This window comes from Salvelinus namaycush, chromosome 36 (genome assembly GCF_016432855.1).
Source record: "Salvelinus namaycush isolate Seneca chromosome 36, SaNama_1.0, whole genome shotgun sequence".
Lineage (NCBI taxonomy): Eukaryota > Metazoa > Chordata > Actinopteri > Salmoniformes > Salmonidae > Salvelinus > Salvelinus namaycush.
Window position 1 is genome coordinate 4,526,084 of NC_052342.1, and position 60,948 is coordinate 4,587,031.

The 60,948-nt window shown below is 43.6% G+C and overlaps 1 protein-coding gene across 1 annotated transcript; it reads left to right on the forward strand.

The window, feature by feature from the left end:
* The first annotated feature begins 25,826 nt into the window (after positions 1-25,826).
* Positions 25,827-60,739, forward strand: LOC120030586 (uncharacterized protein KIAA0232-like). The gene is made up of 8 exons (XM_038976008.1): positions 25,827-25,925; positions 34,497-35,052; positions 48,011-48,151; positions 55,494-55,563; positions 55,661-55,742; positions 55,896-59,277; positions 59,390-59,498; positions 59,989-60,739. Exons 2-8 carry the CDS (start codon positions 34,834-34,836, stop codon positions 60,003-60,005), a joined length of 4,020 nt encoding a protein of 1,339 aa, XP_038831936.1. The 5' UTR covers positions 25,827-25,925; positions 34,497-34,833; the 3' UTR covers positions 60,006-60,739.
* Positions 60,740-60,948: the final 209 nt, after the last annotated feature.

Genomic DNA, 60,948 nt, shown 5'->3' on the forward strand with positions numbered 1-60,948 from the left:
AGGAGCAACAATGGCTCCGTCATGAAGTAGTAGGCCACACAAGCTCACAGAACAGGACCGCCAAGTGCTGAAACACGTAACGCGAAACAATCGTCTGTCCTCGGTTGCAACACTCACTACCGAGTTCCAAACAGTCTAAGCAACGTCAGCACAATAACTGTTTGTCGGGAGCTTCATGAAATGGGTTTCCATGACTGAGCAGCCGAACACAAGCCTAAGATCACCATGTGCAATGCCAAATATCGGCTGGAGTGGTGTAAAACTTGCAGCCATTGGAGCAGTGGAAAATAGTTCTCTGGAGTGATAAATCATGCTTCACCATCTGGCAGCCCGACGGACGGATCTGAGTTTGGCGAATGCCAGGAGAACGCTTCATGCCACAATGCATAGCGCCAACTGTAAAGTTTGGTGGAGGAGGAATAATGGTCTGGGGCGATTTTTCATTGTTTGAGCTCGGCCCCATTCTAGACGATTCTGTGCTTCCAACTTTGTGGCAACAGTTTGGCGAAATCCCTTTCCTCTTTCAGCATGACAATGCTCCCATGCACAAAGTGAGGTCTATACAGAAATAGTTTGTCGAGATCGGTGTGGAAGAACTTGACTGGCCTTTACAGAGCCCTGACGTCAATCCCATCGAACACCTTTGGGATGAATTGGATCGCCGACTGTGAGCCTGGCCTAATCGCCCAACATCGGTGCCTAACCTCACTAATGCTCTTTGGGCTGAATAGAAGTAAGTCCCTTGAGCAATGTTCCAACATCTAGTGGAATGCCTTCCCAGATGAGTGAAGGCTGTTATAGCAGCAAAGGGGGACCAACTCCATATTAATGTCCATGATTTTAGAATGAGATGTTCGACAAGCAGGTGTCCACATAAACTCTGCAAAAAAAGAAATGTCCTCTCACTGTCAACTGCGTTTATTTTCAGCAAACTTAACATGTGTAAATATTTGCATGAACATAACAAGATTCAACAAGTGAGACATAAACTGAACAAGTTCTACAAACATGTGACTAACAGAAATGGAATAATGTGTCCCAGAACAAAGGTGGGGTCAAAATCAAAAGTAACAATCAGTATCTGGTGTGGCCACCAGCTGCATTAAGTATTGCAGTGCATCTCCTCCACATGGACTGCACCAGATGTGCCAGTTCTTGCTGTGAGATGTTACCCCACTCTTCCACCAAGGCACCTGCAGGTTCCCAGACATTTCTGGGGGGAATGGCCATAGCTCTCACCCTCCGATCCAACGGGTCCCAGACGTGCTCAATGGGATTGAGATCCGGGCTCTTCGCTGGCCATGGTAGAACACTGACATTCCTGTCTTGCAGGAAATCACGCACAGAACGAGCAGTATGGCTGGTGGCATTGTCATGCTGGAGGGTCATGTCAGGATGAGCCTGCAGGAAGGGTACCACATGAGGGAGGAGGATGTCTTCCCTGTAACGCACAGCATTGAGATTGCTTGCAATGACAACAAGCTCAGTCCGATGATGCTGTGACACACCGCCCCAGACCATGACGGACCCTTCACCTCCAAATCGATCCCGCTCCAGAGTACAGGCCTCGGTGTAACGCTCATTCCTTCGATGATAAATGCGAATCCGACCATCACCCCTGGTGAGACTAAACCGCGACTCGTCAGTGAAGAGCACTTTTTGCCAGTCCTGTCTGGTCCAGCGACGGTGGGTTTGTGCCCATAGGCAACGTTGTTTCCGGTGATGTCTGGTGAGGACCTGCCTTACAACAGGCCTACAAGCCCTCAGTCCAGCCTCTCTCAGCCTATTGCGGACAGTCTGAGCACTGATGGAGGGATTGTGCGTTCCTGGTGTAACTCGGGCAGTTGTTGTTGCCATCCTGTACCTGTCCCGCAGGTGTGATGTTCGGCTGTACCGATCCTGTGCAGGTGTTGTTGCACGTGGTCTGCCACTGCGAGAACGATCAGCTGTCCATCCTGTCTCCCTGTAGCGCTGTCTTAGGCGTCTCACAGTACGGACATTGCAATTTATTGCCCTGGCCACGAGCATGTTTACATTGTGTAGGTCAAAGTCCTCATGCCTCCTTGCAGCATGCCTCAGGCACATTCACGCAGATGAGCAGGGACCCTGGGCACCTTTATTTAGGTGTTTTTCAGAGTCAGTAGAAATGCCTCTTTAGTGTCCTAAGTTTTCATAACTGTCACCTTAATTGCCTACCGTCTGTAAGCTGTTAGTGTCTGAACGACCGTTCCACAGGTGCATGTTCATTAATTGTTTATGGTTAATTGAACAAGCATGGGAAACATTGTGTCAACCCTTCCCAATGAAGATCTGTGAAGTTATTTGGAATTTTACTAAATATCTTTGAAAGATAGGGTCCTGAAAAATGGACGGCTCTTTTTTTTGCTGAGTGTACTTTTGGTCATGTTGTGTATCTGTAGTGGAGTTGTAGTAGTATTACAGTAGCAGTAGTAGTAGATTTTTACTGCACTCAGAACCATGCTTTGATTTTTGTTTCATGATAATTGGACAAAAAAGCTGCAGTACCCTGTAAATATCTGTACTGCAATGTGGATTTGATTGAATTGAGTCTTCTTACTGGAGTGGAATGTATGGCAGTGGTGTGGTGCCTATTGCCTGTTACAGTGTCTGTAGCCCTCTCCCACTTCACTTCAGACTACATGACTTGTAACAGGCAATAGCCACCACACTCCTGCCATACATTCCATTACATACTGTCTCACACTGTCCTCTATTGAGCGTCACTGACTGTCTCGGATTAGCCTTTGAAGCAAGATATCAGCTATATTCTGTGTTAGGACTGATAGTGGCAGACCAATGTTCTTATCGATAATGGCTGATGGCTGTTCTGAAAGTAAACACACACGCGCGCGCGCACACACACACACACACACACACACACACACACACACACACACACACACACACACACACACACACACACACATCTCTGGTCAGATAACAACAGAGGAAAACAAACAAAAGAGAAGCCCTTTCATTCATCCCAGCCTTCCAGCTGCTCACCATTATCTATCTTGAACTTTGACCTACACAATGTAAACATGCTCGTCAACAACACTGGTTTGCATGCGTGAGGTGTGGTGACACAAAGAGGATCGAAACATTCGGTGTCTTTCTGAACCAGACAGCACAGTTCAACACCAACAGAGCCTATAGGTCGCTTTCGGACTGACTAGGGGTGTGCACTTTGTCAACCAATTAATCAATCTATCACTTTGATCTTCTAGCAGAGAGAAAACAACAAAGTAGTTGTCACACAGACCAGAAGGGTAGCTATTTTTACTGTTCGTGCATTCATTCCTGTGACTTGTTGACGACAGTCTGTCTGGTGATACAGTGAAGGGACTGTGAGCAGAGTGATGTAATCCAACTCACTTCCTTGATCTTACTGTTCTGTGATGCGACGTAATCAACAGTGCCACTGTCTGCAGCCGCATCAAGAGAAACAACACGTGACAGAACAGAACGGCTTTGGCCTCCTTTATCACACTAGCCAGTCCTCAAAAGGCCATTTACGGCCAGACTACATCTACATGTCCAAGATAACACAACCGTCATGACATCATTAATACATCTGGGTTCTATTTTTTTTATAAAGTGTGAGGTGTAACCTAGATGCGAAAAGCCCTCCATTCCAAACCAAGGAATTATCATAATCATTAGGGCATGTAAAATACTTTTAGCGTGTGGCGGCGAACAGCTTGTCGAAACAGTCTTGCTTCATAAGGACGTCGATAGTTGATGGCTGTGACAGGCCAAAGAGGTTGTATATAATGACTGAGTAAGAGGTCCAGTTATTTGGGACATGGCTGCGGTATGCTAGAGTCTCAGGGGTGAGGGGTGCAGGTTCACACAGCTATCCGAGGACATGACCGTCTTTCCATCAGATTGGCCATCCTCGAAAGGACATACATGTTGTGCAAATGCATATCATTTGTGCTTAGTTTAGGTTGAAACGTAGGTTAAGGGTTAGCGTCAGGGTTAGGATGTTTGAAATCGCATGTGTTTAGAAAGTGCCACATTGCCGCAGGCAAGGGAGATAACAGTGCTGTGTGAAGAGGAGAGGCTATACCATGAACAATCGGCTGAAACATTAGAATGTGTGAGTAGCATTGATTGTCTACCTGTTCTAGTAATTACAGCTAGTAATGTCAACCTTGTGCTCTCGAAGTCATATGAATGAATCAAAACACTTGGCACTCAAGTGTAGCTAATGGCCCGAGGTGCTGTCGTTGACTCAACGCACCTGATGACCTCAGTCATCATCATGCAGAAAGACCTCAATGGCTATACGTTTTGGGTAGCCTTCCACAAGCTTCCCACAATAAGATGGGTGAATTTTGGCCCATTCCTCCTGACAGAGCTGGTGTAACTGAGTCAGGTTTGTAGGCCGCCTTGCTCACATACGCTTTTTCAGTTCTGCCCACACATTTTCTATAGGATTGAGGTCAGGGCTTTGTGATGGCCACTCCAATACCTTGACTTTGTTGTCCTTAAGCCATTTTGCCACAACTTTGGAAGAATACTTGGGGTCATTGTTCATTTGGAAGACCCATTTGCAACCAAGCTTTAACTTCCTGACTGATGTCTTGAGATGTTGCTTCAATATATCCACATAATTTCCCTTCCTCCCGATGCCATCTATTTTGTGAAGTGCACCAGTCCCTCCTGCAGCAAAGCACCCACACAACATGATGCTTACACCCCCGTGCTTCATGGTTGGGATGGTGTTCTTCGGCTTGCAAGCCTCTCCCTTCTTCCTCCAAACTTAATGATAGTCGTTAAGGCCAAACAGTTCTATTTTTGTTTCATCAGACCAGAGGACATTTCTCCAAAAAATACCATCTTTGTCCCCATGTGCAGTTGCAAACCGTAGTCTGGCTTTTTTTTATGGAGGTTTTGGAGCAGTGGCTTCTTCCTTGCTGAGCGGCCTTTCCTTGCTGAGCGGCCTATGTCGATACAGGACTCGTTTTACTGTGGATATAGATACTTTTGTACGGTTTCCTCCAGCATCTTCACAAGGTCCTTTGCTGTTGTTCTGGGATTGATTTGCACTTTTCGCACCAAAGTACGTTCATCTCTAGGTGTCAGAACGCGTCTCCATCCTGAGCGTTATGACGGCTGCGTGGTACCATGGTGTTTATACTTGCGTACTATTGTTTGTAAAGATGAACGTGGTACCTTCAGGCGTTTGGAAATTGCTCCCAAGGATGAACTAGACTTGTGGAGGTCTACAATTTTTTTCCTGAGGTCTTGGCTGATTTCTTTTGATTTTCCCATGATGTCAAGCAAAGAGACACTGAGTTTGAAGGTAGGCCTTGAAATACATCCACAGGTACAACTCCAATTGACTCCAATTATGTCAATTAGCCTATCAGAAGCTTCTAAAGCCATGACATCATTTTCTGGATTTTCCAAGCTGTTTAAAGGCACAGTCAATTTAGTGTATGTAAACTTCTGACCCACTGGAATTGTGATACAGTGAATAATAAGTTAAATAATCTGTCTGTAAACAATTGTTGGAAAAATTACTTGTGTCATGCACAAAGAAGATGTCCCAACCGACTTGCCAAAACTATAGTTTGTTTACAAGAAATGTGTGGAATGGATGAAAAACGAGTTTTAATGACTCCAACCTAAGTGTTTGTAAACTTCCGACTTCAACTGTATGATAGCAAAAATTTTAAACTACAGGAAATTAGATTTAAAACTGCTAAATGTTATTTTAGCCTCATAGTAAAATGTGAACAAAAGCACAAGATGAGCTATAAAACAGCAAAAATAATTCCCTGCCCAGGGCAAAAAGTGTAGAATTGCTTGAATTTTGCGTCAGAATTGTCACACCCTTTGTTGGTTAGGTCGGGGTGTGACTAGGGTGGGTCATCTAGGTGATTTATATTTCTATGTTGGCCTGGTATGGTTCCCAAACAGAGGCAGCTGTTTGTCGTTGTCTCTGATTGGGGATCATATTTAGGTAGCCATTTCCGCTTTGTGTTTTGTGGGATCTTGTTTATGTTTAGTTGCCTGTTCACACTGAATTGTCGTCACGGTTCGTTTATTTTTTATTTGTTTTTTGTATTTACTTAAGTTTCACTTTCATTAAAATATGTGGAACTGAACATACGCTGCGCCTTGGTCTGACCTTCATTATTACGAACGACGTGACAGAATATCTCATCAACAACGGACCAAGCAGCGTGCCCGGGATGTAATGGTAACCTGGTCTTTGGAGGAGATTAGGGAGAGAACATCCTGGACTTGGGACGACATAATGGCAGGAGAGAAGAGCCTGCCATGGAAGCAGGCGGAAGCAGCGAAGGAGGGACAGCGAAGAAGTCGGGGAGGAAGGCCACAGAAACCCCAATAAAAAAAAAATTGGGGGGCACATGGAGCAGTCGGCGGAGCCGAGGAGTGAACCAGAGACTGTCAGTGAGTTGAGGGAGAATGTGGAGGAGAGAGAAATGAGAGAGTTATTGAATTGGTGGAGGATGCATGACATTTGCCCTAAGGAGCGTGTTATCGATGTAAAGCCACCTGAGTCAGCTCTCCGTACTCCGTACCCGGCTATACGCACCAGGTCTCCAGTTCGCCTTCCCAGCCCAGTACGTCCTGTGCCAACTCCCCGTACTCGTCCTGAGAAGGGTATTAAAGTTCCGGTACAATTGATGCCGGCTATACGCACCAGGTCTCCAGTGCGCCTTCACAGCCCAGTACGTCCTGTGCCAACTCCCCGTACTGACCATGTGAAGAGTGTCATCGTTCTGGTACAATGTGTGCCGGTTCTACGCACCGTGTCTCCAGTGCGCCTCCACAGCCCGGAACGTCCTGTTCCTGCTCCTCGCACTCTCCCTCAAGTGTGCCTTCCCAGTCAGGTACGTCCTGTACCTGCTCCTCGCACTCGCCCTGAGGTGAGTGTCACCAGCCCGGTGCCACCTGTACCGGTCCCACGCATCAGGCCTCCAATCAATCAAGTTTATTTTATATAGCCCTTCGTACATCAGCTAATATCTCGAAGTGCTGTACAGAAACCCAGCCTAAAACCCCAAACAGCAAGCAATGCAGGTGTAGAAGCACGGTGGCTAGGAAAAACTCCCTAGAAAGGCCAAAACCTAGGAAGAAACCTAGAGAGGAACCAGGCTATGAGGGGTGGCCAGTCCTCTTCTGGCTGTGCCGGGTGGAGATTATAACAGAACATGGCCAAGATGTTCAAAATGTTCATAAATGACAAGCATGGTCAAATAATAATCAGGAATAAATGTCAGTTGGCTTTTCATAGCCGATCATTAAGAGTTGAAAACAGCAGGTTTGGGACAGGTAGGGGTTCCATAACTGCAGGCAGAACAGTTGAAACTGGGACAGCAGCAAGGCCAGGTGGACTGGGGACAGCAAGGAGTCATCATGCCCAGTAGTCCTGACGTATGGTCCTAGGGCTCAGGTCCTCCAAGAGAGAGAAAGAAAGAGAGAAGGAGAGAATTAGAGAGAGCATACTTAAATTCCCACAGGACACTGGATAAGACAGGAGAAGTACTCCAGATATAACCAACTGGCCCTAGCCCCCCGACACAAACTACTGCAGCATAAATACTGGAGGCTGAGATAGGAGGGGTCAGGAGACACTGTGGCCCTATCCGATGATACCCCCGGACAGGGCCAAACAGGAAGGATATAACCCCACCCACTTTGCCAAAGCACAGCCCCCGCACCACTAGAGGGATATCTTCAGCCACCAACTTACAATCCTGAGACAAGGCCGAGTATAGCCCACAAAGATCTCCACCACAGCACAAACCAAGGGGGGGGCGCCAACCCAGACAGGAAGATCACGTCAGTAACTCAACCCACTCAAGTGACGCACCCCTCCTAGGGACGGCATGAAAGAGCACCAGTAAGCCAGTGACTCAGCCCCTGTAATAGGGTTAGAGGTAGAGAATCCCAGTGGAGGGGAACCGGCCAGGCAGAGACAGCAAGGGCGGTTCGTTGCTCCAGAGCCTTTCCGTTCACCTTCACACTCCTGGGCCAGACTACACTCAATCATATGACCTACTGAAGAGATAAGTCTTCAGTAAAGACTTAAAGGTTGAGACCGAGTCTGCGTCTCTCACATGGGTAGTGCGCCTCCACAGTCCAGTACGTCCTGTGCCTCCTCCCCGCACTCGCCCTGAGGTGCGTGTAACCAGCCCGGTGCCACCTGTACCGGCCCCACGCATCAGGCCTCCAGAGCGCCTCCACAGTCCAGAGCTTCCGGCGACAGTTCCCAGTCCAGAGCTTCTGGCGACAGTTCCGAGTCCAGAGCTTCCGGCGACAGTTCCCAGTCCAGAGCTTCCGGCGACAGTTCCCAGTTCAGAGCTTCCGGCGACGTTTCACAGTCCTGAGCTTCCGGCGACGTTTCACAGTCCGGAACCTCCAACAACGGTCCACTGTCCGGAACCTCCTGAGACGGTCCGCGGTCCGGAACCTCCTGAGATGGTCCGCGGTCTGGAACCTCCTGAGACGGTCCGCTGTCCGGAACCACCAGCGACGGTCCGCGGTCTGGAGCCTCTAGCGACGGTCCGCGGTCCAGAGCTTCCTGCGACGGTCGGCGGTCCAGAGCTTCCTGCGATGATCCGCGGACCGGAGTCTCCGGCGACGTTCCACGGTCCGGAGTCCCTGGCGACAATCCACGGTCCGGAGTCCCCGGCCACGACCCACGGTCCGGTGCCTCCGGCGACGACCCACGGCCCTAGTCCGGCCCTGTATCAAAGGGGTCAGAAGAAATACAACTACTCTAGCCAGGGGCTTGGGACAGTTGTGAATGCATACACTAATGGGTGCATGCATGGAGATATCAAGCGAATGTATTTGAATTGGGCCTGGTGAACTGCATTGTACTGAAACAGAGTTTGCACTTAACTGATTTGCACTCATCAGGAGTCCACTGGATTTACAAATGCAGTGCAGTTGTAACAACTGTTACATTTCATGTTGTATAATTACACATCTGAATAATTCCATGCCTGATATTTCTGTACATTCCTTTAGTTGTTATCAGTGCCCTTTTTAATGCTGCACACTTCCTTCTCCTCCTGTATTCCCCTTCATAAACATCCCCTGCCCCTCTTACCTCTTTCCTGTCTACTGTATGTGGAAGAGGGATGTTACTGTAAAATTGTCCCATGAAAATCATAATCATTCCTATGTGTAAAATCACAGATATTTAGTTTATATGGTCACTTAGTACATTATGTCAGAATGGTCTCCCACTAATATATTGTGATATTTATGCATTTCAGTCATTCATGCAGTGGTGGAGAAAGTACCCAATTGTCATACTTGAGTAACAGTAAAGATACCTCAATAGAAAATGACTCAAGTAAAAGTGAAAGTCACCCAGTAAAATACTACTTGAGAAAAAGTCTAAAACGATTTGGTTTTAAATATACTGAAGTATCAAAAGTAAATGTAATAGGTCAAATATACTCAAAAGTAAAACTATAAATAATGTCAAATTCCTTATATTAGGCAAACCAGACGGCACCGTTTTATTTGTTCTTTTTTTCATTTACGGATAGCCATGGGCACACTCCAACACTCAGACATCATTTATAAACATAGCATGTGTGTTTAAAGAATCCGCCAGATCCGAGGCAGTCAGGATGACCAGGGATAAGTGTGTGAATTGGACCATTTCCCTGTCCTGCTAAACATACAAAATGTAACGAGTACTTTTAAGTGTCAGGGAAAATGTAGGGAGTAAAAAGTAAATGATTTTCTTTAGGAATGCAGTGAAGTTAAAGTAGTCAATGTAACGGATGTGAAATGGCTAGCTAGTTAGCGGGTACGCGCTAGTAGCGTTTCAATCAGTTACGTCACTTGCTCTGAAACCTAGAAGTAGTGTTGCCCCTTGCTCTGCAAGGGCCGCGGCTTTTGTGGAGCGATGGGTAACGACGCTTCGTGGGTGTCAGTTGTTGATGTGTGCAGAGGGTCCCTGGTTCGCGCCCGAGGTCGGGGCGAGGGGACGTACTAAAGTTATACTGTTACATCAAGATACCCCAAAACACTACTTAAGTAGTACTTTAAAGAATTTTTTACTTAAGTACTTTACACCACTGCATTTATGAACTTTTTATCGGTGGATTTTTTAATACTGTACATGCTAGCTAGCTAGTTACTGTACATGTCGTCATTGGGCTAGCATTGTTATTCATGTCCCCTTTTGTTGTTAATTTGTACTTTACAGACGGGTTGGTGTATAAGGGCAGCGCAACATTGAATTCATGGATGTTGTTCATTTCTTTATCAGGAAATAAAACATCATTAGAGCAACCTCGATCCTCTGGTCATCTGTTCGCCAATCAAAACACAACACAGAGGCAATCTACATCGGTCACACACTTGTAGTAAATCATTGGGTTCTCTACCCTCCTGTGTATTTGAGAGTGTGTTATGTATCCTTTCAAATCAAATCAAATTGTATTTGTCACATGTGTGTAACGGTCGTCTTGTGGTGAATGAGCGGACCAAGGCGCAGCGGGTGATGAATACATAATGATTTATTTAAAGAGACGAACACTGACACGAAATACACTTGATAATTTACAAAATAACAAACAAACGACGTAGACCGACCTGAACATGAGAACTACATATAACGAAGAACGCACGAACAGGAACAGACTACATACATGAACGAAAACGAAACAGTCCCGTGTGGTGCGACATACACAGACACAGGAACAATCACCCACAAACAAACAGTGAAAACAACCTACCTTAATATGGTTCTCAATCAGAGGAAACGTCAAACACCTGCCTCTAATTGAGAACCATATCAGGCCACACATTTAACCCAACATAGAAACACATAACATAGAATGCCCACCCCAACTCACGCCCTGACCAACTAAACACATACAAAAACAAGAGAAAACAGGTCAGGAACGTGACAATGTGCCAAATACAACAGGTGTAGACCTTACCGTGAAATGCTAAACCAACAATACAGTTAAGAAAATATTGACTAAATAAACAAAAATAATAACAAGTAACAATAAAATAACAACAACAAGGCTATATACAGGAGGTACCGGTACAGAGTCAATGTGTGGGGGTACAGGTTAGTCGAGGTAATTGAAGTAATATGTACAGTACATGTAGGTAGGGGTAAAGTGACTATGCATAGATAATAAACAGCGAGTAGCAGTAGCGTAAAAAAAAGGGGGGGGGGGGGTTTCATTGCAAATAGTCTGTGTAGCCATTTGATTAGTTGTTCAGCAGTCTTATGGCTTGGGGGTAGAAGCTCTTAAGAATCCTGTTGGACCTAGGCTTGGCACTCCGGTACCGCTTTCCATGTGGTAGCAGAGAGAACAGTCCATGACTAGGGTGGCAATTTTTATGGCCTTCCTCTGACACCGCCTGGTATAGAGGTCCAAGATGTCAGGAAGCTTGGCCCCAGTGATGTATTGGGCCGTACCGCACTAACCTCTGTAGCGCTGTGAGGTTGGAGGCCAAGCAGTTGCCATACCAGGCGGTGATGCAACCAGTCAGGATGCTCTCTGGTGCAGCTGTATAATTTTTTGAGGATTTGAGGACCCATGCCAAATATTTTCAGTCTCCTGAGGGGGAATAGGCATTGTTGTGTCCTCTTTACGAGTGTCTTGGTGTGTTTGGACCAAGATAGTTTGTTGGTGAAGTGGACACCAAGAAACTTGACGCTCTCAACCTGCTCCACTACAGCCCCGTCGATGAGAACGGGGGCGTGCATGGCCCTCCTTTTCCTGTAGTTCACGATCGTCTCCTTTGTCCTGATCACGTTGAGGGAGACGTTGTCAGGTTGTTGTCTCATCATTGTCAGGGATCAGGACTACCACCTTTGTGTCGTCAGAAAACTTAATGGTATCGTCAAGTAATTGAAAATACCTCAGCAAGATGTAACTTGCATACATTTTTTTTTTACAGCAGGTAAAATACATGCAATTACTACATTCAAAACAATCTTTTCTGTGTTTGCATTTTTCATAATGCCCTGAGGTCAAGTTTTAAAATACAGGCTGCGTGCCAGGTAAGTGATGTGTTACGCAAGTCCATGTGCAACAATAACATATGAAGTGTATAGGACTAGTTATATACATCACTGGTTAGGCTATATCAGTGTTACACTACATGGTATGTGGACACCTACTCAAACATCTTATTACAAAATCATGGACATTAATATGGAGTTGGTCCCCCCTTTGCTGCTATTACAGCCTCCACTTTTGGGAAGGCTTTCCACTAGATGTTGGAACATTGCTGCAGGGACTTGCTTCTATTCAGCCTCAAGAGCATTAGTGAGGTCGGGCAATGATGTTGGGCGATTAGGCCTGGTTCGCAGTCGAAGTTCCAATTCATCCCAAAGGTGTTTGATGGGGTTGAGGTCAGGGCTCTCTACAGGCCAGTCAAGTTCTTCCACACCGATCTCGACAAACCATTGCTGTATGGACCTCGCTTTGCGCAAGGGGGCATTGTTATGCTAAATCAGGAAAGAGCCTTCCCCAAACTGTTGCCATAAAGTTGGAAGCACAGAATCATCAAGAATGTCATTGTATGCTATAGAGTTAAGATTTCCCTTTACTGGAACTAAGGAGCCTAGCCCGAACCATGAAAACCAGCCCCAGACCATTATTCCTCCTCCACCAAACTTTACAGATGGCAATATGGATTTGGGCAGGTACCGTTCTCCTAGCATCCGCCAAACTCAGATTCTTCCGTCGGACTGCCAGATGGTGAAGCGTGATTCATCACTCCAGAGAACATGTTTCCACTGCTCCACAGTCCAAAAAGCGGAGAGCTTTACACCACTCCAGCCGACACTTCGCATTGCACATGGTGATCTTAGGCTTGTGTGCTGCTGCTCGGCCATGGACACCCATTTCATGAAGCTCCCGACGAACAGTTCTTGTGCTGACATTGCTTCCAGGGGCAGTTTGAAACTCGGTCGTGAGTGTTGCAACCGAGGACAGATAATTTTTTTACATTATGCGCTTCAGCACTCAGCAGTCCCGTTCTGTGAGCTTGAGTGGTCTACCACTTTTTGGCTGAGCAGTTGTTGCTCCTACACGTATTCACTTCACAATAACATCACTTACAGTTGGCCGTGGCAGCTCTAGCAGGGCAGAAATTTGACGAGATGACTTGTTGAAAAGGTGACATCCTATGATGGTGCCACGTTGAAAGTCACTGAGCTCTTCAGTACAGGCCATTCTACTGTCAATGTTTGTCTATGGAGATTGCATGGCTGTGTGCTCGATTTTATACACCTGTCAGCATCAAATTCACTAATTTGAAGGGGTGTCCACATACTTTTGTAGTATATGTTGAAATGTTCTGGTTTGAACAAAATCATGCCATTGGGCGAGGTACTAAATAGGGAGTTATCACAAAATCTAACTCTACTCTTACATAATAGTTAATTACATAATAATGCCTACATGGAATTATATTGATTCTTAATAAAGGCTGGGGGGCTAAAAGAGAGACAGGGAGAAAAGAGACAATACAACAGAAAGGTAAAGCATACAGGGAATGCAAAATGAAAGAGAGAAATGTCAACATGTTAACAGCAAAAGATGACAGAGAGCAAGGGACAGGGAGGGATAAGTAATGCAGGAGGTGAAAATGGTCACACACAGAGACAGAGAAACACACACACACACACGCACATGCACGCACACGCACACGCACGCACGCACGCACACACACTGGTAAACAAACAGAACCACTTCACCCACAGCAGTCAGGACAGCAGCACAACATATGGATGTGTTGGGAGGCGGGATCTTTTCTCCAGAGACCCTTCAAGGGGACACTGGAATTGGTCGACTGTAGACATCATGACGAGAAGCTCGGGTCTCCCATTGGTCATTTAAGAGCGGCAGTCATTTTGAGTACTGTGGTAGAATTAGTGTCACTTAAGTGTGTCACACAAACAAGTGCATGGATACAAGCTACCTGCAGCTTGCCTGCCGGTGCCAACTCTTACTGTGAGTAGGCTAAGACATATTATGTCATATATAAACACAGCTATGGTGACATCATGGCAATGATGGCTCTTTATTGAGGGTGACACATTTGATTAATGGCCTTGACAGAACATTCATTAAAATCCCCTACATAATAAAGTGAGTGTTGTAGAAATCAGAGTCATTGCCACAGACATTACAAGACATTAGGAACAATACCATGACTGTTCAGAGTGCGGTAATAAATCAAATCACATTTTATTTGTCACATACACATGGTTAGCAGATGTTAATGCGAGTGTAGCTGTAACGGCAGCCTTCCTCCTCTTCGTCTGATCGGACCAAGACACAGCGTAGTTTGTGCTCAACATGATTTAATAAAGACGAATAACGTGAACACTTACAAAATACAAAAATAACAAACGTGGCAAACCGAAACAGTCCTCTCTGGTGAAACGAACACAAAGACAGGAAACAACCACCCACAATCCCCAACACAAAACAAGCCACCTAAATATGATTCCCAATCAGAGACAAAACAAAAAAAACCTGCCTCTGATTGAGAACCATATTAGGCCAAACATAGAAACAGACAAACTAGACACACAACATAGAATGCCCACCCAGCTCACGTCCTGACCAACACTAAAACAAGTAAAACACACAAGAACTATGGTCAGAACGTGACAGTAGCGAAATGCTTGTGCTTCTAGTTCCGACCATGCAGTAATATCTAACAAGTAATCGAACCTAACAATTTCACAACAACTACCTTATACACACAAGTGTAAAGGAATGAATAAGAACATGTACATAAAAATATATGAATGAGCGATGGCCGAACAGTATAGGCAAGATGCAGTAGATGGTATAGAGTACAGTATATACATATGAGATGAGTAATGTAGGGTATGTAAACATTATATAAAGTGGCATTGTTTAAAGTGGCTAGTGATACATTTATTACATACATTTTTTCATTATTAAAGTGGCTAGAGATTTGAGTCAGTATGTTGGCAGCAGCCACTCAATGTTAGAGATGGCTGTTCAACAGTCTGATGGCCTTGAGATAGAAGCTGTTTTTCAGTCTCTCGGTCCCCGCTTTGATGCACCTGTACTGACCTCGCCTTCTGGATGATAGCGGGGTGAACAGGCAGTGGCTCGGGTGGTTGTTGTCCTTGATGATCTTTATGGCCTTCCTGTGACATCGGGTGGTGTAGATGTCCTGGAGGGCAGGCAGTTTGCTAACGGTGCACAACGTGATGCGTTGTGCAGACCTCACTACCCTCTAGAGAGCCTTACGGTTGTGGGCGGAGAAGTTGCCGTACCAGGCGGTGATACAGCCCGACAGGATGCTCTCGATTGTGCATCTGTAAAAGTTTGAGTGTTTTTGGTGACAAGCCGAATTTCTTCAACCTCCTGAGGTTGAAGAGGTGCTGCTGCGCCTTCTTCACCACGCTGTCTGTGTGGGTGGACCATTTCAGTTTGTCCGTGATGTGTACGCCGAGGAACTTAAAACGTTCCACCTTCTCCACTACTGTCCCGTCGATGTGGATAGGGGGCTGCTTCCTCTGCTGTTTCCTGAAGTCCACGATCATCTCCTTTGTTTAGTTGACATTGAGTGTGAGATAATTTTCCTGACACCACACTCCGAGGGCCCTCACCTCCTCCCTGTAAGCCGTTTCGTCGTTGTTGGTAATCAAGCCTATCACTGTAGTGTCATCTGCAAACTTGATGATTGAGTTGGAGGCGTGCATGGCCACGCAGTCATGGGTGAACAGGGAGTACAGGAGAGGGCTGAGAACACACCAATGTGGGGCCCCAGTGTTGAGGATCAGCGGGGTGGAGTTGTTGTTACCTACCCTCACCACCTGGGGGCGGTCCGTCAGGAAGTCCAGGACCTAGTTGCACAGGGCGGGGTCGAGACCCAGGGTCTCGAGCTTAATGACGAGTTTGGAGGGTACTATGGTATTAAATGCTGAGCTGTAGTCGATGAACAGCATTCTTACATAGGTATTCCTCTTGTCCAGATGGGTTAGGGCAGTGTGCAGTGTGATTGCGATTGCGTCGTCTGTGGACCTATTGGGGCGGTAAGAAAATTGGAGTGGGTCTAGGGTGTCAGGTAGGATGAAGGTGATATGGTCCTTGACTAGTCTCTCAAAGCACTTCATGATGACGGAAGTGAGTGCTACGGGGCGATAGTCATTTTGGCTCAGTTACCTTCGCTTTCTTGGGAACAGGAACAATGGAGGCCCTCTTGAAGCATGTGGGAACAGCAGACTGGGATAAGGATTGATTGAATATGTTCGTAAACACACCAGTCAGCTGGTCTGCGCATGCTCTGAGGACGCGGCTGTGCATGCCGTCAGGGCCGGCAGCCTTGCGAGGGTTAACACGTTTAAATATTTTACTCACGTTGGCTGCAGTGAAGGAGAGCCCGCAGGATTTGGTATCAGGCCATGTCAGTGGCACTGTATTGTCCTCAAAGCAAGCAAAGAAGTTGTTGAAGGGGCTGAGTCACTGGCTTACTGGTGCTCTTCCATGCCGTCCCTAGGAGGGGTGCGTTACTTGAGTGGGTTGAGTCACTGACGTGGTCTTCCTGTCTGGGTTGGCGCCCCCCCTTGGGTTGTGCCGTGGCGGAGATCTTTGTGGGCTATACTCGGTCTTTTCTCAGGATGGTAAGTTGGTGGTTGAAGATATCCCTCTAGTGGTGTGGGGGCTGTGCTTTGGCAAAGTGGGTGGGGTTATATCCTGCCTGTTTGGCCCTGTCCGGGGTTATCATCGGATGGGGTCACAGTGTCTCCTGACCCCTCCTGTCTCAGCCTCCAGTATTTATGCTGCAGTAGTTTATGTGTCGGGGGGCTAGGGTCAGTCTGTTATATCTGGAGTATTTTTCCTGTCTTATCCGGTGTCCTGTGTGAATTTAAGTATGCTCTCTCTAATTCTCTCTTTCTGTCTGTCTTTCTTTCTCTCTCTCTCTCTCTCTCTCTCTCTCTCGGAGGACCTGAGCCCTAGGACCATGCCTCAGGACTACCTGGCATGATGACTCCTTGTTGTCCCCAGTCCACCTGGCTGTGCTGCTACTCCAGTTTCAACTGTTCTGCCTGCGGCTATGAAACCCTGACCTGTTCACTGTGATTACTATTATTTGACCATGCTGGTCATTTATGAACATTTGAACATCTTGGCCATGTTCTGTTATAATCTCCACCCAGCACAGCCAGAAGAGGACTGGCCACCCCTCATAGCCTGGTTCCTCTCTAGGTTTCTTCCTAGGTTTTGGCCTTTCTAGGGAGTTTTTCCTAGCCACCGTGCTTCTACACCTGCATTGCTTGCTGTTTGGGGTTTTAGGCTGGGTTTCTGTACAGCACTTTGATATATCAGCTGATGTAGGAAGGGCTATATAAATAAATTACATTTGATTTATTTAGTTTGTCTGGGAAGCAAGACATCGTGGTCCGCAACGGGGCTGGTTTTCCTTTTGTAGTCCGTGATTGACTGTAGACCCTGCCACATACCTCTCGTGTCTGAGCCGTTGAATTGCGACTCTACTTTGTCTCTATACTGACGCTTAGCTTGTTTGATTGCCTTGCGGAGGGAATATCTACACTGTTTGTATTCGGTCATGTTTCCGGTCACCTTGTCCTGATGAAAAGCAGTGGTTTGCGCTTTCAGTTTTACGCAAATGCTGCCATCAATCCACGGTTTCTGGTTGGGGAATGTTTTAATAGACGCTGTGGGTACAACATCACCGATGCACTTGCTAATAAACTCGCTCACCGAATCAGCGTATTCATCAATGTTGTTGTTCGACGCTATGCGGAACATATCCCAGTCCACGTGATCGAAGCAATCTTGAACCGTGGAATCAGATTGGTTGGACCAGTGTTGAACAGACCTGAGCACGGGTGCTTCCTGTTTTAGTTTCTGTCTATAGACTGGGAGCAACAAAATGAGTCGTGGTCAGCTTTTCCGAAAGGAGTGCGGGTGAGGTTCAGATATGCGTCTCGGAATTTAGAATAACAATTATCCAGGGTTTTGCCAGCCCGGGTCGGGCAATCGATATGCTGATTAAATTTAGGGAGCCTTGTTTTCAGATTAGCCTTGTTAAAATCCCCAGCTACAATAAATGCAGCCTAAGGATATGTGGTTTGCTGTTTACATAGAGTCAAATGAAGTTCTTTCAGGGCCGTCGATGTGTCTGCTTGGGGGGGATATACACGACTGTGATTATGATCGAACAGAATTCTCTTGGTAGATAATGCGGTCGACATTTGATTGTAAGGAATTCTAGGTCAGGTGAACAAAAGGACTTGAGTTCCTGTATGTTGTTATGATCACACCACGTCTCGTTAATCATAATCCGCCCTTCTTCTTACCAGAGAGATGTTTGATTCTGTCGGCGCGATGCGTGAAGAAGCCAGGTGTCTGTACCGAGTCTGATGACGTATCCCGAGTGAGTCATGTTTCCGTGAAACAAAGAACGTTACAATCTCTGTCTCTCTGGAAAGCAACCCTTGCTCGGATTTCGTCTACCATGTTGTCAAGAGACTGGACATTGGCGAGTAGTATGCTCGGGAGAGGTGCGCGATGTGCCCGTCTACGGAGCCTGACCAGAAGACCGCTCCGTCTGCCACTTCTGCGGCGCCGTTGTTTTGGGTCGCCGGCTGGGATCCGATCCATTGTCCTGGGTGGTGGACCAAACAGGGGATCCGCTTCGGGAAAGTCGTATTCCTGGTTGTAATGTTGGTGAGTGGACGTGCTCTTATATCCAATAGTTCCTCCCGACTGTATGTAATAAAACCGAATATTTCCTGGGGTAACAATGTAAGAAATAACACATTAAAAAATGAAATACTGCATAGTTTCCTAGGAACGCGAAGCGAGGCGGCCATCTCTGTCGGCGTCGGAAGTTAAGATGTTTTTCTATCATAATTGATTTAACAAACTAACAATTAATGCTAAGGAATAACCTTCCAAGAACAGGTTGTTTACACGTCAAGCAGTTCAGCTGACGATAAAGTTTGCGTGGGGAATGACACATTTTTATGAAATGCAAGAGCGAGAGAGAGAGAGAGAGAGAGAGAGAGAGAGAGCAAGCGAACAAGCTAGCGAGAGAGAGGAACAAGAACATGCAGTGATGTGAGGGTGTGGAAGTGAAACATTGAGTGAGATGTCATGGCTCTGAGACACATTGGCTATTGCCAATTTGGCACTATGCCAGAATAGATAATATTGGGCCTCCAGGGCAGGCTGATAAGTAAGGGATAAACACCTTCCTTCTGTACATTACGGAGAGTCCCTTTGCGGGTTGCAATAGACACGACCCAGTTGTTTGTTCGATATTTATGGACGCAACCCAGGCGTTCTTCCTTTATGTTCCCATGCCATGCTCAGTGGCAAAGTTCTTATTCCTTGCTTGCTGCTGGCTAGCCAACTAAACTCTGCAAAAAAAGAAACGTCCTCTCACTGTCAACTGCGTTTATTTTCAGCAAACTTAACATGTGTAAATATTTGTATGAACATAAGATTCAACAACTGAGATATAAACTGAACAAGTTCCACAGACATGTGACAAACAGAAATTGAATAATGTGTCCCAGGACAAAGGGGGGGTCAAAATCAAAAGTAACAGTCAGTATCTGGTGTGGCCACCAGCTGCATTAAGTACTGCAGCGCATCTCCTCCTCATGGACTGCATCAGATGTGCCAGCTCTTGCTGTGAGATGTTACCCACTCTTCCACCAAGGCACCTGCAAGTTCCCGGACATTTCTGGGGGGAATGGCCCTAGCCCTCACCCTCCGATCCAACGGGTCCCAAACGTGCTCAATGGGATTGAGATCTGGGCTCTTCACTGGCCATGGCAGAACACTGACATTCCTGTCTTGCAGGAAATCACGCACAGAACGAGCAGTATGGCTGGTGGCATTGTCATGCTGGAGGGTCATGTCAGGATGAGCCTGCAGGAAGGGTACCACATGAGGGAGGAGGATGTCTTCCCTGTAACGCACAGCGTTGAGATTACCTGCAATGACAACAAGCTCAGTTCGATGATGCTGTGACACAACGCCCCAGACCATGACGGACCCTCCACCTCCAAATCGATCCCGCTCCAGAGTACAGGCCTCGGTGTAACGCTCATTCCTGCGACGATAAACGCGAATCCGAACATCACCCATTGTGAGACAAAACTGTGACTCGTCAGTGAAGAGCACTTTTTGCCAGTCCTGTCTAGTCCAGCAACGGTGGGTTTGGGCCAATAGGCAACGTTGTTGCCGGTGATGTCTGGTGGGGACCTGCCTTACAACAGGCCTACAAGCCCTCAGTCCAGCCTCTCTCAGCCTATTTCAGACAGTGTGAGCACTGATGGAGGGATTGTGCGTCCCTCGTGTAACTTGGGCAGTTGTTGCTGCCATCCTGTACCTGTCCCACAGGTGTGATGTTCGGATGTACCGATCCCATGCAGGTGTTGTTACACGTGGTCTGCCACTGCAAGGACAATCAGCTGTCCGTCCTGTCTCCCTGCAGCGCTGTCTTAGGCGTCTCACAGATACGGATAATTGCAATTTATGTCCACATCTGCAGTCCTCATGCCTCCTTGCAGCATACCTAAGCCACGTTCACGCAGATGAGCAGGGTCACTGTGCATCTTTCTTTTGGTGTTTTTCAGAGTCAGTAGAAAGGCCTCTTTCGATTCCTAATTTTTCATAACTGTGACCTGCCGTCTGTAAGATGGCCTACCGTCTGTAAGCTGTTAGTGTCTTCACGACCGTTCCACAGGTGCATGTTCTTTAATTGTTTATAGTTCATTGAACAAGCATGGGAAACAGTGTTAAACCCTTTACAATTAAGATCTGTGAAGTTATTTGGATTTTTACGAATTATCTTTGAAAGACAATGACCTGAAAAAGGGCTGTTTCTTTTTTTGCTGAGTGTATGTCTTGGAATGAGACAATAAATACAACACTCTTGTTTACATATCTTACACCTGCCAACTGCCTAATCCTCCATTTCCTTGGGCATTAATCATGCAAACACATGGATTCTTTATCGTGACACAGCAATTCAAACCTAGAATCTTCTGTTCTCTATCCATGGAATTAGTCCACTGCACCGCAAGGATGGAGCGAGCATGCCATGATTTTTTATGAATACAAAGTTGTTCATTTCTGTTTATTCAGACACCATTTCACAGGAAACAAGCAGTCATTAAGATCACACATTCAACAAGATGGAGGATAGATGGATTTTTTTTAATGTTTAGAACGGAATGTATATGTTTTTAAACAACATTCTTAAAACGTTCTCTAAATGTTACTAAAGTTTTCTTGTGGTTTTTATGGGAAGTTTTCTTAACCTTATTGAAACAATTTGAGAACATGACTTTAAATATAACCATGAGGAAACCTGTAGGAAATATTATGCTGAAGTAACGAAATTCCAACAGAGGAATGTTAAGAAATCCCGCTATGCCCTCAGATGACCCATACAACAGGCAAAGCGTTAATGCAGGACTAAGAATGAATCCTACTACACCGGCTCTGACGCTCGTCGAATGTGGCAGGGCTTGAAAACTATTACAGACTACAAAGGGAAACCCAGCTGCAAGCTGCCCAGGGACACGAGCCTACCAGATGAGCTAAATGCCTTTTATGCTCGCTTCGAGGCAAGCAACACTGAAGCATGCATGAGAGCACCAGCTGTTCCGGATGACTGTGTGATCACGCTCTCCATAGCCGATGTGAGCAGGACCTTTAAACAAGTCAAGATTCACAAGACGGATTACCAGGACGTGTGCTCAGAGCATGCGCTGACCAACTAGCAAGTGTCTTCACTGACATTTTCAACCTCTCCCTGACCGAGTCTGTAATACCTACATGTTTCAAGCAGACCACCATAGTCCCTGTGCCCAAGAAAGCGAAGGTAACCTACCTAAATGACTACCGCCCCGTAGCACTCATGTCGATAGCCATGAAGTCCTTTAAAAGGCTGGTCATGACTCACATCAACACCATCATCCCAGAAACCCTAGACCCACTCCAATTCGCATACCGCCCAACAGATCCACAGATCCGCAATCTCAATCGCACTCCACACTGCCCTTTCCCCCCTGGACAAAAGGAACACCTATGTGAGAATGCTGTTCATTGACTACACCTCAGCGTTCAACACCATAGTGCCTTCAAATATCATCACTAAGCTAAGGACCCTGGGACTAAACACCTCCCCCTGCAACTGGATTCTGGACTTCCTGACAGGCCGCCCCCAGGTGGTAAGGGTGTGCAACAACACATCTGCCACGCTGATTCTCAACACTGAGGCCCCTCGGGTGCGTGCTTAGTCCCCTCCTGTACTCCCTGTTCACCCATGACTGCATAGCCAAGCATGACTCCAACACCATCATTAAGTTTGCTGACGACACAACAGTGGTAGGCCTGATCACCAACAACGATGAGACAGCCTATAGGGAGGAGGTCAGAGACCTGGCAGAGTGGTTTCAGGACAACAACCTCTCCCTCAGTGTGAGCAAGAGAAAGGATCTGATCGTGGACTACAGAAAGAGGGCCAAACAGGCCCCCATTAACATTTACGGGGCTGCAGTGGAGCGGGTTGAGAGTTTCAAGTTCCTTGGTGTCCACATCACCAACAAACGATCATGGTCCAAACACACCAAGACAGTCATGAAGAGGGCACGACAACACCTTTTCACCCTCAGGAGACTGTAAAGATTTGGCATTGGTCCCCAGACCATCAAAAAGTTATATAGCTGCACCATCGAGAGCATCCTGATTGGTTGCATCACCACCTGGTATGGCAACTGCTCGGCATCCGACCGTAAGGCGCTACAGAGGGTAGTGCATATGGCCCAGTACATCACTGGGGCCATTCTTCCTGCCATCCAGGACCTATAAACTATGCGTGTCAGAAGAACTTTGTTTTGTACACTGCTGCTACTCGCTGTTTATTGTCTATGCATAGTCACTTTACCCCTACCTACATTTACAAATTACCTCAACTAACCAGTACCCCCTCACATTGACTCAGTACCGGTACCCCCTGTATATTGTGCATTATTGTTATTTTATTGTGTTACTTTTTATTTTAAAAAATTACTTTAGTTTATTTAGTTAAATATTTTCTTAACTCTATTTTCCTTGAACTGCATTGTTGGTTAAGGGCTTGTAAAGTAAGCATTTCACGGTAAGGTCTACACCTGTTGTATTCGGAGCATGTGACAAATACAATTTGATTTGATTTGTTTCAGAGTACTTCTATTCTGTTTTAACACTTTCTGTGTATCATAACACTTACATTGGGGTTTCCATTCAAACATCATCCAAACACCAGATCTCAGCTTTGGTGCACTACTTTTCATGGTTTCACTACACAATCATGGTGTTTTGAGTCTTTATATTTTTACAGTGAAGTCATGATTGGCTGAGATAATGGATGGGCTGGACATGCCTAGAGATGAGTTTAGATTGGTCTGCCATGTACTGTAATACGCTTCTGTCTTTAACATGAGCTGCTCAGTATGTGTAGATAATCCATTTCACAGTAAGGTCTACTACACCTGTTGTATTCGGCGCATGTGACAATAAAATTTGTTTGTTTCTTAAGAATAATTTGAGAACATAAATTTAAATGGAACCATGAGGAAACCTGTAGGAAACATTATGCTGAAGTAATGAAATTCCCACAGATGAATGTTGTTTCTTAAGGTTCTCTGAACTATTTGAGATCGTTGGAGAACATTCCTAGAACATTGCCAAAATTGAATTGAAATGTAACCCTGTTCTAACTTTTAGGAAATGTTCTGTTAAAGTAAAAACATTTTTTTTGTAAAGTTCCTTAAATGTGCTGAGAAGGTTCCAAAGCCTAGCAACTATCCTGCACCATTCCCAGAAAGTTGTGGGAAAGTTATACGCAAAATAAATAACCATAGGACAACCACTCTCTCACAAAGTTCTAAAAAACATTGGGTTCTCAGAACGTTATGTGCTAGCTGGGTAGAGTGAACAGTCTACTATGGCTTGGGTGGCTGAAGTCTTTGAACAAATGTTGTCTATTCCCAGTGGTGGAAAAAGTACCCAATTGTCATACTTGAGTAAAAGTAAAGATACCTTAATAGAAAATGGCTCAAGTAAAAGTGAATCACCCAGTAAAATCCTACTTGAGTAAAAGTACAAAAGTATTTGGTTTTAAATATACTTAAGTATCAAAAGTAAATGTTATTGCTAAAATATACGTAAGCATCAAAAGTAAAAGTTTAAATCATTTCAAATTCCTTATATTAAGCAAACCAGACGGCACCTGTTTCTTGTTTTTTAAATTTATTTACGGATAGCTAGGGGCGTGCTCCAACACAATTTAGTGAGTCCGCCAGATCAGAGTCCGTAGGGATGACCAGGGATGTTCTCTTGATAAGTGTGTGAATTAGACCATTTTCCTGTCCTGCTAAGCATTCAAAATGTAACGAGTACTTTTGGGTGTCAGGGAAAATGTATGGAGTAAAAAGTACATAATTTTCTTTAAGAATGTAGTGAAGTAAAAGTAGTCAAAAATATAAATTGTAAAGTAAAGTTATCCCCAAAAACGACTTAAGTAAAAATACTTGAAAGTACTACTCCAGTACTTTACATCCCTGGCTCTTCCTCTGAAACTGCCTGATATAGAGGTCCTGGATGACAGGGAGCTCGGCCCCAGTGATGTACTGGGAAGTCCGCATCACCCTCTGTAGCGCTTTGAGGTGAGGGAGAAGAGGCTCTGCCGTGCCCTCTTCAGGACAATGAATTTAGGCCATGTTTTATCATACAATTGAACTAAAAAAAAACAATGAGAATGAGATTCGCAGCACAATTACTTTTGATTTGTTTAAAAAAAAAGTATAAGCACAACTAGGCCTAGTTTTAATTTCAAGGCAATTGAGTTGCGCCTCTAAATTATGTATAGTGTTCAGAATGCCAAGTTTACAATTACCACCAAAAGCAGTGGATTAATTTGTCACTTTGGATATTGGCTTATTTCCAGTGGTGGAAAAAGTACTCAATTGTCATACTTGTGTAAAAGTAAAGATACCTTAATAGAAAATGACTCAAGTAAAAGTGAAAGTCACCCTGTAAAATATTCCTTGGGTAAAAGTCTAAAAGTATTTGATTTGAAATATAAGAAGTTTCAAAAGTAAAAGTATAAACCATTTAAAATTCCTTATAGTAAACAAAACACATGGCACAATTTTTGATTTTGTTTTTAATTGTCGGATAGCCAGGGATGACACTCCAACACTCCGCCACATCAGAGGCAGTAGGGTTGACCGGGGTTGTTCTCTTGTTAAGTGCGTGAATTGGACTTTTGGGTACTTTTCGGTGTCAGGGAGAATGTATTTGGTAAAAGTACATTATTTGCTTTAGGAATGTAGTGAAGTAAAAGTAAAAGTTGTAAAAAATATAAATAGTAAAGTACAGATACCCCCAAAAACTACTTAAATAGTACATCAAAGTATTTTTACTTAAGTACTTTACACCACTGCTAAAAACTCACATTTTGAGAGACGTACTATTTGCCATTCTGATGCAATCGTGAGCGGATGAATAAATCCTACTGGTTGTAGGATGGTAGAGGTTCGCCTTGTTGCCTGGAGACTGATGGGGCGGAAGCTTTCGGTATGAAACTGTCCCTGTATGCACGACATGTTGGATCAAAAGGAGCCATTGCTCAGAGGGGCAGGGCCTTCGCGTCAGAGCCGTAATGTCGTCAGATTCATGTAATGTCGAAATATCGGCATTGAAAACAGCGCTGTCGCGGTTGCCGTTTGGCGTCCATGATAAGTGATGCTACTGCAGAGGATTCCGGAGCGCGAGCTCGGAACGCAGCGGGAGAGAAGTAACCACTCCCCCTCTTCTCCTCTTTACTTCAAGTAACGGCAGGTAAGGAAACAATATCTTAATAATAATGTTTACTAAAAAGCGCAATATATTTCAAGTTACGTTACATAGTGAGAATTCGTGGCGTATGTTATTTTTTATTTTTTTAAACGTCTCAGGTCCGGGTTAGGTCAGTCAGCCGCTCCTCCTCTGTCGTTTCACAACAGTTTTTTTTGTCGGAATGTTGTACTGTTACTTTGCAGTGTTTTGATGGGACTACTCAGTTCCAATGTTGGCCCCTTCCCCACACTAAATTCCCGAAATGGTATGGATTGATAATGTTGTCGTATCGTTTAACTTTAGGGAAGTGACTTGAGCCAGTGTGTACAATGGCGTTAAATGGGAAACCGCGTTCTGTAATTCCACCATCATAGCAGCAGTCAACGGTCATCTGCCCACACGCCTACTGTTAGCGAGAACTGCGTCAAGTTTACAGTGACAATGTCATTCAAATACAATTCTAAATACTACCGTTACCCAAATGAATTCCCTAAGCAGTAGATCAATCATGTATAGGCGTTTATTACTGGATGTGGACAGCTAACTAGCTACCTTCGCTTACGTTAGCTAGTTACTGTAGCTACGTTAAGTATCCTAGGTTAGTTCCGTTAACTAGTTAGCTAGCGGTCGCCATTTGAGTGCGTGGACGGCCACTGGCTGTCAAACATTGGATAAGTTAAAATTTGCTCGTTTCAAGTTAACGTGTTATCGTAATTTTATGCTAGCTACAAACTTTGTGGCTAGCTAACGCTAGGGGAATTTTGAACGTTTGCTATAGCCCTGGCTAGTTGAATGTGTGTGGTGCTGCTAGCTAGGGTTGGCTAGCTTTGTTTGATGGTGTCTAATGAAATGGCTACCTCGTAAGAAAAGTCCTATATCACTAGCTAGTTTTATGCTTATCAGCTGACTTACTATCCCCCGTTGGTTAATGTGAACATTGGCTAACTAAGCTAGCTAGCTATCATGCAGAATAATCCATGGCTACCGTTAGTTAGCTAGCAAGGCACCTTTTAGTGTCAAGGAAGTTTGCTGAAGCCAGCCAGTCACTGATGTGTCTCCTGTCATTTGTTAGCTAGCTAGATTGACATCAACAAGCCATAGGATAACAGTGACGTATAATCTATAGTGCATGCCCAACGTTAGATCGGCTGTGCTGTTCAGAGCAAGATGTCGTATTTTTAAAATTGTATTATGAACCAAACAAATACAAAAACAGAAATACACAAACAAGAGTACATAAACCTAACAGACAGGGAGGGGTATTACATATCAAGATGCATTTTAAATGGTGCGTATTGCTGATAATTTCTAAATAAAATGTAAATTCTATCTTAAATAATGTGAAGAAGGGTTTGTTCTCCGCCCACTTCATTTTATGGATGAAGAATCTTCCATTAAAAATAAACAAATTAGCAATGAAACTTAAATCAGGGTCCATATCATTTGGATTAAAATAAAACATACAGTTGAAGTCGAAGTTTACATACAGCTTAGCCAAAGGCATTTAAACTCAATTTTTCACAATTCCTGACATTTAGTCCTAGTAAAAAATACCCTGTCTTAGGTCAGTTAGGATCACCACTTTATTTTAAGAATGTGAAATGTAAGAATAATAGTAGAGAATGATTTAGTTCAGCTTTTATTTCTTTCATCACATTTCCAGTGGGTCAGAAGTTTACATGCATTCAATTAGTATTTGGTAGCATTGCCTTTACATTTTTCAACTTGGGTCAAAAGTTGCGGGTAGCATTCCACAAGCTTCCCACAATAAGTTGGGTGAATTTTGGCCCATTCCTCCTGACAGAGCTGGTGTAACTGAGTCAGGTTTGTAGGCCTCCTTGCTCGCACACGCTTTTTCAGTTCTGCCCACAAATTTTCTATAGGATTGAGGTCAGGGCTTTATGATGGCCACTCCAATACCTTGACTTTGTTGTCTTTAAGCCATTTTGCCACAACTTTGGAAGTATGCTTAGGGTCATTGTCCATTTGGAAGACCCATTTGCGACCAAGCTTTAACTTCCAGACTGATGGCCTTTCAGGTTATGTCGATATAGGATTTGTTTTACTGTGGATATAGATACTTTTGTACCCGTTTCTTCCAGCATTTTTTGCACTTTTCGCACCAAAGTACGCTCATCTCTAGGAGACAGAACGCGGTATGGCGGCTGCGTGTTCCCATGGTGTTTATACTTGCGTACTATTGTTTGTACAGATGAACGTGGTACCTTCAGGCGTTTGGAAATTGCTCCCAAGGATGAACCAGACTTGTGGAGGTCTACATTTTTTTTTCTGAGGTCTTGGCTGATTTCTTTTGATTTTCCAATGATGTCAAGCACAGAGGCACTGAGTTGGAGGGTAGGCCTTGAAATACATCCACAGGTACACCTCCAATTGACTCAAATTATGTCAATTAGCCTGTCAGAAGCTTCTAAAGCCATTACATCATTTTCTGGAATTTTCCAAGCTGTTTAAAGGCACAGTAACTTAGTGTATGTAAACTTCTGAGCCACTGGAATTGTGATACAGTGAATTATAAGTGAAATAATCTGTCTGTAAACTACTAACCTACTTGCAAAACTATAGTTTATTAACAAGAAATTTGTGGAGTGGTTGAAAAACGAGTTTTAATGACTCCAACTTAAGTGTATGTAAACGTCCAACTTCAACTATACTTCTTTCACCTTAATAGATATACAATATTTGCCAGACAACAACGAGACTTTGTTCCAGTTCACTTGTCCTAGGGCTGCATTCGACAAAATTTTAGCAGAGGGAATAGTAACATCTTGACAGTTTTCTTATATACATGTTATTATTACATTTATAGTTTAAAATGTAAATTCCTTTCAAGCTGTATTGAGGCTACAAAATCCTCAACATTTTCACTTGGAGTATTGTTATATTCTCCTAAAAGAAGAATAGCACCTTTTAGGGACAGCTCTAAAACTATTTGAAACTCCTCAGCAGTGAATGGAACATTGTGTCTCATGAAATCTGGATAATCATATACTTGTCCATCATTATTCAATAATTGTTTAACCTAGATAATGCTGTTGTCAAACCAGTTCTGGAAAAACAAACACTTGTTTTTGTATTTTATGTTTTTATTTTTTCCAGATTGTATATCTATGTGGGGGAAAGTTATGGCTTGTACATGAGGTTCCAAGTTAGAAGTACTTGTTTATGAAAGTTAGCAAGCTTAATTGGGATCTTACCCACATCAAAGTTGCATTTGAGTAGGAATTCTAGACCACCAATTTGTTGGAATATTAAATTAGGGATTATATTCCAAATGCAATCCTAATTTCTTAAATAATTTTGTTTCCATATGATCTTAAAGATTATATTAGAGGTTTTAAAATCCAGAGCATTCAACCCTCTCTCACTTTGGGTACTACATATTACCACTTTTCTTAAATAATGAGTTTTTTTCCCTCCATATGAAGTTAAATAATTTAGTTTCAACCATTTTAGTTACTGACAGAGGAACATCCAAGGCAAGGGAGGTATAAACTAATCGGGACTGAACTTCAGATTTTGGCAAAAGTACATGTCCAGATAAAGAAATATCTCTTAATAACAACTTGACAACTTTTCCGGCATCTTAGCATACGTATCGATGAATCCTTGTGACATATGAAATACGAGTGATAGTGTAATAACTACGTAAAAAATGTATGAACGTGTTAAATTGTGACGTGCGGTCATATTCAGGTCCTGATTGGTCAACAAGCTTATTTGACACGTCAAATTGTGTTATTTTACACGTCAAAGACCCAAACGGCGTTCCATAGAAATCCTGGTTGAGAATGAAACGACTGAACAAATGAACAACGAAACAGCACAGCAAGTAAGTGAAAGAAATAGGTTTTGATTATGTTTTACTGGTAATGGGGACATACGTAAATGACAAATAACTTTTTGGTGTGTGTGTGTAACCTTTATTTAACAAGGCAAGTCAGTTGAGAACAAATTCTTATTTACAATGACGGCCTGGACGACGCTGGGCCAATTGTGCGTCGCCCTATGGAACTCACAATCACGGCCGGATGTGAGACAGCCAGGATTCGAACCAGGGACTGTAATGACGCCTCTTGCACTGAGATGCAGTGCCTTAGACCGCTGCGCCCGTGTGTGTGTGTGTATGTTAACTATTTAACTGTGCTAGAATGCTTAAAAGGCCGCAATTTAAAAAAAATCGGTTATCGGTATCAGGTTTTTTGGCAAGGAAAATATCGGGTATCGGCCAAGAATGTCATATTGGTGCATCCCTAATTTTTACCCAAAAAGCTAGATCGGAAGAACAAGCATGAGTCTCTTGCAGTAAGTTAAAGTCTGCATTAAACCGTTTGCAATACAGGAAAATAGCCTTACGTTTGAGTAAATTACGAATACCCCTGACGTTAATTGAACAAAGAGATAAAGACAAACTTCAACCAACGACCTTATGCTAATATAAGCTTTTCCTAAGGATATGTAACTCAAAAGGATTTCCATCCCATTATTAACCCCTCCAACAAAAAACAAAGTAATATTGGTCATAAAGTTACCAAATTATACTTACTCCCACAAGGGGGAGACATTGTGTAGACCTTACAATAAGCAGTTATTCACCCTTAGTTTAGTTTACAAGTTTTCAGGTCAGGCTTTTCTCATTCAAGTGTTTGTGTAAATTCTTTACAATAAAAAGCTGCTTTTCACCTGGCAATTAGTTTGTGTTTAGGCCTACCAGTTCTGTCCAAGTTAGACTGGCTCTCTCTCAAATGTTCTGATTTGGCCGCATTTCTTTCCCATGGATGATCACTCTTGCACTGACAGACAAATGCTGTTTTCCCTGCCATTCGAGCTGTAGCCACCATCGGCCACAGTTTCTCATGTCATTTTGTCCGCTGAGGTCAGATCCTCTGTGATCCTGAATTTTTGCTTGATGAGGAACTCACAATTCTTCGCTCGCCTCCAGAGAAGATCCCGTGTAGAGCTGTTGGTAAACCGGATGATGGTTGTCCTCAGTCTCTTGTCTTGATCCTTGAGTCTTCCCAAACGATAAACGATGAACGATGTCAACATTTTCCTGAAGTTTGGCTTTTGATTCGAAAATGACACAGATGTCAACAAATCTGCATTTGATGTCCTCACCCACCTGCTCTGGAAATCCATGGAGCCTCACCTTTTGCTCGAGTTAAGCCACCATTTTTTCATTTGCCTGGCCGATAACTTCCATTTTCTTCATGTCATTTGAGGGTTTTCACTTCTCCAAAGATAAAGTCAACATATATATTTTTTTATGACCTCAATTTTCATTGTATTCTCCCTAACCATGTCCTCCAAGCTATTTGCCCTTTCATTCATCTCTGCTGTCAAAAGAATCACAATATTGTTTTGCATTTCAAGAAGTGACATGCCCCCTTTTCCCCCTGGGGCTTGACTGGAGTGCCGGCCTAAGGTAACGGCCTGAGCTGGTGACTGGATGGACGCAAGTTGTGAGCATTTTCATCACCCAAAGCATTATTTGCCCCCACACTTACATTCTGAAGAGGAGTACCCAAAACCATACCATCTTTTGCTGTTAATTGTCCATATGATGATTTCTCCATTTCTTTTATTTTGGTTCTGGTCGTGGAAGTTTCCATGTACTGTAGACAAGCTAGTTTTTGAGCTAGCTAGCTGATCTGGCTATCTAGTGTTGTCGCTAACTTAATCGTTTTAGAGGTTAATAACTTGCAGAAAGTAATCAATTACTTTTGTAAACTAAACCATATTCATACGGGGGTTTATTCGGGTGAGGAAATCCAATAATTCCTTCAGCTACCAAAAATAACGCATCAGCAATGACTGCCAACTCGCGCGCAACCTCTGTTCAGAGCAAGATGTTGGAACTAGCAAGTGTCAGCGAACTAGCTAACATTAGCTTTCACTGTAAAAAATATGGCTGTTTATAGTTTTGTATTGGATGCCAACTATGTACTGAGTTGACCAATCGTGTTGCTGTTTGAAATAGTTTTGCATCGGTATATATCTATGGCCATCTATTGTAAAGCTCTCAATCTTGCCCTTTTGATGCCTATAACGGGCAACCCATAACGTGCATCTGTAATTGAGACTAGAAAGCCACCCAATCAAATGAGTTCAGCCTCCATTTGCTCTTCACATCGTTCCCTTGCCTAATGTACTAAAATAAACAGAACAGATGCTCAATTAAGTTCTGGTCCATTTGTGTTAAGAGAAGAGAGAGAGAGAGAGAGACATTAAATTACTGAAATAATTTCAAGAAGTGTTTGCAACTCTGAATTGCAGTTTGTTTTATTTTTTATAAATGACAAAGTTTAACAACTGACCCACAGATTTCTTCTTAAATAATCTTGTAAGAGTCTGCTGACTTAAACAGGCTTCAATATTGTGCATGACACAAGTAATTTTTCCAACAATTGTTTACAGACAGATTATTTCACTTATAATTCACTGTATCACAATTCCAGTGGATCAGAAGTTTACATACACTAAGTTGACTGTGCCTTTAAACGGCTTTGAAAATTCCAGAAAATGATCGTATGGCTTTAGAAGCTTCTGATAGGCTAATTGACATAATTGGAGTCAATTGGAGGTGTACCTGTGTATGCATTTCAAGGCCTACCTTCAAACTCAGTGCCTCTTTGCTTGACATAATGGGAAAATCAAAAGAAATCAGCCAAGACCTCAGAAAAAAAATTGTAGACCTCCACGAGTCTGGTTCATCCTTGGGAGCAATTTCCAAACGCCTGAAGGTACCACGTTCATCTGTACAAACAATAGTACGCAAGTATAAACACCATGGGACCACGAAGCTGTCATACCGCTCAGGAAGGAGACGCGTTCTGTCTCCTAGAGATGAACGTACTTTGGTGCAACTTATTGTGTGAAGCTTGTGGAAGGCTACCCAAAAGGTTGGACCCAAGTTAAACAATTTTAAAGGCAATGCTACCAAATACTAATTGAGTGTATGTAAACTTCTGAGCCACTGTGAATGTGATGAAAGAAATAAAAGCTGAAATAAATCACTCTACTATTATTCTGACATTTCACATTTCTTAAAATAAAGTGGTGATCCTAACTGACCTCAAACAGGGAATATTTACTAGGATTAAATGTCAGGAATTGTGAAACTGAGTTTAAATGTTTTTGGCTAAAGTGTATGTACATTTCCGACTTCAACTGTATGTCCATTCAGACAGGCTACTTTAGGAATCTTTCCGGACTCAATTTGTTTAAATAAGAATCAAATGCTCCTGTCATGATTTAAATCGTGTAAAAGGCCTATTTTCAGTAGCTTAGGCTACATTATTTCTCACATTACAGCATCCTTGCTTTGAAGAATGGTCGAATGACCGCAGCAGCAGCTTTTATACAAATATAAAAGTGGGAGAAAACCCATCGGACTTCGCTTGAATGGTTTTGTGCGTCGAAATAGGATCTGCATAAAGAAAATGTAATGCAGAAAAGCCAACGACAAGGTAGGCATATCTTAGTTTTGACTCTGTTAATGTTGTCATTACAAAAATATGATAAATCCTTTCCAACCTGGCATTTGTTAAATATTTACTTTATACCTTGAATAATAAGGCAATGCCTTAATAATAACGAAGTGTAATCTCCCCTTTTATGACCCCCGTGTACATTGGCCTGGCCAATTACCGTAACCTCAAATTGTGTGTTATACAGCCGGCAGCTGGCGCTAGTGGAACACATTGTAAAGGGTGTCTGAACTTCTTGATTGGGACTTGTTTAATATTTGGCTCATTTAATAAATGCTAGCTGCCATGACTGAATTCAAACGCACGTTGATTTCTGTGTGTGTGTGTTCGCAGCTGGGAAGACTTAGCCAAATCCTTTAACCAATTAGTGGGGCTAGATGGGGACTGTCAAAATGTTGCAGACTTTTTTTTTCTCTTTTTTTTTTTTTGATTACTCATTAAATGCTTTCACATTTGTTGGTTTGGAGGCCACTGAAATGTGGAGCTATTGGAGTTAACATATTGTTCCATGTACATTGTGTAATTTACTGATGGTCTCTATCTAGCCCCATAGGGCATTATGATCAGGTTGAGTGCAGCTGCACAAATGAATGATTACTTGTGTGCTGCCAGCTGTTGTCATGTGGGCAGGATTGAAACCAAACCCAACCTTGTGATGACGTCACGACCACAAGTCTCACAACTCAGTTATGGACTAGACTGACTTTATGACACTTTGTAGTCAATTTTGACAGTATAATAAATGTTGCATACTCATAGCGATGCCACAGACTATTTTCTAAATGACAAGTTTTTTTTTAGGAGCAGTTGCTCTTTTAAAAACCATCTGTCGGGACAGACTGCCTGTAGATATGCACTTGGGCAGGGTGGGAGATGTGGCCTGTAGTAACCAATAATTGAACAAGGTCAACAAGCCATTTTATGTTGAAGTATGTTGTGAGCAACTGCTTTGTGTTCTTTGTAAGTCTTCTAAGTCTAGGGCCTATATCATGGTTTAACAGAACACACCTTGTGAAACATTTAAATGCAACACAGAGAAGTGACGCAAGTCTGTTTCCTCTTTCAGGTTGTGCCGGTGGAGTAAACCGCAGCCCAACATGATCCCCTCCGATTGATGCGCAAACACGTCAAGTGTTTTGCCAAGCAGCTGATCGGCTTTCATCAGTTAAAGCCATGCCTGACAAGTAAAGATCCCTACTTGCTCAAGGCAATAAAACATTTTTTTAAAAACAGCCCCCTACATGTCTCTGCAAGTAGACTCCCTCTTGTCCGTCCTGCTGGAGTAAATCCCCACCTTCCAGATAGGCCCTACTGCCCTCTCTCCACCGCCCCACTACTGCCCCTCCACATCCACCTGTCACAATGCCGCTCCACCTCAGAATGGTCAACACCTAAAGATTCCCATGCGTCCAGTGAGCGACGGTCCTGCTCCTGTAAGCTTCTCGCGCCCCCACCCCCCAGTTGGCCCCCTGCCCACCTCTGAGATGTCCCTGCTCCACTCGCTGGGCCCAGTGCAGAGCTGGTTGGGCCAGGAGCTGGAGAAGTGCGGGATCGATGCCATGATCTACACCCGCTACGTCCTCAGCCTGCTCCTGCACGACAGTTACGACCTGCAGGATCAGGTGGGTTTCCAGCAGTAACAATGTCTTGTTAAACATGATGGTCTCTAGTACCCCCACTTGGTTAAAGCAATATCAGTTCTAGTGATCGTAACATTTAGAAAATAAGGGAAAAGGGATACCTAGTCAGTTGCACAACTGAATCTTTTCAACCAAAATGTCTTCCATATTTAACCCAACCCATCTGAATCAGAGATGATAACAATGAATAACAAGGAAAGCCAAAGGCGGTGCCTAAAGAAATTATTCACACCCCTATTCCACATTTTTTTCTCTCACACAACTACACACAGTACTCATAATGACAAAGTGAAAACATGTTTTTAGAAATGTATTGAAAAATGAAATAGATACACTATATATACAAATGTTTGTGGAGACCCTTTCAAATGAGTGGATTTGGCTATTTCCGCCATACCCACTGCTGACAGGTGTATAAAATCGAGCACAGAGCCATTGCAATCTCCATAGACCAACATTGGCAGTAGAATGGCCTTTACGGAAGAACTCAGTGACTTTCACTCTCCTATGACACGTGGCACTGTCATAGGATGCCAACTTTCCAACAAGTAAGGTCAAACTTCTGCCCTGCTAGAGCTGCCCCTGTCAACTGAAAGTGCTGTTATTGTGAAGTGGAAACGTCTAGGACCAACAATGGCTCAGCCGCGAAGTGGTGTGCCACACAAGCTCAGAATGGGACCGCCGAGTGCTGAAGCGTTTGTCCTCGGTTGCAACACTGCCTCTGGAAGCAACGTCAGCACAACAACTGTTCGTCGGGAGCTTCATGAAATGGCTTTCCATGGCTGAGCAGCTGCACACAAGCCTAAGATCACCATATCCAATGCCAAGCGTCGGCTGGAGTGGTGTATAGCTCGCTGCCATTGGATTCTGGAGCAGTGGAAACGCATTCTCTAGAGTGATTAATCACGCGTCACCATCTGGCAGTCTGATGGACGAATCTGGGTTTGGCAGATGCCAGGAGAAAGCTACTTGCCCGAATGCATAGTGCCAACTGTAAAGTTTGGTGGAGGAGGAATAATGGTCTGGGGCTGTTTCTCATGGTTCAGGCTAGGCCCTTTAGTTCCAGTGAAGGGAAATCTTAACACTACAGCAAACAATGACATTCTAGATGATTCTGTGCTAGCAACAGTTTGGGGAAGGCCTTTTCCTGTTTCAGCATGAAAATGCCCCCGTGCACAAAGCGAGGTCCATACAGAAATGGTTTGTCGATCTGTGTGGAAGAACTTGAATGGCCTGCACAGAGCTGTGACCTCAACCCCATCGAACACCTTTGGGAAGAATTGGAACGCCAACTGCGAGCCGGGCCTAATCTCCCAACAGTTGGTAATGTAGTGTATCTAATAAATACCCCTGAGTCAATACTCTGTAGAAGCACCTTTTGACAGCGATTACAGCTATGAGTCTTTCTGGATAATTCCTATAAGAGCTTTGCACATTTGGATTGTACAAAATGAGCACCTTTTAAAAAAATGTATTCTTCAAGCTCTGTCAAGTTGGTGGTTGATCATTTCTAGACAGCCCATTCAAATCTTGCCATGTATTTTCAAGCCGATTTCAGAAAACTGTAACTAGACCACTCCGGAACATTAACTATTTTGGTAAGAAACTCCAGTGTAGATTTGGCCATGTTTTAGGTTATTGTCCTGCTGAAAGGTCAATTTGTCTCACAGTGTCTGTTAGAAAGCAGACTGAACCATGTTTTCCTCTAGGATTTGTGCAAAACTCCCTAGTCCTTGCCGATGACAAGTATACCCATAAAATGATGCAGCCACCACCATGCTTGAAAATATGAAGTGTTACTCAGTGATGTGTTGTGTTGGATTTGACCCAAACATAATACTTTGTATTTAGGACATAATATAGAATAACTATCTTCAAAGTAATGACTCGGGATGTCGGGTTTGATATGAAAGCTTCTTTTAGTAATAATACTTGATCACGTTACATTTAACAACTTTAGATTCTACAGAGCAATGCCAGCAAGCTGCTAGCGCAAAGGAGCCATATAATCACCTGTTAATTGCACTTAACTAGCGAGTTCACTCTCTACTTCCTGTCGCAAGGCATTCTGGAACTTGCAGTCAAAAGCGTAATTCAATACTAACCAATACAATTACATACGTAAATAACTGTAAAGAAATATCTTTAGATACAGCTCAATGAATTAACTTAAACATTAACTCTGTAACACATTAAAGTTACAACACATAAAGTACATTTTTTTTTGCCACATTTCTTGCAGTTTTACTTTAGTGCCTTATTGCAAACAGGATGCATATTCTGTACAGGCTTCCTTCATTTTACTTTGTCATTTAGGCTTATATTGCAAAGTAACTACAAATGTTGAACCATCCTAAGTTCATCCTAAAATCACTATTGGCCTCATAGTGAAATCCCAGATCGGTTTCCTTCCTCTCCGGCAACTGTAGACAATTTCAATTACTTTCACTGGTAAAGGGGACAAACTGAGAAGTGAAATTACATTTGAACAGTTTACTCTCATTATTAGAACTTCAATATTCAAATATGATGGAAGGATTGGTGTTTTGAATTTGGTCAAGTTTGTGTCTAAAAACTATTGTTATCCATCAACAATAATACGCCACCAGGTATAGACAACCGAGATGGGCAAACTATTGAGAATGGTAGCAGACTTTCCACCCCTATTTGCCATGTTTTTAACAAAAGCCTAAAGGATTGTGTGTATCCACAGGCGTGGAAGGAAGCTATAGTAATTCCACTACCTAAAAATGGTAAAGCACCCTTTGCTGGCTCTAACAGGCACCCAATCAAGTTGCTGCCTGTTCTTAGTAAACTAATGGAGAAAATTGTTTTGAACTTATTACAAAAATATATGTTTGTTAACTACTGACTTTCAACTTGTACTGCAGTGACTCTGATGACTGATGATTGGCTAAAAGCTGTATTTTAGATTTCAGTGCAGCCTTTGATATTATTGATCATAATTTGTTATTGAAAAAAACTCACTTGATATGGCTTTACATCACCTGCCATCACATGGTTGGAGAGTTACTTATCCAGTAGAACTGAGTATTCTTCAATGGGAGCTTCTCTAACGTCAGATACAGTGCATTTGGAAAGTATTCAGGCCCCTTCCCCTTTTCCATATTATGTTACAGCCTTATTCTAAAATTGATAAGGGGTTGAAAAAACGATTTAATCAATCACACACAATACCCCATAATGACAAAGCGAAAACAGGTTTCTAGAAATATGGTAAATTCAGTTGTTTGGACATGATTTGGAAAGGCACACACTTGTCTATATAAGGTCCCACAGTTGACAGTGCATGTCAGAGCAAAAACCAAGCCATGAGGTTGAAGGAATTGTCCGTAGAGCTCCGAGACAGGATTGTGTCGAGGCACAGATCTAGGGAAGGGTACCAAAACATTTCTGCAGCATTGAAGGTCCCCAAGAACACAGTGGCCTCCATCATTCTTAACTGGAAGATGTTTGGAACCACTGAGACTCTTCCTAGAGCTGGCTGCCCGGCCAAACTGAGCAATCGGGGGAGAAGAGCCTTGGTCAGGGAGGTGACCAAGAACCCGATGGTAGTTCTGACAGAGTTCCTCTGTGTGGAGATGGCAGAATCTTCCAAAAAGACAGCCATCTCTGCAGCACTCTGCCAATCAGGCCTTTTTGTAGTAGAGTGGCCAGTCTACAGTAAAAGGAACATGACAGCCCGCTTGAAGATTGCCAAAAGGCACCAAAAGGACTCTCAGACCATGAGAAACAAGATTCTCTGGTCTGATGAAACCAAGATTGAACTCCTGAATGCCAAGCATAACGTCTGGAGGAAACCTGGTACCATCCGTATGGTGAAGCATGGTGGCAGCATCATGCTGTGGGGATGTTTTTCAGCGGCAGGGACTGGGAGACTAGTCAGGATCGAAGGAAAGATGAACAGAGCAAAGTACAGAGCCTTGATGAAAACCTGCTCCAGAGCACTCAAGACCTCAGACTGCGGTGAAGGTTCACCTTCCAACAGGATAACAACCCTAAGCACACAGCCAAGAACACACAGGAGTGGCTTCGGGACAAGTCTCTGAATGTCCTTGAGTGGCCCAGCCAGAGCCCGGACTTGAACCCTATCTAACAACTTTGGAGAGACTTGAAAATAGCTGTGCAGCGACTCTCCCCATCCAACCTGACAGAGCTTGAGAGGATCTGCAGAGAAGACTGGGAGAAACTCCCCAAATACAGGTGTGCCAAGCTTGTGGCGTCAGACCCAAGGAGACTCGAGGCTGTAATCGCTGCCAAAGGTGCTTCAACAAAGTACCTAGTAAAGGGTCTGAATAGATATTTAAATTTGATATAGAATTTTTTTATTTGTAATAAATTGTCTAAACCTGTTTTTGCTTTGTCATTACGGGGTTATTGTGTGTAGATTGAGGGGGAAAAAACAATTGAAGTAATTTTAGAATAAGGCTGTAATGTAACAAAATGTGGAAAAAGTAAAGTTAATCTTCTCTGTTTTTACAAATGATTTGTCACTTGTCTTAGAAGAAGCTAAAATGACTGTATGCTGACGATTGCACACTATACATCAGCACCTACAGCCAGTGAGCGCACTGAGACTCTTAGCAAGTAGTTACAGTTAGTGTCAGAATGGGTAATAAACTGTTCTGAAATACATCTAAAACAATTGTATTTGGTTCAAAGCATTCTCTTAGCCCTGAACCGTTGATGAAGTTGAACTCCTAGCATTGGATAGTCAGTTATCATGGTCAAGTCATATTGACAAATTTGTTGTGAAGATTGGGAGAGGTAACCTATGTCTATTAAAAAAAAAATATGCGGTTTTGACACAGATCAACTGTACCATATTGATGTTCGGTAATAATTAAACTGTTAAGAACAAATATATTTACAATGACTGTCTACCAAGAGGCAATAGGATGCCTGCGGGGAGGGGGGCTGGTATTGAGAATGTAGGACAAAACCCACATCACAAGAGACAACACTACATAAAGAGAGACCTAAGACACACAGCACAGTAGCATCACATGACAACAACACGGTAGCGACACATGGTAGTAGCACAAACATGGTACAAATATTGTTAGGCACAGACAATAGCACAAACGGCAAAAAAGTATAGACAACAATGCATCACGCGAAACAGCCACAACTGTCAGTATGAGTGTCCATGTTTGAGTGTTTGAATGAAGAGGTTATTTTTTTTTGCAGCTCGTTCCATTCGCTAGCTGCAGCAAACTGAAAAGAGGAGTGACTCAGAGATGGGTGTGCTTTGGGGACCTTTAAAACAATGTGACTGGCAGAATGGGTGTTGTATGTGGAGGCTGAGGGCTGCAATAGATATCTCCGATAGGGGGGAGTGAGGCCAAAGAGGGTTTTTATAAATGAGCATCAACCAGTGGGTCTTGCGACAGGTATACAGAGCTGACCAGTTTACAGAGCAGTATAGAGTGCAGTGATGTGTCCTATATGGAGCATTGGTGGAAAATCTGATGGCCGAATGGTAAAGAACATCTAGCCGCTCGAGAGCACCCTTACCTGCCGATCTATAAATTACGTCTCTGTAGTCTAGCATGGGTAGGATGGTCATCTGAATCAGGGTTAGTTTGGCAGCTGGGGTGAAAGAGGAGCGATTTACTATAGAGGAAACCAAGTCTATATTTAACTTTTAGCCTGCAGCTTTGATATGTGCTGAGAGAAGGACAGTGTACCTGTGTCTAGCCATACTCCCGGGTCCTTGTATGAGGTGACTACCTCAAGCTCTAAACCAGGCCTGGGCAAAGGCCGGCCCGGGGGCCATATGCAGCCCACGACCTGATTCAAAGTGGCCAGCGGAATCATGCTCAGATAACATAAAGAATTTGCGATAGTAAAGTTTAGAAAAACGTATTTGTTATTCAAATTAAAAGCTCAATGAATACTCGCCATTGTGTAATGATGTAACTCCCACCGCTTGCGGGACATTTATTTTGAAGGAACGTATAAATAACAACTGCACGAGGACAGATGGTGACTAACAGGCTGACACACACGTCACAGTTACAAATAGTAGCTAGCTCAAAATAAATGTTTCAAAGATAAGGAAAGTAGACAACGAATGTAGGTTGTTCCAGCAAGAGTGGACATCTAAATATTTCTGTGTTGAGGTATCAGGGAAAGCTGTTTGCAAAGAGGGCATCGCTGTCTTGAAAGACTACAACTTGTCCCGACACTTCAGACGAAGCATGCAGAGTAGAGGTCGACCAATTAATCGGCATGGCCGATTTCAAGTTCATAACAATCGGTATTTTTGGATGCCGATTATGGCCGATTACATTGCACTCCACGAGGAGACTGCGTGGCAGGCTGACCACCAGTTACGCGAGTGCCGCAAGGAGGCAAGCTAAGTTGCTAGCTAGCATTAAACTTATCTTGTAAAAAAACAATCAATCTTAACATAATCACTAGTTAACTACACATGGTTGATGATATTACTAGTTTAACTAGCTTGTCCTGCGTTGCAAATAATCAATACAGTGCCTGTTAATTTATCGAACCAAAGCCTACTTTGCCAAACGGGTGATTTAACAAGCACATTTGCAAAAAAAAGCACTGTCGTTGCACTAATATACCTAACCATAAACATCAATACTCAAGTACAGTTGAAGTTGGAAGTTTGCATACACCTTTGCCAAATACATTTAAACTCAGTTTTTCACAATTCCTGACATTTAATCCTAGTAAAGATTCCCTGTCTTAGGTCAGTTAGGATCACCACTTTATTTTAAGAATGTGAAATGTAAGAACAATAGTAGAGGGATTTATTCCAACTTTTAAATACACCCAATTAGTATTTGGTAGCATTGCCTTTAAATTGTTTATCTTGGGTCAAATGGTTCGGGTAGCCTTCCACAAGCTTCCCACAATAAGTTGGTTGAATTTTGACCCATTCCTCCTGACAGAGCTGGTGTAACTGAGTCAGGTTTGTAGGCCTCCTTGCTCGCACACGCTTTTTCAGTTCTGCCTACAAATTTTCTATGGGATTGAGGTCAGGGCTTTGTGATGGCCACTCCAATACCTTGACTTTGTTATCCTTAAGCCATTTTGCCACAACTTTGGAAGTATGCTTAGGGTCATTGTCCATTTGGAAGACCCATTTGCGACCAAGCTTTAACTTCCTGACTGATGTCTTGAGATGTTGCTTAAATATATCCACATAATTGTCCTTCTTATGATGCCATCTATTTTGTGAAGTGCACTAGTCCCTTCTGCAGCAAAGCACCCCCCACAACATGATGCTGCCACCCCTGTGCTTCACGGTTGGGATGGTGTCTTCGGCTTGCAAGCCTCCCCCTTTTTCCTCCAAACATAATGATGGTCATTATGGCCAAACAGTTCTATTTTTGTTTCATCAGAACAGAGGACATTTCTCCAAAAAGTATTATCTTTGTCCCCATGTGCAGTTGCAAACCGTAGTCTAGCTTTTTTATGGCGGTTTTGGAGCAGTGGCTTCTTCCTTGCTGAGCGGCCTGTCAGGTTATGTCGATATAGGACTTGTTTTACTGTGGATAAAGATACTTTTGTACCTGTTTCCTCCATCTCAAGGTCCTTTAATGTTGTTCTGGGATTGATTTGCACTTTTCGCACCAAATTACGTTCATCTCTAGGAGACAGAACGTGTCTCCTTCCTGAGCGGTATGACGGCTGCGGGGTCCCATGTTGTTTATACTTGCGTACTATTGTTTGTACAGATGAACGTGGTACCTTCAGGCGTTTGGAAATTGCTCCCAAGGATGAACCAGACTTGTGGAGGTCTACAATTTCTTTGAGGTCTTGGCTGAGTTCTTTAGATTTTTCCCCCATGATGTTAAGCAAAGAGGCACTGAGTCTTTAGGTAGGCCTTGAAATACATCCACAGGTACACCTCCAATTGACTCAAATTATGTCAATTAGCCTATCAGAAGCTTCTAAAGCCATACTTATGGAATTTTCCAAGCTGTGTAAAGGCACAGTCAACTTAGTATATGTAAACTTCTGACCAACTGGAATTTTGATACAGTGAATTCTAGTGTCTGTAAACAATTGTTGGAAAAATGACTTGTCATTCACAAAATATATGTCCTAACTGACTTGCCAAAACTATAGTCTGTTAACAAGAAATTTGTGGAGTGGTTGAAAAACGAGTTTTAATGACTCCAACCTAAGTGTATGTAAACTTCCGACTTCAACTGTATATATTTTTTTTAAAGCTGCATGTTTAGTTAAAAGAAATTCATGTTAGCAGGCAATATTAACTAGGGAAATTGTCACTTCTCTTGCATTCTGTGCAAGCAGAGTCAGGGTATATGCAGCAGTTTGGGCCACATGGCTCGTTGCGAACACAGGCCGTAATTAATTTGCCAGAATTTTACATATTTATGACAACATTTTAGGTTGTGCAATGTAACAGCAATATTTAGACTTATGGATGCCACCCATTCGATAAAATACGGAATGGTTCCGTATTTCACTGATTTGACCATATTAATGACCTACGGCTTATTTATTATAATTAAGTCTATGATTTCATAGAGCAGTCTGAGCGGTGGTAGGCAGCACCAGGCCCGTAAGCTTTCATTCAAACAGCACTGTCCTGCGTTTGCCAGCAGCTCTTCGCAATGCTTGAAGCACAGCGCTGTTTATGACTTCAAGCCAATCAACTCCCGAGAATAGGCTGGCAATACTAAAGTGCCCATAAGAACATCCAATAGTCAAAGGTATATTAAATACAAATGGTATAGAGAAATAGTCCTATAATTTCTACAATAACTACAACCTAAAACTTCTTAACTGGGAATATTGAAGACTCATGTTGAAAGTAACCACCAGCTTTCGTATGCTCTCATGTTCTGAGCAAGGAGCTTAAACGTACCTGAATCGGTATCTGCTTTTTTTGGTCCTCCAATAATCTGTATCGGCGTTGAAAAGTCATAATCAGTCGACCTCTAATGCAGAGAAATATAGGAATATGTCTCCTGAGCAGAGGGCAAGTGCATCGAAAGAGTTGCTTTCTCAGTTGCAGAAGCAGCAAGGACTTTTCACAAACTGCATTCAGCAAACGACGGAATTGCGAGAGCTAGCTATGTACTGTCCCACAAAATTGTAAAACATAAGCCATTCGCTGAGGGCGAATTCATTAAATAATGTTTAATTGACTCTGCAGCAATATTTTGCCCCGACAAGAAAGAGCTGTCAAAATGAATAGTGACAGAGAACATGGAAAAGCAGTTGAAAGACAAGGTAACGAGGCGTAAGACCAGACTTTGAAATTAGAGGAGCTTGCTTCAGTGCAGTCAATAAAGAGCACAACCACGGGGAAAGATTTATTGGAGGAGGTGTGTGGCAAAGCTGGGACTGAGTTTTGAAAAGTTATCCAGTGTGACCACTGATGGGTGCCCAAACTTGACAGGAAAAAACGTTGGCCTTTTGAAAAGGATACAAGATCAAGTAGCTGAGCTGAATCCAGATCAGAAAATAATTTTCCTGCATTGCATTATTCATCAGGTGCTCTGTAAATGTCTCCTGAAAATGAGCCATGTTGTGGATACAGTCAATAAAGTGGTAAACTTCATAAGAGCAGAATCTTTAAACCACAGGCAGTTTGTCTCACTGTTGGAAGAGACAGAGTCGGGTCATGCAGATCTCCCCTACCACACAAACGTGAGATGGCTGAGTTTGGGGAAGGTGCTTAAAAGGGTGTGGGACCTGAAGTCGGAGATTGCTGAGTGTTTGCAAATGAAAGTAAAATGTGGATTTCCCTCAACTGCAAGATAAAGAATGGTTGGCTGATTTTGCCTTCACCGTGGACATCATGGCCCTCATGAATAAACTGAATTCCAAACTACAAGGGAAGGGCCTTTTTGCACATCAGATGTATAGCCTTGTCAAAGCCTTCAAGGGAAAATTACTCCCCCTGACCCGCCAAGTAGAAGCCAACAATCTCACCCACATTCCAACACTACTAGTCTGTTCCCTATCAGATGACCAGCGGGAGAAGTATACATTGCTGCTGTGTGCTTTGAACAGTGAGTTTTCTCATCGTTTTGAGGATTTCAAAGTGTTGGAAAATGACATGCTGTTGGTTTCCTCTCCTTTCACCTTCAATGTGGATAACGCTCCCACTGACCTGCAATTTACGCTGATCGATCTTCAGTCTGATGCAGTGATTGTTTTCTAATCAAAACAATGTCACTGACGAGGTTCTATGCATCTCTCGATGGACAAAACTTTCCAAAGATTAGGAGTCACGCTCAGAAGATGTTTGTACTGTTTGGGTCAACCTATGTGAACAGACATTTTCAGTGATGAAATATAACAAGTCAAGACAAAGATTATCTTACTGACTCTAATAGCGATGTCAGAAAATATACCTGACTGCTCTAGTCAATGCCCATCAGAGACTTCACTCCTCACACTGATTGAGTAGTTTAAATGTAATGTTGAGCTCACTCTTTCCTGTGGTTTTGTGCATACCCGTTAAAATGGATGAGAGAGCTTCCTACTGCCTGAGCTATGTTGTTGATGTAAATTGAAAACAGCGTGGGGCCTAGGATCGAGCCTTGGGGTACTCCCTTGGTGACAGGCAGTGGCTGAGACAGCAGATGTTCTGACTTTATACACTGCACTCTTTGAGAGAGGTAGTTAGCAAACCAGGCCAAAGACCCCTCTGACACCATTACTCCTTAGCCAGCTCTCAAGAATGGAATGGTTTACCGTATCAAAAGCTTTGGCCAAGTCAATAAAAATAGCATCACAACAATGCTTAGACTCAAGGGCAATGGTGACATCATTGAGGACCTTTTAAGATTGCAGTGACACATCCATAACCTGAACGGAAACCAGATTGCATACCAGAGAGAATACTATAGACATCAAGAAAGCCAGTAAGTTGATTATTGACAAGTTTTTCCAACACTTTTGATAAACAGGGCAAAAAAGAAATAGGCCTATAACAATTAGGATCAGCTTGATCTTCCCCTTTTTATATAAAGAATGCACTGTGGCTGCCTTCCCAGAGAGGAGAGACCAGTTAAAAAAGTCTGAGAAAGGCTTGGCGATGATGGGGTTAGCAACCTTAAAGAAGAAAGGGTCTAAACCATCTGACCCAGATGTTTTTTGGGGTCAAGTTTCAGGAGCTCTTTTAGCACCTCGGACTCAGTGACCGCCTGCAGGGAGAAACTTTGTAGCGCGGCAGGGGAAAAAGAGGGAGAAGTGTCGGATAGTCGCAATAGAACTGGTGGGAGATGAGGAAATGTTGGACAGGCAAGGAGGCATGGCTGAGTCAAATAGGAATCCTGACTTAATGAAGTGGTGATCAAAGAGCTCAGCCATGTTCTTGTCAGTAACAACCACATCAGCATTAAGGGACATGGGTAGCTGTGAGGAGGGTTTATTCTCCAGGTCTTTAACCGTTTTCCAGAACATCTTGGGGTTAGACCCACAGAGGGAGAACTGCTCCTTAAAGTAACCAACTTTGGCCTTCTGGATAACCTGAGTGCACTTATTTTTCATTTGCCTGAATGAGAGCCAGTCAGCATGAGTATGTGTGTGCCAAGCCTTTCGCCAAATGCAGATCTTGAGGTGGAGTAACTCTGCAAGATCGATCACCTGTTTTTAATTCTCATTTTCTTTATGGGTGCGTGTTTGTTACCACTGAAAATATCAAAAAAGAAGGTCCAAGCGTCTTCGACAGAAGGGATCAAGCTGATTCTATACCATTTTACAAGGCTTGCGCATTAATGTTTTTTCAGCAAGCATCTATGACAAATCAGGACAGGTCGTTTCACTGAGCAGCCATTACAAACAGGCTGTAAAGCAGTGATCACTAAGGTCATTACAGAAAACACCAGACTGAAACCTATCAGGCTTATTTGTGAGGATAACATATAGGAGAGTAGCCTTTTCTGGGTGTTTGGAGTCATACCTTGTGGAAATGGTAATAATCTGAGAAAGATTTAGGGAGTCCCATTGCTTTAGGACTTGGTCAGGTGGTTTAAGCATGTCCCAGTTTAGGTCACCTAGCAGGACAAATTCAGACTTAGTGTAAGGGGCCAGGAGTGCGCTTAGGGCAGGTAGGGTACAGGCCGGTGCTGATGGAAGACTATAGTACCCAGCAACAGACAACAAAGAGCTATTGAAAAGGTTTTTTAATGCTTAAAACCAGCAAATCAAATTGTTTGGGGACAGACTTGGTGGGAACAACCGAGCACTGAAGGTGATCCTTGGTAAATATTGCCACTCCCCCACCTTTGGAAGATCTGTCTTGCCAAAAACAAAGGTTATAACCAGAAAGGTTAACATTTAGTATTCAAAACACTCTTCCTTAACCACGTTTCAGTAACGACCAACACATCTGGATTGGAGCTGTGAACCCGCAATTTCAATTGATCCATTTTAGGTAATAAGCTTCTAGTGTTAACGTGCAGAAAACCCAGGCTTTTACAAGAGCATAAATCAGTGAAGCAGATATCAGAGCACAAGTCAGAATTGGGGCTAGCAACAGTAGATGGGCCATATTCATATATACTGTACATATGAATAGTGTGTAAATAGTATTTTTGTTGTCTCGGTGTCTTTCCAATATATAACTATTTTTTTTAAATGTAATGCAGTATATTATGTTCTAGTCTAACTGTTCTGTACTTTGTCATGTATTTGTACATTTTATGTGGACCCCAGGAAGAGTAGCTGCTGCATGTGCAGTAGCTAATGGGGATCCTACTAAACTAAACATAAACATAGCCAATGAAGAAGAGGGTTCTGTTTTGTATTCATTATGAGTCAGGTGATTGTAAGTGAACCTATTGATTTAAAGCCTTCTTGAATTTCTTACATTTACAATGTTCTAAAACTTGCATTTCCTTTTCCTGTTAGACGAGCTGTCCCATTAAATGACTGACGTGGAGGGATTTTGTGTGTGCAGGAAAATGACATCTTGGGCTGGGAGAAGGGAACTGGGAAGAAATGGGGCAAGAGTAAGAAGAAAGGAGGAGGGACGGACCTAAGTCTGGAGGAGATAAAGAAGCAAGCCGCTGTGCAGTGCCTGCGTTCAGCATCCGATGAAGTAAGTGCCGTTCCACTCCAGTGTCGCCACATCTCTTCACCCCATGTTTTTGTACGCGTAGTCTACTCACAGCATTGCTCATGCACTCCTGAGAAATTGAAATGATACGTTTCACTTTGACTCTTTTGAAGCTTGAATATTCAGGAGCAGTTGCATATATTGATAATTGGTACAGCAGTTCTGTGGTTATTTTGTCACACACCAGCTTGTAAGCTACAAAGCTGAAAAGGTTGAGTCATTGAAGAATGGCAGAAGCATGTACAGTGCCTTCAGAAGGTATTCATACCCCTTGACTTATTCCACTTTTTGTTATGTCATGTGCCTTTTTCTCAGGAGTGGCTTCCATCTGGCCACTCTCCCATAAAGCCCAGATTGGTGAAGTGCTATAGACTGTCCTACTGGCAGGTTCTACCATCTCAGCCAACGAACTCTGTAGTTCTGTCAGTGGTCATTGGGTTCTTGGTCACTTCCCATTGGGTTCTTGGTCACTTCCCCCCCCCCCCCTCAATCTACACACAATACCCAATAATGATTTTTATTTAAAAAATATATAATTAACATTTACACAAGTATTCAGACCCTTTACTCGGTACTTTATTGAAGCGCCTTTGGCAGTGATTACAGCCTTGAGTCTTCTTGGGTATGATGCTACAAGCTTGTCACACCTGTATTTGGAGTTTCTCCCATTCTTCTCTGCAGATCCCCTCAAGCTCTGTCAGGTTGGATGGGGAGCGTCGCTGCACAGTTATTTTCAGGTCTTTCCAGAGATGTTCGATCGGGTTAAAGTCCGGGCTCTGGCTGGGCCACTCAAGGACATTCAGAGACATGTCCCGAAGCTACTCCTGCTTTGTCTTGGCTGTGTGCTTAGGGATGTTCTGTTGGAAGGGGAACCTACACCCCAGTCTGAGTTCCTGAGTGCTCTGGACCAGGTTTTCATCAAGGATCTCTGGACTTTGCTCTGTTCAGCTTTCCCTCTCCTGACTAGTCTCCCAATCCCTGCCGCTGAAAAACATCCCCACAGCATGATGCTGCCACCATGCTTCACTGTAGGGATGGTTCCAGGTTTATTCCAGACGTTATGCTTGGCATTCAGGCCAGAGTTGAATCTTGGTTTCATCAGACCAGAGAATCTTGTTTCATGGTCTGAGAGTCTTTTTAGATGCCTTTTGGCAAACTCACAGCAGACTGTCTTTTTTACTGAGGAGTAGCTTCCGTCTGGCCACTCTACCATAAAAGCCTGATTGGTGGAGTGCTGCAAAGATGGTTGTCCTTCTGGAAGGTTTCCCGTCTCCACAGAGGAACTCTGGAGCGCCTTCAGAGTGACTATCGGGTTCTTGGTTACCTCCCTGACCAAGGCCCTTCTCCCCCGATTGCTCAATTTGGCCGGACGGCCAGCTCTAGTAAGTTTCTTGGTGGTTCCAAACTTCTTTCATTTAAGAATGATGGAGGCCACTGTGTTCTTGGGGACCTTCAATGCTGCAGAAATGTTTTTGTACCTTTCCCCAGATCTGTGCCTCGACACAATCCTGTCTCGGAGCTCTACAGACAATTCCTTCGACCTCATGGCTTGGTTTTTGCTCTGACATGCACTGTCAACTGTGGGACCTTATATAGACAGGTGTGTGCCATTCCAAATCATGTCCAATCAATTGAATTTACCACAAGTACAACTTGATTGGAGTCCAGAAACATCTCAAGGATGATCAATTTAAACAACATTGTGGTGTGTGTAGATTGAGGATATTTTTTTTTGTCCATTTTAGAATAAGGCTGTAATGTAACAATTATATAGACATGTTTATTTAAAAGAAATCATGTCCAAACAATTCAATTGGCCACAGCTGAACACCCATCAAGTTGTAGAGACATCTCCAGGATGATCAAAGGACATTGGATTCACCTGAGGAAGACCCTTAGTCAAACCATTATTATCATCATCATATGATACTTGACATTGACCAGCCTTATTTTGTGATTGCTCTCCAGGATTTTCACAGCCAGTGTGATGTAATGAGCGTTTATACTGGCAATGTTGGATTGAGGTCAGGAGAGTGAAGAACTGTGAACCAGTGAAAGACTCCCATGTGCACTCACACTGCTACACTCAGCATTGAGATACCGTTATGTGTGACGTTGCAGAGGTGTCAATGCATGTAAGCGAGTGCACAGTTTAATAAACCTGCATTATATTCTGTCTGTGCCCTTTTCCCAAGCAAAATCTCAACAACAAAAAAAGTCTGACATTTTTCTTAGCGGTTGGTTGGCAATAGTATAGTATCAAAAGCAGCCCGTAGTGGAGCGAGCGTGTGAGGGCTGGGATAGAGCTGGAGGGCGTATAGGGGGAAGGGTCTGCAAGGTAGAGGAGTAGTGTGCTGCTCTCTGGGGACTGGATTCTGCAGTCTTTTTTTTAACCAGCACATGCTGCACAGGATTGCAGCACAGAGAGCAGAGTGTGTGCGTGTTGCCCGTCAGCTGACTGGCATTAACACAATGATGCAAGCGGAAACACAGGGCCAGGGGAGAAACGTAGCTTTTTTTTACTGGGCGGCATGGTGAGGAATGTCACTTTCTGTCAGAAAGAGTGCGAGAAGGGGGAGTGTGTAAATGTAAAAGATTTTTGACTAATCCGGCCCTCGATATATAGCAGTCCTCACCGAATGCAGTTGCTTTTATGATGGTGCCTACTGGTCTGTTGAGGCATTTTGACATGGCTGTCTTTATATAGACCAGATCGTAGCAGGCCTTGTTTACAGCAAAACAGATAACTTACTCTCTGAACAAAGATGAAGTGAGCAATAGCTATAAGGAAGAAGTAGGTGTCAGAACTTTATCTAATGCCTGATATTTTGTAAGTGTTTTGATGGAAAGACAGGTGGTTGTTTGGGCTATGCTTAGTCATTCTCTCGCAATATTCTTTCCTCTTAGCTAAATTTAACCAGTGTTTTACACAAGTACATAGAGTAGCCATCCAAATAGAAAAAGTAGCCGGCCAGGTACCTGCACCCCCGGGTTGGATTTTTTTTTTGCAGAAGGAGCTCTATTTTGGTGGCCTCTGGTACATTATAAATGCCTTCATTCCATCTGAAATACACAGCAAAATAATTGAATCCTTTGTTGAGTTTACCTACGACTGGAAAAATGTGTTATGATATTGTGTAGAAAGATAGAACTACGGTGCCTTGCGAAAGTATTCACCCCCGTGGCATTTTTCCTATTTTGTTTTCTTACAACCTGGAATTAAAAAGGATTATTGGTGTTTGTATCATTTGATTTACACAACATGCCTACCACTTTGAAGATCAAAATATTTTTAATTGTGAAACAAACAAGAAATAAGACAAAAAAACAGAAAACTTGAGTGTGCATAACTATTCACCCCCCAAGTCAATACTTTGTATTGACCCCTTTTGCAGCAATTACAGCTGCAAGTCTCTTGGGGTATGTCTCTATTAGCTTGGCACAACTAGCCACTGGGATTTTTGCCCATTCATCAAGGCAAAACTGCTCCATCTCTTTCAAGTCATACCCCAGATTCTCAATTGGATTGAGGTCTGGGCTTTGACTAGGTCATTCCAATACTTTTAAATGTTTCCCCTTAAACCACTCGAGTGTTGCTTTAGCAGTATGCTTAGGGTCATTGTCCTGCTGTAAGGTGAACCTCCGTCCCAGTCTCAAGTCTCTGGAAGACTGAAACAGGTTGCCCTCAAGAATTTTCCTGTATTTAGCGCCATCCATCATTCCTTCAATTCTGACCAGTTTCCCAGTCCCTGATGATGAAAAACATCCCCACAGCATGATGCTGCCACCACCATGCTTCACTGTGGGGATGATATTCTTGGGGTGATGAGGGGTGTTGGGTTTGCGCCAGACATAGCGTTTTCCTTGATGGCCAAAAAGCTCAATTTTAGTCTCATCTGACCAGAGTACCTTCTTCCATATGTTTGGAGGAGTCTCCCATACGCCTTTTGGCGAACACAAAGTGTTTGCTTATTTTTTTCTTTAAGCAATGGCTTTTTTCTGGCCACTCCTCCATAAAGCCCAGCTCTGTGCAGTGTACAGCTTAAAGTGGTCCTATGGACAGATACTCCAATCTCTGCTGTGAAGTTTTGCAGCTACTTCAGGGTTATCTTTGGTCTCTTTGTTGCTTCTGATTAATGCCCTACTTGCCTGGTCTGTGAATTTTGGAAGGTGGCCCTCTCTTGGCAGGTTTGTTGTGGTGCCATATTCTTTCCATTTTTCAAAATAATGGATTTAAATGGTGCTCTGTGGGATGTTCAAAGTTTTGGATATTTTTTTATAACCCAACCCTGATCTGTACTTCTCCACAAATTTGTGACTTGTTTGGAGAGCTCCTTGGTCTTCATGGTGCCACTTGTTTAGTGGTGTTGCAGACTCTGGGGCCTTTCAGAACAGACGTGTGTGTGTGTGCATATATATATATACACTGCTCAAAAAAATAAAGGGAACACTTAAACAACACAATGTAACTCCAAGTCAATCACACTTCTGTGAAATCAAACTGTCCACTTAGGAAGCAACACTGATTGACAATAAATTTCACATGCTGTTGTGCAAATGGAATAGACAAAAGGTGGAAATTATAGGCAATTAGCAAGACACCCCCAAAAAAGGAGTGATTCTGCAGGTGGTGACCACAGACCACTTCTCAGTTCCTATGCTTCCTGGCTGATGTTTTGGTCACTTTTGAATGCTGGCGGTGCTCTCACTCTAGTGGTAGCATGAGACGGAGTCTACAACCCACACAAGTGGCTCAGGTAGTGCAGTTCATCCAGGATGGCACATCAATGCGAGCTGTGGCAAAAAGGTTTGCTGTGTCTGTCAGCGTAGTGTCCAGAGCATGGAGGCGCTACCAGGAGACAGGCCAGTACATCAGGAGACGTGGAGGAGGCCGTAGGATGGCAACAACCCAGCAGCAGGACCGCTACCTCCGCCTTTGTGCAAGGAGGTGCACTGCCAGCGCCCTGCAAAATGACCTCCAGCAGGCCACAAATGTGCATGTAAATAATAATAATTTAAATGTAAATAATTTGAAACAATAGTAAAAAGTAAAACAGAAACTGTTGTACAACTAAACATCAAGGAATCAACAGTGCCTGCCCTGCCACAAAATGCTTAATGATATGGCTTATTTATTATAAGTTCAGGTCTCTAACGCTGACATTTTTTACAAGGAGTACATAAGTTGATATTTAGGAGCACAAATAAATGTAGGAGCACAAGAAAATGAGTGTTTTAATTATAAGAAATGACTAAGTTCATGAAAAGGTTTTTGGGCTGTTCCATGCTCAATCAAGCACAATTTACGCCAAAATATTTTAGTCAATATGTGAGTCAACAAGGGGCAGCTGAACATTTAAGGGGCTGGCCATTACCGTGGTAAGGGCACTCCGTGTCTGTCAGAGATGATATTCTATGTCTGCTACCAGCCTTTCATGTCTATTTGACCAATTTATAATTTATTGGGCTTTGGATTGAAACAAATACTGTTCCCAAATGCTGAGTGACCACCCGCCAACTTGTCTGGTGAAATATACATTGTGCCTAAATCTACCCGCATTCGGCAGGTGTTTAATTTCCCACCCTGTAGACCATGTTTGAGGTCTGGGGAAAATCTGAGAAATTGATTTTTGAATGTAATTACCGTTTAATTCAAGTGCACACCTAGCAATAGGCTATTGTTTAACCAAAAATATTGTATTTTAAGCTTTTTGACGCTGGTATACAAAACCGAAAATAAGATGCAAAAACGAAACTTAAGAATGGTAAGCATAGAAATAAAACGGATCTACCGCTTCTTAGACTTGCTTTCAATGAGTGACAGATCTGTAACTCACTTTTATCTGAATTTAAATCAGATCACCCAAAAAGTTACATATTGCAGCTTTAATTGATAAGGTTTTTTGGAAAGCCTTCCCATCTACCAGAAGACTTTTCATTAGCATCATCGCTAACAGCTTCAAAAAGTGGTAGACGTGAGTACTGCACACAGAGGGGCATTGTCGTTGCCTCTTCAGAAAGTTGCAAGAAATATGAATCACTAACGCATTCTGTTCATGTCTTATGATAAACTTACATTTAGAATACATTTATTTGATTCCCTATTAAAGTGAATACACTTTTGAATATTGTTGAATTCTGTTTTAATGCCTGGTTTCTGTGAGGGCCCTAATTATAAAATGAGGCTCTCCACTACCTATTGTTCCTGCAGTGATGAGTTACCAGCTTCATCATAATTTATCAGCAGATAATTGCCAAAAAGCATAGGTCTACCACTAGCCCACGCAAATTAGGAAGCCAAATGAACGAACGACCCCCCCCCCCCCCCCCACCGATGCGATTCTGTAGGCTACACTCACTGACTGACGAGATGAGTCACTCACTTTAGCGTCACTGTCTGGCAAGCCCCAACATTTTAGGAAAGGAAATCTAGGAAATCCTTTTGTTTACTTATCCCGATACCATGGACATATAACCACGTTGCATGATATATGAATGGCAAAGGGATATAGGAGAACGACCTTATTCAGTCAGTTTGACACCTTTTTAGTAACTAGTCAACACTTGTTGTTCAGTTGTCAATCAACCAACAGTAAATAGCCTACTTGGCGCCACAACTCCGCGTGGGACGTGCCAATTCACGAGCGTCATGCTTTCTCTCCCTCCTTGTAAAGAAATTCGACTGCAATCAGAGATCTGTACAAAATGACGAGATACTCATGTCTCCGCTTTAAAAATGGGAGTTGTTGTCCCAAAGCGGGAAGGCAGGCGACACGCTTGGATCCAAAATAAGCCCATAGAAACACATTGGGCTTATTTTGGCGAGAGTGAAACCTCTCGCTTTGTCTCTGCGTTTCCCAGCCATCGCTCGCTTTGTGACTGACAGATGCCTATCCTATCAATAGATCGCTAGAATATGCAAATCGTTCATTCTAGTTGGAGAGGGTTCGACAAACCTATCGAATTTAAACTTGTAAATGAAAAGTAGTCTAGTTAATCTGAAAAATGTAGCCGGCTGAAAATGTGTGTAACCGGGATTAGCCATCAACCGCCGCTAATGTAAACTGATTTAACACAGTCATGGTAGAGCATGCCCGTGCTGACAGTCAGCTGGTTAGACTTCTGTCAGCCCTATGTTAATACCCTCTAGTCAGTGTTACAATGAGGGTCAAAGTTTGCCTTTAAAAAAAGCTTATTGTTGGATATATCCCATTACTTTGTGAATGGTCTGATGCAAATGTTTTATTAATATTCATTCTCTTCAATGGATTCTTTGCTAGATTAATTCTTAGATGTCACATTCTCCCTAATTTTCCCCCCACAGAACTCTGGAATTGAGAGCCTGGTCGAGGAGCTTTGCTCCAAACTCAAGGACATCCAAAACAAACAGAAAGGTTTGTATCTTGGGTTTATACATTTGTATGCCCTGTTGTAACAAACTAGTAAATATAAAAACACTTCAATGATGACGCTTCTTATAATTCTTCACAGAAGAAAAACTGCTCAACAAATCTTATGGATCTCAGTCTCCTGAACAAGTTGAGTCCTCTTCCTCAAAGGACCAAGTGGAAATGTATGTTTTTTTAAATATATATTTTTTACCCATAACCACAATAAGTGTCCTGAGTAGCTGGCACAACTAGTTGATTTTAGTTTTATGCCCATTAAACATGTACTCATTCATTTTATTATTTATCTTAATTGACATTTTCTCTCGTTGTTGCAGGTATTACGAAGCCTTTCCTCCTTTGTCAGAGGGAACTGTTTGTCTCCAAGAGATCATGACGGTGTGGAACAAAGCTAAAGCCAGTGCTTACTCTGGCTCATCATCCTCTGCAGCCCCGCAGACCAGCACTGACACCTCCTCCCCAAAAGATTGCAACAGCGATGGTGAAGCTGCTAATGAGAGAACCCCTGAGGCATGCTGCACTACCACTAACCCAACCAGCGAGAGAGCCCAACAGCGACGCAGCAAGAAGGAGAAAGAGAACCGATACCATGGTGGCGCAACAGCGGAGGACCGAGCTGCCTATCACAGCAAGAGGCAGGCGAGGCACAGGTCAGAGGGCAAGTATCGGCCTCGCTCCTGGTCCTCTGGCTCTAGTGAGGCTGGCTCGAGCTCCAGCGGGAACCCAGGCGATTCCAAAATCTCCAGCAGGAAAGCAGTCAGAATCAGGCACAAGTCCAAGGAGGCGGGCAGCAGGAGTAAGAGGGGGCGCAACAGAGGACAAGTGAAACTGGCTCTGCAGGCCATTGACAAAGAGGGGCGCAGGAATGCTGGAGGCAGCAGCAGCACCACCACTGGAGGCCCTGCAAGGCAAACACAGCCTTACAAAAAGGGGAACAGGCCGCTGAAGGAGATTCGAAAATATCCAGGTTGGGGGGAGGCAAAGGAGTCCGGAGCTGAGGCCAGCAACAAAAAGGAGTACATGGAAGAGCCCCTGTGGTACACAGAGCCCATCACAGAGTATTTTGTACCTTTCAGTAGCAGAAAGAGCAAACTGGAAACAAAGTACCGGAGTAAGGTGGACTCTCCAGACGACTCGACTATGTCCGCCAACTTTGAAGGGCTGTCTGAAAGAATGCAAGGCATCTACATTGCCAACGCAAGCTTCCAGAGGGCGTATCTGGCAGCGGGAACCTTTGTGGATGGGCACTTTGTTGAGGTGCCAGGCGACTCGAATGAGGAGGCTAACGACCTCAATGGGACCTCAAGCTTCCCTCCGCCTGAGGATAGTAGAGATTTAGATGATGACCATCTGTCTGAATTCACTCACTTCTATGAAGTTGATATTTATCAATCCATATTGGATCCTAGTGCCTCAGACTCAGTACAAGAGAGTCGGATCTTGAGCATGATTCGACAGAAGAGCGAAGAACAAAGAGACTTTGAGACAGAATGTTGTTTAGTGTTAGATGGCCTTGAGCTGCAAGGGGAAAGTGCAATAAGGGTGGGCTGTCTGGATGCTTTGGGAGATGATGGGTTCCTCATGCAGGATTTGGAAAACATGGCTCAGGTCTGGGGATGTTATTCATCCTCTAGCTCTGAAGATAAAGATGGAGAAAGCTTTAGAGGGGACTCTCCCGTTCAGCTCTCCCCCGCTTTGGACGGTGTTACATTCACCATCAGCACGCTGCCTGGAAACCTGGAGGAGCCTCATCTCCCAGAAGCCACGAGCGAAGCGTCTGGTCTGAACAACTCGTGCTTGTCTCTTTTTGAGCTGCAGTACGATAGCCTCACTCTTTCTTTTCCCTGCGACTCACTCACCGTTGGTCAAGAAAACAACACAGATTCAAGTAGCTGTCTAGAACCACATTGTAACAAGCAGTCTCGTTTGCTAATTTGGACCAAAAATAGTGCCTTCGATGAAACTGAACATTGTTCAAACCTTTCAACCCGAACCTGCAGTCCATGGTCGCATTCGGAAGAGACACGTTCAGACAATGAGCAAATAAACGTTCATACAGAGGAGTCTGCTCTAATTGGCAATGAAGAGATTAATTGTATAATCCTCCCCATCTCTGGTACATACCTAGAGGAAGAAATCCTGGACTTTTTACAAGAAGACACCAGTCGTCAGTGCGATGAGGCCAATGTAGGCACAGTGTCCAATCCGACCTTCGCAAAGAAATCTAAATTGGAGTCCATTTGTGGAATAGCGTTAGAACAGTACGACGCTGCCATGTTTTCGCATGACACAAACCAACAGTGTGACAACTACAGCTCAGGGATAATAAAGGACATTTGGACAGCTATCGGAGATGGAGATCCTGAACTATCACTAGGAGGAGAGAAGCCAGGCGAGGACTTGTTCTCCAAAGAGTCGAGCAGCTACCACTGCGGTTGTCTTGACGTGCAGGTTAAGGAAGTTGGTCCCATCCAGGGGCCTCTGAAGAAGGCAGTGCAGCACTCTGAGTACCACCTGTGGGAAGGCAAGAATGAAGAGCAGGCCCTCCTGGCCAAAAATGAACTCTCGAAGATGAATGCTTCCGGGGATTACATGACGCCGTCCAAGCCCTGGGACGTGAACCCTGAGAAAGACAACACTTCGTTCATCCTGGGAGGAGTGTACGGAGAGCTGAAGACATTCAGTGGTGATCAGGACTGGGCCGTGGTGCCGCCTGGCGACGCGAGAGGCAGCCTGCTACAGTGTGCCGCTGCTGCCGCCTCTGGCTCAGACGTGGTCACCATTGCTGGTACAGACGTGTTCATGAATACGGGCAGCTGCTTTGCCCCTGGCCATAAACCCTTCTGGAGGCCCCTGGTCTCCTTCGGGCAGAGCGACCAGGCTACTAAAGGAGGTGGGGAAGGTTTGCATAAGGGATTTTCTTTAATCTTCCATGAAGATTTACTCGGATCCTGTGCAGGCTTCCAAGGCGAGGAGCCAGGGCTCGACAACCCGTTTGCGTCCTTCGATCTGAACAATCAGTTCTCTCAAGTCCTCCACGTAGAGTGCTCCTTCGAGCCTGAGGACATGTCTTCGTTCAGCCCGGGGTTCAAGCCCAAGTCTATATTGTGCTCGGACTCTGAGAACGACGCTTTCCACCCACGGCTATACGGCATCAACCAGACCACCCAGTACAGGGCCATCCGCATCTCCCCCAGGACTCACTTCCGACCCATATCCGCCTCAGAGCTGTCGCCCGGTGGAGGAAGCGAGTCGGAGGCTGATTCCGAGAAAGAAGAGAAGAGTGTTCCATTCCTGGCCCTGCCAGATCTCTTCGATGACCCTCAGGCCGACCTCAAGCCGCTGGAGGAGGACGCAGAAAATGAGGGCCCCTGCTACGGGAAGTCAGAACTGGAATCTGGTAAATTCCTGCCCAGATTGAAGAAGTCTGGCATGGAGAAGAGTGCCCAGACCTCACTGGATTCTCAGGAGGGCTCCAGCACCCTTCTGCCAATCGCTGAGCAAGAGATCTGCTTAGACTGCGAAATGGCGGCCGCAGCAGGAGCAGCAACATTGATGGCAAGCGGACGGATGGACGTCCCAGTCAATCAGATTCAGAAGGAAGAATCTTGCAGAGAGAAGGAAGCCTGCAAATGTGCAGCGGCTGGTCAGTGTCCCACATATGGGAAAACCTATGACTTCATTGAAGATTTGCATGAGGTAAGAATCTTATAAGAATGTCTAGGTGGGTTGGATCAGAAGTGACTTTAAATTTTTACAATGAAACATTTTCCCCTGCGTTAGACTAATACCTTGCCTTTCTCCTTTTTAGTTCCCTCTATTAAATATTAGTGGACAGGGAGGAACTGGCAGCCAGCAAGATGAGTGCTGGTGGCAGAACACACTCTGTTCCCCCCTTTTCCCCGGATCTCAGTGTACAGGTATGATCAATCAGAGTTAGGGTAAATGTATCTTGGGCCTACGGCTGAGATTACTTCATTTTTATTGCCTTTAAATTTGCAAGCTTTTGATTTTTTTCGTTTGTCCTGACAGATGGGTCATGAATTGGTCATACATTTTATATGCAACTACTTAGTTTCAACTGAATTGCAAATATTAAAATGTGTATCTTAGTTGCAAGTCATCAGCATTCACAGCCAGCATAGTCATTCCTATAGGTGTCGGCTGTTCAGAGTGCTTTAGAATAGACATACCTGTCAGCCAGGCCAACACCAGCACGCTCTACCCCCCCAAACCCCCACCCCGGTGACACAATCTTGAAACATGTTCCAGTTAACACATTTTAATCCAGTGATCAAATACAAAACGTTTCTGTTTTTCTTTAAGCTGAGGCTAAATGAACAAATACCCTGTGCACAAGCTCACTGTACTGGAGGCCATCTTTCTCACCCAATGTCTTTATTCCTGCAGGGAGCAGCAACATCTGATAACTCTAGCTCTGTGGAGTGTAAGCCTATTGTCGAGAGGATATAACCTCTTCTCGTTTGACTGCACCTCTACTAGCAGATATAGGGGAGACCTCAGGACCGGGAAACCAAAAGCTTCTGGACAGAGGAACCCCCCCACATCCCAACCCTGCTGATTTTCATTTACTAACTTGAATCGTATGTAATCAACAACCACAACAAAAGAGTGAAAATATGAAAAAAAAGAAGAAAAAAAATGTTCTACATGTCTTTGTGATGCAAGATCTGAATACATGCATACATAGATTTTGCTTTAGTTGATTCTTCCAGACATGAATAATCTTCATTAGTCACAGTTAGATATAAGGGACTATCTTGTTTTTCCTTCCATCGGTTTTTCCAGCTTTCTTTTTGCTTTTAAACTAGGATACTGGTAGTTGTGTCCAAATTGTTGTGCCTGTCCTACTAGTCTCACTCCTTCTTTTCTAGTGTAACTGCTACAATTTCCATGAACCAACTGTGATGTCGCTCTTCATAACGTAGTATGAAAGCACCGCGATTGCATCCTCTTTCTCCACCCCTATCATTCAGAAAGTGAAGGAAGAAATTTGAGTTGTGCAATAACTTAGAAGTTTATTTCGGTAGCATGGGTGCCTTTCTGAATGTGGAAAGAGAAAGAATGTGTGCAGCTTTCCTCTGAAAAATCTGTATCAAAGATCCCCCCCCCCCCAAGAAGTGTGCAAAGTTGCTCTAAATTAGTATGATTTAGAAGGGTGGTTGTCAGTTTTTCAGAACCTTAGTAGTAGACATAGGTAGTATGGTTTGTGAGGCAAAAAAAGTACATAACTTCCAAAAAAAGTATTTCTTGGAATTGAAACAAGAAAAATATTTAAAAACTGATGTTCAATGGAACAACAAAAAAAGAAAAAAGGCACGTTTCAGTTCAATTTGGGGAGTAATGGCC

Excerpts from the sequence above, each read along its gene's own strand:
- LOC120030586 (XM_038976008.1), top strand. The coding sequence starts at position 34,834 with ATGCGTCCAGTGAGCGACGGTCCTGCTCCTGTAAGCTTCTCGCGCCCC. Across the intron at positions 55,743-55,895 it reads TCAAAGGACCAAGTGGAAAT|GTATTACGAAGCCTTTCCTC; the intron begins GTATGTTTTTTT and ends TCGTTGTTGCAG. Across the intron at positions 59,278-59,389 it reads TCATTGAAGATTTGCATGAG|TTCCCTCTATTAAATATTAG; the intron begins GTAAGAATCTTA and ends TCTCCTTTTTAG.